General features: G+C 42.4%; 2 protein-coding genes across 5 annotated transcripts; both read left to right on the top strand.

The window, feature by feature from the left end:
- Positions 1-4724: 4724 nt before the first annotated feature.
- Positions 4725-33676, top strand: kat6a (K(lysine) acetyltransferase 6A). Of its 4 annotated transcripts, none has more exons than XM_046385710.1 (18): positions 4725-5099; positions 6522-8006; positions 9039-9110; positions 17503-17611; positions 18577-18692; positions 19340-19421; positions 19743-19857; positions 20142-20458; positions 21247-21359; positions 22497-22612; positions 23157-23298; positions 24143-24304; positions 24745-24838; positions 24987-25218; positions 26269-26470; positions 26606-27316; positions 27586-27844; positions 27934-33676. In XM_046385710.1, exons 2-18 carry the CDS (start codon positions 7320-7322, stop codon positions 31314-31316), a joined length of 6912 nt encoding a protein of 2303 aa, XP_046241666.1. In that variant the 5' UTR covers positions 4725-5099; positions 6522-7319; the 3' UTR covers positions 31317-33676. The 4 variants fall into 4 exon arrangements, with proteins under 4 accessions (XP_046241666.1, XP_046241663.1, XP_046241667.1 ...); XM_046385707.1 differs by having other exon boundaries at positions 4728-5099; positions 27583-27844; XM_046385709.1 differs by lacking the exon at positions 4725-5099 and adding an exon at positions 5307-5466 and having other exon boundaries at positions 27583-27844.
- Positions 33677-36266: 2590 nt separating this feature from the next.
- Positions 36267-42086, top strand: ap3m2 (adaptor related protein complex 3 subunit mu 2). Its single transcript, XM_046385706.1, has 9 exons — positions 36267-36418; positions 37470-37754; positions 37851-38022; positions 38398-38535; positions 38890-38975; positions 39146-39279; positions 39418-39625; positions 39778-39922; positions 40927-42086. Exons 2-9 carry the CDS (start codon positions 37482-37484, stop codon positions 41025-41027), a joined length of 1257 nt encoding a protein of 418 aa, XP_046241662.1. The 5' UTR covers positions 36267-36418; positions 37470-37481; the 3' UTR covers positions 41028-42086.
- The last annotated feature ends 13495 nt before the right edge of the window (positions 42087-55581 follow it).

Here is a 55581-nt window from a genome sequence, read left to right as displayed (position 1 = left end):
TTATCTTCAACATTTGACCCAAGACTTAAAATTCAAGAAAGGCCTTCGGCATAAAATTAAAGGAATAAAATCAATAACTGGGAAATATACACAAATCACTTTTCTGTCATGGGTTACCACTTTTTGTGTCTGATATGTCAGTGGAACTCTAACAGCCAGTGAACCTAGCTTAGCACAGGGACTGGAAACAGCTAGCCACCAAGTTAGCTTACTAATTAACACATTACAACTCGCTTTTTTAAAAATAGTACAACTTACAGTCCTCTGTCAAACATAAAGCAACAACCTCCTTGTAGTGCACCTGGGCTTTTGAATCCAATAAATGAAATATAACATGTTAATTAGTCAGCTTTAAAGATACTGATAGGTGACTTTATTTATTTATTTATTTATTTTTTATCATTGGACAGCCTTTTTCCTCATCTTACTCTAAGCTATCTTGCATCTGTCTCCAGCTGCAGATTTATTTTCAGTTCTTTTTCTCCTTATTTTGTAAATACAGTTAATGATGAAATTTTTCAACTTTAAATTTCCCATGCAGTTTTTGCATGTTAGTTGCACATTTGTTTCATTATTAAAGCTTCTTGTTCTAAGGTGTCCCTTGAAATCTTGATCTCAATGAGTCTGCCTTATTAAATAAAGCCAACCTGACCTTGGATCACGCCTTTAAAATGAATAAAACTAAGGAATACATTGTAGATGTGTCAGGGGTTTTCCCACTTCAGCACTATTGATTGCTGTGACTGGTTCCTCCTCTGCTGTACTTAATAGTGTTAAAGTCAGGGCTATTTGTGTATGTTAATGACCTTGTCAGAGGGAGCAGCTTGAAACATACTTACACTTAAAACAACTGTTTAACACAGCAGGACAATTGCTTTGTCAAGCAGAGTAGTTCTCTACAGTTTCTCCCCTGTCTCTCCACGGCTTATGTCTGGTGTACTCTGCAAGATTCTTAAGCACTTCTGGGTTCAATTGAACGATGCTAGATTTTTGATAGCTGCAGGGAGCACGAAAGGTGTTTGGCTTGTCTTCCAGCTCCGCACCGACAAGCTGCACTTCACCTTCCTGCTGCTCTCTGTCCCTTTGGATTCAAGGGAGGGGAGGGAGTGGGGGGCCACACTGAGGGAGGGTGGGAGGAGGGGTTTGGATGGTGGTGGGGGTCACCGGACGGGTGGGGGCATGCTCTTGGACAGACAGGCCCTGGAAATTTCCGTTGTATGTTTCAGCTCTTTTCAGGATGGGAGGGGTTTGGGGTTGGAGTTTGGGTTGGGGGGGGAGTGGCTGGATTGGGGTTTGGGGACTTGGCAGCCAGCCAGCCACAGCAGGAAGCTTGCTAGTTTCACACGGACAAAAAAAAAACCCAAATATTTCTGGACACTGCCTGGATATCTGAGCGCAGCACTCCAGTCATCAACCAAAAAAACAGGAACTCAGAAATGAGGTCTGCTCTGGTGGTGGCACATACTGAGTGCTACTAACTTACAGCTGCACTCAAGATTCATATTTCCTTATTTTATGTTGACAAAGTAAAAGGCATCAGCCAGAGAGGATGCATTTCCCATTTTTCCTTTCAGCTGAGTCACTTCCAGGCTTCCATTTGATAATGTTTTAGTTGTCGTCAGTTTATCCTTCATACACCTGGCAATTCCACTATACTGCAGCCAAATCTGTCAAGGATTCAGTACGGTGCAATATTTATTAGTCATATGTCAAGTGACCTTGTTTACTTGGAAAATTCCCCCTAAGCTGGACTGTAAACATCCTAATTTACTGAACCTAAACAGGCAAACAATCAGATCCTATTTTAAGTAAATTTCACAGTAGGGAATCTGACATTTAACTGCAAAGGGACCTTGAATAAAAACAACAGCAAAACCTATTAATAAGCTGTGTGGAAATTGGCCAACTCACAAATAAATATCTGCACTGTAACAAGAAACAACAGCCATAACAAAAAACAAGCCTGGTAACTGTAGCATAAAATGTTTTTTTGTAGTGAAAAGGGATGCCGTATGTTTATTTGACTTGGCAATGTTCCAACTTTTGAACTGGAGGCAGGAAGAAGTGGAGCGGAGCAAGAGCCAGCAGGCCCAACAGCAGGCCTGGAAAGCAGGAGGTGCTGCTGTGCATCAGGTGGACAGGATATGTGTGTGTGTGTGTGTGTATCAGAGAGGGGAGGGTTGCAGGGGGCAGGTGGAAACTGGTGCAGCTTGCAGGGGGCTTGGGGCGCCTAGCAGGTGGATGCACTGAGAACAGAAATTAAAAAAGAGGGATTAAAGGGATGAAAGGAAGCTAAGGATTACTCGTCTCCTTTTCTTCACCAAAAACAGAATACAAGCCAAGGGTGCCATACCAAAACATGCATTTGCTTGTGGGGACAAAATTTATTACCCAGCACAACACATTTTCCAACAATATAGATGATTGGAAATGTTTCATATTTGGGAAACCAATTTATTAAGTTAGGAATTGACATGTAGTAGACATTTAGTTTTCTTTTTTGCAATATAGCAGTGATATTTGAAAAGGTTGGCTTGTCTTTGCCAAAAATGTCAAAATTTCAAAATGAATGCAAATAACTATTATTTATTATAAGCAATTAATCTATAACTTGTTAGATGAAGGAGTCAATTTTTCAGTCTGTAAAAATGCTGATGTTTTCAAAATTGCATTCTAAAGACATCTGTATTATGTATTTATACATATGCATTAATTTCTTTTCATTGATTCTTGATGCCTTTTCAATACAGTAGTTATGTCATTCATACTAATTAATTTATTAATTTTAATTAAATTCATATCTTGTTGACATTGTGGTTCAGTAAAATGTGTTAAAGCAAAAGTTTGATATTTGAGGAAATTTTTATCTGGGTTTTGTTGAGAGTTAGATGAGAAGAGCACTCACTCATTTCTCTGTTATGTTGCACTAACATTACTAACTGATCAATTAATAAATTGATTAAATAGGTATTTAATCAGCTTGTCATTTCTGGTCTTGACTTTTACATTGTGCACAATCAGGTGTGTTGTAATACTTATACCACTTTGTAACCTCTGATGAAAGGTGAGTTAACTCTCACACATGTGAAATATACTCTCCCTTACACCTCTGCATTCATTCTTACAGTTATCCAGGAAGCTGATGGCAGTCTTTTGGAATAAGTAAAAGTCTTTCAGGTTGTGCTTCTGTCTTCATTATTCTGAATGAAAATCAATATGATCTTGTCACAGTTACAGTAAAATGACTCCCTGCTTCTTCACCTTCAGCACAGGTTAGTTTGTTTCTGTTGTGTATTGGTGAACACAGCCTCTGCAGTGGATTATGACACACAACATTATTTATTTATGGTCTGGAACGATAGATGTAGTGCAAGCTTCTCCTGAGTATTGTCCATCTGTTAGCTGGCCTACTGTACACACTAATGCAATATGCGAGTCCTCAGGAGGTGTACTAATAGCTGTTCATGTGTTAACGCTTCACACTATTTATCTGTGTAATAACACTACAGTTAATTATAATTAGTGCTGTGTCGTTGGAATGTGATTTATCTGTCCCTGAAGAAGTGCAAGATAAACAGTGAGTAAAGTGTGACCTTAGTGGTTTTATTTGATCACCACTGTGCTGACAGCAGTTCATCCTCTCAAAAGACACCTCTAACATGGGAAAACCTTGGGTCTAATTGCTCCCTATAAGACACTTTATAATCTGTCTCTGAGGACTGCTGTACACATCATTTTACACAAAGCTGTAGATAATTTAATTTCCACCCAGGGAGCTTTCAGCATTAGCCTGTAATAAAAAAGGAAGACTGCTGCCAGATCTCTGACACAAGTGCCTGTGTATCAATATGATTGTGAAAGTGAAGCAGCAAAATCAGTTTTCCTCAATTAACTGTTTTTCTTTTGAACAAGAAGATTGTACTTAAGTTACTCAAACTCCCCCAGGACAATTTCATACATAACAGGGGGGAAACTTAATTAATCCTTGTGATGAACTGATGTTCTGAACCATGATTACTAGTCTAACTTTTAACATTGTAATTTAAAAATTTTCTACAAGATATATTAGGCCCACAGGTATCCTTAAATGCTGCATATTCAGTGCAAATTACTTTTGAATTGAGCACACTGCAGATTCAAATGCACTGACGGTGATACCTTTACATTATGTTGCTTCCATCTGTCACCAGATGCCGTAATTTATGATGCACTGAGAGCTGTGGAAAAAACCCTCCTTTCTCCTTTCAACATAAATTACAAGGATAATGTATTTAGACTCAGCTGTCAATTAATGAAATGTATCAAAGTGGATTGGCATCAGGCAGTTTACATGATAATTTTCTTGGGTGGAAAGATAATACTCTGTTTCACAGTATGATGAGCAATGCATCAGTAACTACTCTGCATAGACAGATAATAACATGCTTTATCATGTACTGTAATAATCTACATAGCTACACAGCAACATCTGATCACCTCTGGGGACTGAATCTGTGTGGCTTGCTTCCCATCTTCAGCTTAAAAAACACACTGCTGATACAATAGACTGCAGTGTGGAGGGGTGTCTCACTTTGATCTTTAAATACCCTCTAACGTTAAGGCACGCTCATTGGCTTTGATTTTTCTTTTTTTTCTTTTTTTCTTTCTTTTTTTTTTTTTTTTACAAACGCTGGGAAAGATGCAGACGCTCCCTTGAATCTCTCTCTACATGGCTGTAACACAGCAGAGAATGCGAGAACACCTATCCTCTTTTTTTTTTTTTTTCCTATAGCACCATCACCATCTGTCCCTTTCTTCCATTTCATGTGCTCAAGCAATATCCACACCCCTCTCATAGCAACAGCACAGCGCCGCCGCCCCCCGCGCCTTGCAGTGAATTTTTCTTCCCCTGGATCTTCGCCTCGCACCATGCAGACGGTCCCTTGGCCCTGCCTGACGGTTCAGTGTTCCCCCCTCCCCCACCAGCCGTGCTCCTGTTTCACTCAAAGATGGCGTCGGCTCTAGAACCCCTGGTCTGTGGCTGCAATTTTAGGCTTGTTGTTGTCTCCGTTTCGCACGGTTTTGGCACCTTCTTCTCAGCGGCTCGACACGAAATTCCGGTGAGTAGCAGCGGAAGTCGGATGGGGATATGAGATTTTTTACACCGTCTGCTTTACCCGAGCTTCCCTCGGAAACCAGAACCGGACCAGCTCGGGCTTTCTGGGGAACCGCGAGAGGTAGAGGGAGAGAGGGTACGGAGGGATGATGATCGCAGAGGTGGGTGGGGGGTGTACAGAGGGGGGAGCCGAGGCCTAGCTACTCCGCTTCAGCGGCCTTGTCTTCACCGCACCGCAGGCTGTAGCGATACGTGGGAGGGCGGCTGGTGGAGGGAGGAAGTAAGCGAGGTGGAGACCGCTTGTAGGGACGTGTCTAAGCGGGCAGGGCACCTCTCCCACACCGAAGCCTGAGAAGGAGGCCGCAGAACATGTAATACTGCAGAATCCGCGGCTATGATATCTCAATTTTTGCACTTGCCCGCTAGCCGAGATGGCCGTCTGCAAGTTGCATTGTGCTTTTTACAAGGCCGCGGTCTCACGTTAATATCAAAATGACATTCAGAATGAGATTATTCCCCGTGCTTGCTGTGGTGTGGTGATTTGTATTGTCTGAAATATCGGTCCAAGGAAAAAATGTTGTGTTTTGAGCTGTAGCGCAGGCTAACCTGTTATTTCATGCTGTTTACGTTTCGGGTTAGCGAGTAACGTTAGTAACATATTCGTAACGTTAGCTCGCTGGCTAGCTTCTAACGTTAGCCTGCTAAACAACAACTGTTAGCGGGAAGGCTTGTTATATGCTTAGCTGCCTAAGATCATATCAGTGATAGTAAACAACACTGCAAGATGCTGTTTGACAATGCGGCAATTGACATGGCTAGCTGTGATTTTTAGCTAGCCTCTCAGCTAATGTTTGCTAACAGTCTGTGTTTTGACTGCATCATGTTTACGTTAGCAACCATACTAGCCTAGTGGTCAGCTTCCCAGTGCCGTTTTTAAGATAACGGCTATTCTTTTAATACTTCACCATGTTCATCGTTATATGACACATCTTTACCTTTTCCAGTGGTTATCAGAAGCTTGGGGCATGCTTTTTATGGGCAAGCCTTGTCTGGCTTTGGTTTTGGCAGTGAAAGGCAGATAACATGAGAAACTGCACGGTTGTTTACAAAAATTATGGTTGAGCTGTTTAGAGGCAACATGTATCAGTAAAATAAGGGGCTCTTCTTTTTGATTTTCGGTTTTATATGTAGAACATGTCTGCACTTCAAAGGGACATGCATGGCTTTGTTTATATAACTGTATGAGAGCACTGTATGGTGTGCCAGTGTTGTTAAAAAAAGTTGTCCCCTCTCTAAAGTTACCTATATGTCATCATCAAACTTGTCATCCTTCAAAGATGTATAATAATAATCTGAAGATGTATGAAACTTTTTTCAAGGTTTTGTTAACCTTTGTCCCTATATGGTATTTTCTTGTTTTGTGCAGGATTCCTTGGTGACTGAAATGCAGTAGGCATGAAGGTGATCAGCCCTGGCTGCTCCCGGGGGTGAGATATCTGTTCCGTCCCAGAGCTGAGAGGGCCAAACTACTTGGAAGAGTGAAAGCCAGCGAGAGAGAACAAGTAAAGGACGAAGAAACTTTGATGCAGTAAAAATATTGTGGAATTTTATACTCCACAGAAAACAAATTTACTGTGTTTCCCTCGCATTTATCACTGAAACACTAATTTCACGTCTTCAAGACCATGATCATCTTCTACGGCTCACATTGAGACTTGGCAAGCTTGCCATTGACAGGCAACTGAATGAACAGGTGTTATTATCCATGCATAGATATTTTGCAACAGACAACGTGGGAAATACCTTATTTTTGTGAAAGCCCCTTTTATTGTCAGTATCTAGTCTACCCTACTGTGTGTGTCGCGGGAGTTTTACGTTGCTAATACACCTTTCTGCAATACTTCCTACACTCCCCCTGCTTCTTGCCAGGGACCTTCACCTGGTTGGGAGTGGGTGGAGGGTAGACTGCATTTTACTGAGTGGAGGGTTGCCTCTGGGGGTTTGTGCTATGGTCAGCTGCTCATTACCGTGCTGCTCATACTCAGCTTCTGAGGGACTCTCTGTGCGACCCCAGGACAAAGGATAGTAAGCAGGCAGAGGGCGAAGAGGAAGAGGCGGCGGCGCTACGGCGCAGGCCAGGTGTTTGCTTGGCTTACACTCCCTTTTTTGTGTGTGGTTGTTGCAATAAGACCTCAGGGCCGCTGCACCCACTCAGACCGCAGCCATGGTGAAACTGGCCAACCCAATGTACACCCAATGGATCCTAGAGGCCATCAAGAAGGTGAAGAAGCAGAAGCAGCGACCATCAGAGGAGCGCATTTGCAATGCTGTCTCCATGTCCCACGGTCTGGACCGCAAAACGGTTCTCGAGCAGTTGGAGCTTAGCGTCAAGGATGGTACCATTCTTAAGGTCACCAACAAAGGTCTCAACTCTTACAAGGACCCTGACAACCCTGGGCGCTTGGCTCTGCCCAAACCCAAAGGTAGTGTCAGCTCTGGAGGAGGTGGAGGTGGAGGAGGAGGAGGAGGAGGAGGTGGCAGCAGCAGTAGTGGTGCTAGCTCTCATTCCCATTCAGCTAAGAAACCAGGACTCGACTGGAACAAGTTGATCAAGCGGGCACTGGAGGGGCTTCATGAGCCTGGTGGCTCCAGCTTAAAAAACATTGAACGGTTTCTCAAGTGCCAGGCTGATGTGGCGGCCTACCTGTCAGGCAGCGGTTCCATGGGGCCTGGCCTCTTCCACCAGCAGCTGAGGGTAGCCTTGAAGAGGGCTGTGGCCCATGGACGTGTAGCCAAGCAGGGTCCACTGTTTCAGCTTGTCAGCCGCAGCACCTCTCTGGATGACGGGACCGGCACAGTGTCTCTGGAATCACTGCCACCTGTTCGGTTGTTGCCCCATGAGAAAGACAAGGTATTGTCTTTGCATGTACATTTGCACTGCAGACATACACATGTTGAGAAAATACATTAAATAGGAAACATCAGGTCACGTTCATTGTAGACATTGGTTTGTCAAATGGATGCGACATGTAGAAATTGGATGTTGCTCATCACTGTTCATAGCACAGGTTATGTATAAATACATTGTATGTAAAAAGATAAATGAGTGTAAAGCGCTGTGGTTTGTGGGCATGACATTTGGCTAATAAGATCACTAATACCCTGTTGAAACAACAATGGTAGTTGAGGCAATTGTGAAGAAATCTGAAATCTGATTTGCTCCTGAGTTAAAAATTTTTGGAATGACAGGAAAAGTGATCTGGGAATGTAATAGAAAACACCCTTTCTGGGTCATTTTGCAATCCAGAAAACACTGCACACCCAGAATTGCCCAGATCTATGCTGGCAGTACCTGACTTGGCACTGTATTTTGTCTGCTTGTTTAGATTAGATTAGATTAGATTAGATTCAACTTTATTGTCATTACACATGTACAAGTACAATGCAACGAAACGCAGTTTGGCATTTAACCAGAAGTGCAATAAGCAGTAAGTGCCAGATATACAATAATATACAGTATGTACAGGGTATGTACAGGTTTCTATGCTACAGATATAATATATTTAGATTGTATTTAGATTTAGATTGGTCCTGGCCTACAAGGTTGTAATTACTACAGTTCAGTAAGACCTCTTACTGTGTGAAGTTAGTTGTGAGTTTTCATCCAGCATATGGTGTAGTGGTTTACACCAAATGGCACATTGCCGTTATTTTAGAAATAGCTGAGAAGCGTTGAGCAACGTTTGTAAGATCAGGCAAGATGACAGAAAAAGCATCTTTCCACAAACTGTAGCGTACACCTTTATGTTTAGGATAACTTTCAATTTGTGTTGGGGAGATCAGGTCAGAGAACTTGCTAAAAAGACTTTACTGGACCCAGTTGGTCAGTGTTAGTTTTCTGGGTGAATGTATGAGTGACTGAAACCTATGTGCTGTGTTCCAGGCAAGCAATACTAGAGTGATGCTGGGTGGGCGGCTGGTGGGCCAGTTTTCAGCAGAGGAGGCCGAGGAAGAGGTCAGTGGAGAGAGTCACATGGCTCCCAGCCTCCTGCAGGGAGTGTGGACCAGCTGCAGGGCTGCTCCCTGTCAGGAACTGTCAGGAGATGGGAGGAAGAAAGGAAGAGAGGGTAGGGAAGGAACACAGACAAGTGAGAGAGAGAGATGGTGTGTAGTGGTGCCAGAGGAAGAGGCCTGGATGACGCAAGCTACGGGTCTCTGTAACCAGAAAGGGAGAGAGGCAGAGACTTAGAGAGAGAAGAAAGCAAGAAGAGGGAGAGGCAGACTTGTAGGCGACAGAGGAGAGAGGGAACACACCCACTTTTGTAACCTGATCAGAGAGAGCAGCCGGCTGTTACCCTCTGCTACTGAGGGCTACGGACATGTGTGTACACTCATACGCACACAAATATGAAACCATACAAAGCATTCAAAGGGAGACCATACACACAAACACACAGCGTTTGCATCATAAATCAGCTACTTCAGATGACCACAGACTAATAACCAGCTTGTAAATAAACCCACTGGCTACACACTATTATTTGCCAGCCTAGTGGCCTATCATTGGGTCATATGTCTATCAGGTTATCAGTCAGTGGATCTGGAAGGTGTTAGACGGGACCTAAACATTGTTTTGGTTGACTCCTGGCTTTATCTGCCCTTATGTGAGTGTGTGTGTCTCTAGAAGGCTGTCCAGTAACAGACGCTCCTGGTGAGAATGCCCACACACATACACACAAAGTAGGATTAGCCTAGAGAGCAGGCTGGAGTCACATGAGGTTTGTTTAACACAGTGGCCTGCTTGGCTGCAGATGGTCCACCTCTTAAGATGCACAGAGATCAACCTCTTTATCTGACTCACCTACTGATCAGCCTGCTACTTACTTCTCAGAACCAAATGAAAACACAAACCAAGTAATGCGTACCTCAGTGTGAAAACAATGTTTCTACACAGCTGAATTAATTTTTTATTTAACTTCATGTTGCACCAGTAAGCTCAATCAAATCCTGTACATTCAAACTCAGCACTGGCAGAAAAGTACAAGTAGTTGTACTTTAAAATACTGACATCCTGTTGCATTGAAAGAGTGTGGACATGAGTAGGGAGATCTTATTGTCTGAGTCTCACCTTCAGCCTAGATTGGACATGGAGAAGCTGCTGCAGCAGTGAGGAAGTTGACATTTGTTTCTGGCATTCACGTAAACTTATTAACTCTCCTTTCTGTGATGGTGCTTTATATCTTTCCAGAGCATGCAGCTGTATTGCTGCTCAATCATGTTTGTCTTATGAGTGACTGTTAGTTTGTTGTTGATATGTTAGTCTTTACCTGTGCAAGTGCACATGCATCAAGGAGATAGTAACTGCACATGAAAGACAGTCAGGTGTTGCACAATCTCTCTCTTTCGTTTTCCTCTACTGATGCATCATTGCCATATTGCCCTGCATGATTGCTAGCAGTTATGAGTGTGAATGAAGGGAAGTGAGGGGGGATCAAAACAAATGGCTAAGCACTGGCTTTGACCCCATTTGCAGAGAGATTTGTGTACTCAACGCTCTGGTGTTTGTGTCAGAGCGTTCCATTCAAACGGGATCCCAGTCCCTATTTCTGTCTCCCCCTTCTCACCCTAATAGGGTACCATTGCCAGGTCATGAAGGGGGAGGTGAATGAGGGGAGGCGAAGTCAACCAGAGGTCATGGATATATAGATGGCAAACCTCATTGCCTCCCTGAGTGCCCGTTAGTAGTATGAGTCTGTGGCCATTAGGTGGGATGGGCTTGACGCTGAGCTTTTGTGTGTATATCCATGTGTGAGTATATAGTTGTGTATATGTGTGTGGTGTTCATCCCGTCATAATAGGCAGAAGCAATCTCCCTGCCCCATGGTTGCCCTCTGTTCAACAGCTGGAGTGGGGTGAACCAGAGTTCTCAATGTCGACATGCGGTGTCACGGTGAGGACGTGTGAAAAAAGGGACTCTTGAACAACGCACACACACACACACAGCCCCATTTTTCGGCTCATACATGGTGTTATGTTTGTGATGATTTCCTTGCAAAGCGTCCCACTGACCCCTTAACAGGCTGGCATGCTGCAGCTAATATTTGCTCTGCTGGTAGAGGTTGTAGAGCTGCTACATTAGGCAACTATTATGTATTATTATGTACCTTAATGGATAGATTTATCCGTTGTTATTCATTCCACTTTGCCGATATTGGATTGACCCCATCCGTCTCTCTAACATTATACACATTACCTCTGCTTATGTTTGCTCAAGGTGAAGAGAGACGTCATTTATCATCACTTGGAGAACTGTAAATACAAAAAGTGCCCTTAGAATTAATAATACATCTTTGGTACAATCTGGTCATTTTTCCACCTCTTGCCTTCCCATCCGTTGTTGCTGCTACATCGTGTTTTGTAGTCCCAGGACAAGAGATGATTTTGTGTGTTTGCTGGATGGATGAAAACATTTTCACGGTCAGCACTACATCATAGGAATCCTGGGAAAATGACTTAGTTGGATACCAAGAAGTGGTCTCCCTCAACTCTATTGTAAGCTTTTCCTGAATTTAAGAATTTGGACATATTTTGGACCATTTTTTGTTAAATGAGCAGTTGAAAGTCTTCCAAGACTTTATTTCTGTCTCCATTTCCTTGACAGGGAGTTTCCACTTTCCCAGTACCATGGCCTCAGTTGACCCATTATTAGTGCCTAAAATTGAAAAGGGCTGTTCCACTGTTTGATGGCACCAGCTTTAACTTCATGCTGCATTGCAACCACAGACGCAGTTCTTGTTTGCCATTAGGCGGCACACGCCAGCAAAGAAATGGAAAAAGCTATTAAGTGTTCATATTACCTTCTAACCTTAATGTCATATTCTCCATATGTGTCAATTTCTTGTCATTTCTTTGCCTCAGAGTTCTGCCACTCAAAAACATAGTGAATGGAGTTTCATATGTGGTTCTCAAAGTAGTGTGAAATGATGTTTGAAAAACATGCAATATGTTTTTACTCATGTTCCTCAGGACAGTCCAGAGACCTCACTCCCGTGAGAACACTGTCCTGAGGAACTATGACTTTTGACATGATTGTCTTTATAACTGTGTTTGTATAGCGTCAGTGCTTTGCCTGTGTGTAGCTTTAGCCATCACTTGTCTTTTCAGTGAAGGTGTTCCAATTTGACCCTGCTGGCTACAGACAAGCATCCAGGGACAGACACTTCTAGCAACAAGTCTATAGAAACAGCATTAGCAGCTGTGTCAGAGCCCAGGAGGGAGCAGTTACCTCAGGCTCACCAGTGACTGTGATGTGAATGGCATTTGGCATGGGCAGTGTAGCAGTGTGAGGCCCTTGCATATGGCAAACCTCAACACCGTTCAAATAGAGCTAATGTGTTGAGCAGCTGTGGAAGTGACGGCTGGAGCACTGCCAGGCCCACTCCATTTGATGCAGTGATTTAGCTTTGTGCTCCCTGACTAACCTTGATTTTTAGTGGAGGGTGATGCTTGGCTGAAGGAAGGGTGTGTTGGCACAATACAGGGTCTTCCTCAGGCTTTTGTAGATGTCACAAGGAAATGTAGAGCAATCCATTTCCAGGCTACTGGGGTACAAGTATTTCAGATTTAAAATGTCTTATTTACTCTTCTGTCTATTAGTGAATGTCACTTGAGCGTCCATACATGCATGTTTGTGAAATCTTGCATGAAAATGTGATTGTGATGTGTCTCATGACTACTAGTGCTTAGTATATCTAATGACTTTTGGAACAAGTGCATATATGTTTGTGTTTTGTCTCTGCGGTGCAGTGTGTCCTGTAACGGAGATCAATGAGTTTGTGTTCGAGGTGGGCTGAGATTGGGCTTCCATGTTAATGAGATCCTTGACTTGAGACGAGACAAGGACAACAGCAACAGCTTTTCCCTTTTTCTCTTTTCTCCCATTGCCTTTTATCCTTTTTCCCCTCCATCCTCCTTCTGCTTTCATTCGTTTTCCATTGTTCCTTCCTTCCTGTCTCACTCTCATGTCCTCTGTGTTTGGACAAAAACTAAAAGCAGCCAGTTTATAAAGGGGAAACCGGGCCACCACTCGCTTTCTGTAACCTGTTATCTCCCCCATGTAATGTTTCAGAGAATCCTACTTGCTGCTATTTTAAAAATGCAGGACCATGCTAACGCTAGAACACAATGCCACAGGATGTATGGGGTGTGTCGTTCTTAAGGGATCCATAAAGCATGGTTAGGTGTGTCAGCTTGGTCAGACTCTGGTGCCTTCACCTGTCCATTTGTGTGCAGGTGTGTATTTGTAGAGGAAGCTATAACTTGCAAGACATGTTTGTATTGTTTTAATGGCATTTCAAGTCCACCCAGTTGTTGCAGCTAGCTGCTAACAGTTGCCACAAGGTGTGTCTTTTTGGCAACTTTTTGATCCTGAGTCCTCCTTACATTGGGGAAAAAAGAACACATGCCAAAGCATGAACACACAGGCTTAAAATAGACACGCACGTCTTCACACGCACATTCGCATATATCTCAAATCAAATGTCGGCCATGACACTTTTCATGACAAATTTCTAGAGAGCTGCTGTGGTTTAAGAACAATCCTGGCAGCCAGCTCTGGCTGAGGTAGAAAAGGCTGAAACAGGGAGGAAAAATGGTTCTCGGGAAGAATTTAAGGATTGTCTTTCGCTCTTCCGGTATCTCTGTCATGGAGGGAGGATTAGCTTTTCGTTTATTAGTATCTGTTGGGATTAATTTACAGTGGCAGCCAGTAACTGAAGCCTCACTGTAACATGCATCTCTACACAAGGTGTTTGTGTGTGTGAAAGGCAACACTCACTCACTTGCTCTTGGCTCTTGTTTACTCGAGTGTTCACAGGCAGAGTGGGAGCAGTTGACCTTCTCCAGCAGGAAAAGGGTTAAGCGTCAGGAATGATTGAGGTGTTGGTCGCACGCAGGCTGCTCAAAGAACTGCTGCTGCAGATTTTTTCTCTTTCTTTACACTTTCCATTTCCTTCATTCTCTTGCCCTCTGGATACTTATTTTTGTTCTTGCTGGTTTTTTTTCACACTCCATCTTTCAACTGTCCATCTTTCTTCTTTCTTTTTGTCACAAACTTCCATTTCTCTTTTCTTGTTTGCGGTGTAGCTGTTTTCATAGTGTACTCGGATCATATGGAGATTAAAGATTTGTCTTGGAATATTGCAGTATAAACCAGTACATGAATACTACTTGAGATAGTTTTACCTGTGAGAAAGAGAGAGCTATTACTTATATACATTTATCCTCCACTAAGGCTCTATCTCCCTCTTTGTGCACTACATGTCTCTGCTTATCTGCCTTTTCTTCACTTCTCATTCTTTATAAGCCTCCTCTCTCTGTTTACCTCTTTTTTCCCCCCTTACTCCATGCTTTTTGTGTTTCTCTTTCTCACTCTGTCCCTGCACTGTTAGGTGGTTGGGTGGTGGGGAGGAGTGTTGGAAGCAGCTTGACTCAGAAGGAAATGAACCCAATAAATCAAGCTCTTGTCCCCGTCTCCTCCCTGCCAGGACCGACTGCCTACCAAGCTCTCTGCAGCTATGTGCATTTGCACCGCTGTCCTGCATAAAACCTTGTAACACCATCCTCAGCGAATGTTATGTTGTCGTTTTCCCTTTTTTTAAAAAAAAATTACCCTGTTGGTAGAAGTGCAAGCATTGCCTCCTAAGTTTTTCATGATTTCTAAAGACTTCTGATGATCTAAAACATATAGATTTGTCTCTTCTCATGTATTCATGGTCACCAGGGATGCTGTCTAAGTTGTGATAGAAATTATATATACTATGTTGAGGAAATAAAAACAGTATCCGCTTATCAAAATATCACATTAGCACATGTCACAGGCTGATTTTCTGTGAAGTACACAAGTGCTGCCAGCTGCATTTCATATGAGGGTGACATAGATCCCTCACTGACCAATGGTTAGGCACCACAAACTACAGCCTCATAAATGAGTTGGATAAATTGAATTAGAATCTGGCTGTCACAGCCTCAACAAAAAGTTTACATGTACTTCATGAACCAAGTGTGTGTCGCAGGGCTGTTTGTTGCTTGTTCTTTTGCCCAGTGAAAAGCATTGTTTCACTTACATGCTTGAACCAGGAAATGGGGGCTACATGTCTCAAAAGTATATTTTATACAAAATATGTTTTATTATAAAGTGATCAGCTTGTTTCACTATATTAAAAGATTTGACTTCTTTGTCCTTCATCTCTTTAATCATTTGTCTTCTCCAGGCTTGTTATGATTTATTATTTTGCAACTTTGAGAAATTTTTGGATAATTAGGCCTTGGTGATGCTGATGAATACAAGAAGAGGAGCTCAAAGTGGAAACATTTCTTTGCAGATTAATTGCAATTAAACATGAGCATAAAACATAAAAGAAATGCTTAATATTTCTCCACTTCAAGTCAGCTTTAAGTTGAGTTGTGAGAGCTGTGCCACTGTCCATCTTCCGTTATGTATCAGGTGGACTGGGCAGTGAACTGCAATCTTTCTCTGTTGGATTGAGGTCTGGATTCTGGCTCATCCATTTCAAGACTATGTTGCTTTAAAGATTTGGCGGCAGATGTCACTGTACTCAGTTACTTTCCACCTCCAGTGGCATTCTACTGAGAGGCGTCCACACAGCATGGTGCTACCCTGCAGTGTTTGGACTGACATGCAGTGCGGGAATCACACTAAATATAAGAGTTTAGTATGATGGCCAGAAAGCTTCACATTTGTATTGTGTGATCAAAGAACCTTCTTTCTCTTTGTTTTCCACGTGCATGCTGGAAAACATCTGCCCAGATGTCATGTGAGTTTTTTTCAACAGCAGCCTTCTCTTTGCTGCTCTACCATAAAGCTGAAAATGTGGAAGCAGACGGTCAACAGATGTCCTATGCACAGTGTCTCTGTTCCCATGGAGCACTGCTTCATAGTGTCCATCATACAGTTTTTGAGGACAGCTTGCTTCAGGCAGTCTGTGTCACAGTTACATTCTTTTCTTCTGAACATACTGTACTGGGGTGGGTGGGGGGTTCGGTGCCTTGCCTTGATTGGTACTTTTTGAAATAAATTGACTTCAGATGGTGGATTGATCCTTTGTCTTCATGACAATGTGTCTGTAGCAAAATTGACTTTGCATCGGTTGAACTCTGCAGACGCAGGCGTTTTTAATCTGAAATCACACATGGATGTGCTTCAATCAAGCTTGTATGTGGTTGTACCAGTGATGATATAATTGATTGGCTATGTGAACTGTTGATTATTTTGCACCTTTTTGTGTTTGCATCAAAGCAAAGAGATTTTGTTTTGCTTTTTAACTTGATCATTGTCACAAACCGCACCCACTATTGTTAAAGAATAAGAGACGAAAAGGTCATAAGAAGTTATATTGGCAGCTGGTAGAACATGGTTACAGAAATTTCAAAACACAGTGTCAAAATCCATTTGTATACAAGACATTTATGTGAGGTGAAAATATCATAGCCAAAGTGGAAACATTTTTATGGTTAAATTGTGACTGCAATACAAATTAGACTCGAATCTGTTGAATACTGTGCAGCAGTAAACAGAATGTGTTGCTGAAAATGTAGTATATTCTGAGGTAGCAGTAAGCCACTACTTCCCCTCAGGGCTTCCAGGCTTCAGCACTTTGAACGAGTCACCCCATGGCCCCTCCCTCTAGTATTTTTGCCCGTGTGAAGTGCACCTGCAGTGCTTCAGGGATGTGATTCTTCAGCTGTATTGGACACACAAGTCCTGTTTTGATGTCTACCTACATGCTAAGTGTTATACTGCCTTTTGTTTTTGTGGATACAAACCTGTCTTAGGTTTGTGCTTATGTGCGTATAAGGTAATGTGTTTGTTTTATGTCTTGAACATGCACCAGCTGACATGGTTTGTGTTTTCGGGGACACGCTAAAAGATTTATGTATCCCCAGTACTGAATTTCTGATTGCATGTTTCAGTGGTAAGTGTCAAAGTGGGACATGGTGCACTGAAATTAAGCTCCTCAGGCAGTACAACCAAAGGAACCGGGTTACAGCGTTGGATGAAACAACACAGGAGTCAGCAGAGACAATGACACATGATGGCAGCCTCTAACATGACATGTCACATAAATTATGCAAGCTCACTCATTGCAGTAGCTTTCATGCCCTTCATTATCCTAAACACTCTGCTTTATGGTGTGACTGTCATTGTAGTTTTCAGTCTGTTCTTGGCTTGTTAGTACACACAGCTGAAGTCATCCACTGTGGCAGGACATACAAGGACACTTTGTTGTTTTAATTTGTACAATTAAGCTGTTAAGTTGACTGACAGGCTCAACTTTCTCTCCCCTCTCCTGTGTCCCACTTTCCTTTCTGTTCTGTCCCCATGCCAGCCGGTGGCAGAGCCCATCCCCATCTGCAGCTTCTGTTTGGGGACCAAGGAGCAGAATCGCGATAAGAGGCCAGAGGAACTCATCTCCTGCGCTGACTGTGGCAACAGTGGTGAGTGCTGATTTGTGACCAGTGTCTATGAACATGCGGCAGAAAGTATTTTCATTCTATGACTTAGTTAAATTTTGCTAATTTTGTGCTAGAAACATCCTGGAACTTTCATCTTCCACTCTATAACTGATAAGTGGACTAATATGTTCTCACTGAAAGTGTGGTTACATGTCAACTGGCATTGCAACTGTCTTCATCTCTCTTGCTCTTCAGCTTCTTTCAGAAAGCTCCTTAATGCTTTCGTTTCTTTATTGTTTAACTGTGAGTTAATTTACATTTAGTGATTACACTCGCAGCTGACACTTGGACCTCAGTTTATTTGCTCTAAATTCACAGTTAAACTTCCTGTCAGCATTTTAACTAACACTTGAAGTTAAAGTGATAAAAGCTTTTACTCTTAAAATTACATTTCACATGCACTTAGAGCTTCTTTATGTTAATGCATTAAGGACCTGCTTCAGCTTTTTCAGTATTTGATTAGTTTTTCAGTATTTCAGAAGGTTCGGCTGCTAATTTTCTAACTTCCTTTATAGCAGTCCTGTGTTTGTGCTTTGTGTGTGTGTATTCAAGTTAGGCGCTGGTCTGCAGTTTCAGCAAAAATGGAGTTCCTTCAAAATTTCATTTTCTCTAGCAGGAGTTACAGTGTTCTCACTAAGACCTAATGGTGCTTTGTGAAAGCAGAGGAGAGATTATGTTGCTCCTCTTTCCTCAGTGGGCTTGTGTCTCAGACAAGGCCTTCTTGTTTGCTGTTCTTCCAACAGACCAAAGGAGTGCTCTGACAGACTGTCATTTATGTTTGAACACTCTTTTGCAGCCAGGTTTGATTCAGTAAGGGCTTTTAATTCCAAAAGGAGCTTTTTTTTTATTCTACACTGCAAGTGGGTCATGGCTGTCAGTCAGCAATGACAAAAAAAGTCTGTGACATTGATGCACTTGTTTGTGTATGCGTTTCTATCTACCTGCAGGCCACCCATCCTGTCTCAAGTTCTCTCCAGAGCTCACAGCGCGAGTCAAGGCTCTGTGGTGGCAGTGCATCGAATGCAAGACTTGCAGCAGCTGTCAAGATCAAGGAAAGAATGCTGTGAGTGGATGAGCGAATATGGTGGACTAGCAGCCTAACAGTGTCTGTGAACATTCTCTTCTCTGCTTAAGTGCTAGATAGAGATGCTGATAGACATATCTTTGGTCCAGGGATTGAGCTATTTTGGTCAGACTCGGCATGATTTCACTCTTTTCTTTTACTTGACAAGTGAGGAGCCATTGTTATTCAAATGTTTGTGGGAAGATTTAATGGTGAGACAAAATAAACACCATACTGCCTTCTATGAGAATACAGAATAACATGGAAACAGAGAAATTGCTTGTGCCAATCATGAATATTGACGTGAATATTTGTGTGGTTCAAGTTTGAATGACAAATTCATAATATTAAAATATGCATAAATATATGGATTCTATTAAAATTATCATTATTATTATGTCATTAGAATGAGCTGGGGAGCTTTGATTTCCAATAAATGTATCATCAAACAAAGTGCATAATACCCATATTGCTGAACAGGGAGGACACTGACTGACTCACATTTGACTTAGAAACAAATACAATTTTGGCCAGTTGTATTCTTTTATCTTTCATATTCACTATTGAATTGGGTCATTGAGACTCACATGGTCTGAAACGCATCAAAAGCTAATCATCAGTACTTTGTGTGTGTGTGTGCCGCACAGGACAACATGTTGTTCTGTGACTCCTGTGACCGGGGCTTCCACATGGAGTGCTGTGATCCTCCACTCACGCGGATGCCAAAAGGTAAATGAATAGGACTGTTCCTTTCGCTCATCACCTACCTCTTCATTAGCTATTTACAGCACTGTATGAATTCAACTTATATTCACTCTACCTCTGAAAGAGTACACAAAACTTACATATTACTACTCTGTATGAAATTGTAGTCACACTAAATGATTTCCCAAGTTATTGCCTCTAACTCTTAATGAAGCACCTAATGCTTCACCATTAAATGCTAATGTATTCGATATGTCCCCAAGCAGGCTGGTATCTGCACTAAAGCCTGTCGTGTCTAATCCACTTCAGTGCATGTGAGCCTATTTTTTTCCCATCCTCTCCCAGGCATGTGGATTTGTCAAATCTGCCAACCCAGGAAAAAGGGAAAGAAGCTTTTACATGAAAAGGCAGCACAAATCAAACGGCGCTACAACGCCCCACTGGGACGGCCCAAGAACAGGTAAAGAAATGCCTTCAGCCAATGGTGTCTTCTTCAGTGTCAGCCCAGTGGAGATGTGTCTGCACCACCAGGGTGCAGACACATGACTGCTACAACTTATGTGTTTTTCTTTTATTGCCATTTCTCTGGTCTGTCTAATTTATAATTTTGTGTGTATACAACAACATAGTGAAGGATTCAGTGGACCAGTAGGTTGCATTCCGTATGTGATCTTATAAGCAAGATTCTGGATCCACTTGAGGCTCCTAGCAGAGTCCTAACCAGGTTCATTATTTCCTCTGCAGGCCGGGGCGGCCCTTCAAGAAGCTGGGTGGACGTGGTCGGCGAAAGCGCTCAGCCTCAGCCAACTCATCCTCCAGCTCATCCTGCGAGGGTTACCCAGGTGATGACCGGCTGCTTTTTTCACTGCGGGACGACGATGACCTGTCGCAGAGCAACCTGCGCTTTAACAACAAGACCAAGGGCCTAATTGATGCCCTCACAAAGTTCTTCACACCTTCACCTGAGGGCCGTAAGGCACGGCAGGAAGTGGTGGACTACTCTGAGCAGTGCCGGATTCGAAAGAAAGCCCATCGCAAAGGAGAAGGAGATGATAGAGGGGGTAAGGATAAGCTCTGTTGTCCTGCTTAAACATTCATCACTTCACTGCCGTTGCAGGATGAATTTTAGTCTGTGAATAAGCACCTGGTTAATGCAAGCTTTTCAGTTCAGTAGATAAAAGGTTTTTCCATTTATCTATGTGGTTTATTACTACAAAGCGTTAAAAGATTAGCAGCTCAGTAAATGTTGAAGTTCATCTATTACATATCATAAATAGCAAAAACCTCTCAATCAAATCTCACTTTGATTGTCAGTTACATGGTTTGCTAACAAACAGACTCGGTTTACCGCCAACTGTCACTGTGATGGTTAACTGAGCCCCAGTGATTTCTGTCGTCTTTTAAAAATGACCCAGTCCAAATTTGTTTCAAATGGAGATTGCATTCACTAGTTAACATGGAAGCCTATCCAAAATGGGACACCTTCTCTGAGCTCCTTGTGTCATTTGTTTTCGAAAGCTTACTTTGAGCCCATTCTAGCTGCACTGTTAAAGCAGAGCAGAGTGTACCAACGACAGACCAAAAGACTCTTTCATTATACAGGAAACAGCCTTTCTCCACATTGGTCTTTTACCACCATCCCCTCCGATCAATGAATCAAATTCCCCCTATGTTAAAATTATCTTGGTTAATTTTTTACTTAACTCTCAACCATGCATAAATGTTTCAGTGTTTGCCCACTGTTGTAGTAATATTATTGTAAAAATCAGCTGACATCTTGGCACCCATCTTGATAGCAAAGCTTTTTACTTGATTTGCATTAATATATCGGCTATGTTTCAATCCGCAGACAATCAGGAAGGCAGCGACTGGCGTGATGAAGATGACAAACTACCTGGCCACGAGAACCTGACGGAGAAAGACATTGAACTGTTCAGACACATCCAGGAGCTGGCACTACAGGTACACAAAATATTAAATGTCTTTTGGCGACAAGTGGAAAGTAGGAGGTGAAGAGAGGCCAAATTTTACAGTGGAACGGGATGAGCAAGGGAAGCTAAAGAGATCTATGGGTCTGTCACTGAGGCTGGAGTAACCGGACATGATTTTATGTAAACCCACATTGTGTTGTGGTGGAGCTGGATTTCATTTGTGATGAGAGTGTGGTCAGAACAAGTTGACAACACCTGTCTTCATGTTTGTGGGTGGAAAAGTCAATGAGCTGCAAGCGACCACTGTATTTTTGCGCTGAAAGAAATTAATTTGCCATGAACCAGCTGCAAGGTTTAGCATGTATATTATGGTCATTCACTACCACAAACGCAAGGCAGAATGATGAGTGGCGGGATTCAGTCAAGATCAGAGGCTTGGTTTTAAATGACGAAGACATGCTAATAACACAGTAGGTGAAAGAGAACAGCGTCACTACAGGGTAGTTAAAGCATAGTGTTGTCAATGGAAAATTTGCTTGAATTTCACATTATTTTTGTGACTGATAGCAAACCCTACTATATTTTTGAAAGAACAGGGCTGCTCAGTGTAACTGTACCCTTGAGACACAACATGTTTGACTGTGTGAGGTCTCTGCCATGTCTCAGGCACATGAAGTTAGTGTTGGTGTCCAAGAGTATCCCATGTTTATTGGAGTAAACTGTGAGCAAGGCAGTTCTAATGACAGTGTAGTTACACTAGAGAGGAAATATAAAGTGGCCACATTAACTGTAGATTGACCAGAGAGTGATCTGTTTGGCCAGTGTTATAGGAGTCATATAAAACACTGCCAGATACTGACTGGAATATTCTCACTAATGTTTAAGGTGGATGCGGGCAGGGTAGTAAGAGTTAACGATGTGTGAAAGCGGTTGATATGTGTAATGCAGTACATGATCATCATAAATGACAGATAGGGATGAGCAAACTGGTCTTGTAAAATTCTCTAGCTGTCATGCTAGAGTGTAAAATCCTCGGCTAGCAGTCCCTGGTGTGTAATCTGTCTGCTTACTACATGATCTGGTAATGCCTCCTGTAGTAAACCTGGAATTGACCTTGAATGTCTCTCCTTCCTTTTTCTTTCTTCATCTTTGTCACTCATCCAAACAGAAGGTCGGTGTGACAGGTCCACCAGACCCTCAGATGCGCTGTCCATCGGTCATCGAATTTGGCAAGTTTGAAATCCAGACATGGTATTCATCTCCCTACCCACAGGAGTACAGCAGGTGAGAAAATGCACCATAATAAAGCACTACAGCATAATGTACTTAGCTCCCAGTCGTGCTTGTAGGCATGGACATCACCATCCCAATAATGATCAATTATACGGTTGTTTACAGTACCAGCTATTTTGGCAGGTAACCAGCCAGTCTCCGAAAGGGAATCTGATTCAGATTGCCTGACGGTATAATCACCTTTTCATATGTGTATATATGAATCTGTTGGATAAAATCTGGCCTACTGTTCTGCTTACCAAACCTGCTTTCACTCTTTTATTTGAAAGCATGTAGTAAAAGCGTGAAGATTCTCAGTCATCCAGGTCATATTTACTCAAAGAGTTGAAGCAAGGCGTCTGAACTTATGAAGATTGACTTGAAGACGTTTCATTGCTAATCCAAGCAGCTTCATGAGTTCTGGAGACAGAACAGACACACAAATTAGCCAGTGTCGCAATAGTTGCCAGTACATGTTCTGTCACCTAATTAGTTAATGTAGTATTCATTACCTTTTTTTAAAAAAAAAAAAACATTCTTGTCTTTCTCTTTCCAGATTACCCAAGCTCTACTTGTGTGAGTTTTGCCTGCGCTACATGAAGAGTCGCAGCATCCTCTACCAGCACATGAAGAAATGCAACTGGTTCCATCCCCCTGCTAATGAGATCTACAGGAAAGATGATGTTTCTGTATTTGAGGTGAGGAGCTGCTCAGAAATATGGACTGAATGATGATGGTGGTTGATGAACTGAAAGGCCTGAAGATAGATTAAATAATGTGAGTGAGCAATTGCACATAAGCATCTGTTGAACACGCCACTGAGCGAGTTACAACCTCATCTTTTAACACAGGCGCCTTTTATCAACTCTTCGGCTCACCTCAGAACTACCCCGGTAGTCACCTCAAGATACAAACAGTTGTCCAAAATATATTCCATGCTTTCCATTGACTCTTACCAAAACTCTATAACTGTGGGAGATTAATCATATGCACTGTGAAACGTGATGAATATACCATTATGTTGATCAGTCAAATTCCTAATGGTGATTCATTGACAGTATTTTTTGTGTCATCTAGAAGAAGTCACTGTAATTATTAGAAGAACTCATAATTACCAGTTTACAGTGGAGCTGTTCTTCTGGGTCTCGTAACACAGCAGCTGATTAATTCAGTGTTGTGTGCAGGCCATGGCCACTGCAGCTCCTGTTTCCCCATGCTGCAGTTTATCCTTGGTCGGAGAGCAGAAATAACTGGCAAGTTGCCAACCTGAACCTCCCTCCTTTGCTTTCTCTTTACAGTTCTTTGTTTCTCTCCTCCACCCTCTCTATCTACTGGGGGTCTCCAGAGACACAGCTGAGATCATTGCCTCACACTAACTTCTGCTTCATTCACCTTCACTTTGTCCCACCGCTCTGTAAAAGCAGTTTAAAGATGTACCTCACGGCAGTACTGTTTCAGGGACTGAACAGTGGTTGTTTAGCAAACTTAATTGTTTCACTCATTGTTTTTTACTGATGTGTTTTCCCACTAATCCTGCAACAGGTTGATGGGAACGTTAGCACAATCTACTGTCAGAACCTGTGTCTGCTGGCCAAGCTGTTCCTGGACCACAAGACCCTGTACTATGATGTGGAGCCCTTCCTTTTTTATGTCCTAACCCAAAATGATAACAAAGGTTGCCACCTTGTCGGCTACTTCTCCAAGGTATGTGCATGGTGCTCCCGGCATTAACTTTGTGTTGAATTTCTTCTTGATAAAGACAACGACATTAACTACTGTGACCCTGCACTAACTTGGTATCACCACTACATTAACCGAATATGACAGTCAGATATATTCAGATTAAATGGAATTGATATGCATTGGCATCCCTCCACACTAGTGCGTTCCTACAAACATACAAATGCTTGTGTTGTGTCCCAGATAAACAGTGGGTGCTGTGAGCTCTGGTGCCCCTCTGTGGAGTTTGTAGTCGCAGGTGCTCCCATTAACATTCCTCCTCGCTGCCAAAACTCAGCAGTTAGTGAGCGGAGGCAGCATCATCAACACCCTGCTGTACACCCACACAGGCCTGCTCTGTGATGTAGTTTCCATAATTTGTTTTCTGATGGTGGAATGTGTCTGTATCTTTCTCTCTTTTTCAGGAGAAGCACTGTCAACAAAAATACAATGTATCATGCATCATGATTCTTCCACAGTACCAGCGCAAGGGCTATGGACGCTTTCTCATTGACTTCAGTAAGGGCTTCAGCCTTAAAACTCTACATGCACAGTGACAGCACCAGTCAATGAAATGAATGAATTCAAAAATAAAAAATATTGTGGTGCACATCTTTTGTGGCTCATGGAGTCTGTGTCCTTTTTGTTCCTTTCTCTCTCGCTTAAGGCTACTTATTATCCAAACGGGAGGGCCAGCCAGGATCTCCGGAAAAGCCTCTGTCAGACCTAGGTCGGCTATCCTACATGGCCTACTGGCGCAGTGTGGTGCTTGAATGTCTCCATGAGGTCCGTGACCGACAGATCACCATTCGGCAACTTAGCAAACTGACTGGGATCTGCCCGCAGGACATCACCACCACCCTACACAGCCTCAACATGCTGGAGCAACGAGGAGACAGGTCAGGGAGAAGACAGAGACAGAACCAGTTTACTCTCCAACAACAGACCACAACATTACTTGTTAAATGGGTCATGGACCACTCCAGTGGCTCACACTGTAGTCCCACACAGTTCCCAAGCTCATACAGATTGTATAGTGTTACAGATAGATTGTGAGGTAACTGAGGTTCTCATTATTTTCATCATTATTTCCCCTGCATTACCATGGCATATAACTATCATGCAATGAGAGACAAAGTGAAAATCTGGGTCATACATGGTACTCAGTCACAAAGTATTCAAGGCTCTTGTGAAGCCTAAACGAAAGAGACGAAATATGGATAGTAGCCAGGTTACACCTTATGTGTAAACAAAGCCAGTCTTAAAATAGACTTTAGTAAGAATCATTACACACATAGTCCCTATAATAACATATGGATGATGATGTAGTAAAATTCCAGTGACCTTCAGTCCCACTGCTGCCTTAATTAATTCACTTCAGCTTGAAACACTTTTGTCAAAATAAATTTTGTCAGCAGTGTAAAGCATGATGGGCAAATGGATAAGGATAATTAGCACTTTTTCTGTTTATGTCAGTGGCTAATGTATTGTGACTGTCTGGCAGTACTTACCTATCAAACAGAATATTTGGATCACAACGATGTGAGCAAAGACAAAATCAGTGGCAGCACCAGAAAAAGTGGACAAATTTCACAGGGTGTTGACATTGTGAAGCTTTGGTTTATAAAAGACATACATTGACAGACCTTCTAATGCAAGTATGCATAGACACACCAAAAGTCTTACAAATGTAAATGTGCATGTATATAATTTTGTACACACATACACCATATAGACAAAAGTGCCTCAGTTCTTTTGTCTGTTTAGTGTGTATGCACATATCAACTCGCTTGTTTTGTGAGCTAACATTAACATTATGGTGTTGATGCCCCCTCACATGCGCTGCCATACATGGCCATATTCAGCTCATTCCTTTATGCTTGCATGTGGAGAAAACATGCATACAGATTTATAATGTTCCTGTTTCTTTGTGCTTTGGTCCTTTTCAGGCTGGTCCTGGTGCGAAGGGAGAAGTTGGTGGTTAGTCACATGGCTCGTCTCACGGCCCGGCCACGGCAGCTAGAGGTCGACCCTGAGTGTCTTCGCTGGACTCCTGTCATTGTAACTAACACTGTGGTCTCTGATGCTGATGGAGATGATGATGATGATGAGGAGGAGGATGAGGAGCCAGAAGAAGACAACCGCAAAGAAGTAAATATGTTGAATTTATATTTGCTCAAAGTGAGATAATAGATTCAGAATCAACCTTTATTGATCTTGATTGATCTCAAAGTTACTGTACATTCATACTGGTTATTGATTTTATGTTAATTTATTTGTGAATAGATCAAACCAAGTCATAAGGTCCCACCAATGTCTTGGCACCTGCGCCAAGGGAAGAAGAGGGACGAAGAGGAGGAGGAAGAGGACGACGAAGAAGAAGAGGAAAGAAAGGGCTTTCTGGGGTTTCCCATCAGCCAGAGCTCTCCAACTTCCCCTTCCATCCGCTGTCCACCCTCTGTCCCAGAACCAGCACGACCTCCTCCTCCTACAAATGGAGAACGCAGACCACGGGGACGCCCACCCAAAAACTGGCCTTGGGGCAAGGTGAAAGACAGCACACGGATGGGACGGCCACCTAAGATCCGTCCAGCAGAGGATGAGGACGATGAAGTTGAGGAGAGAACAGAGGGTGGAAAATCCACAGGCTCTGCCAGTGGCCCCCCCTCCCTTTTCTCACTGGACAGACAAGCAGGGTCCACAGGCTTTCACTCACTGGACATGGCCAGACACCCCTCCATAACCCCCACACGAAGAGGGCGGCCCCCAAGGAAAAAGAGAGGCCCTAAGCCCAGACTGACGGAAGGGCCTGCAGAGGGGCTGGCCCAGCTTCCTGCGGTTTCCAGATTGAATGAGTCTCTCTCTGTCAGGAAAAGCTGTTTTAGTGAAAGCAGTGAAGATGAGGAGGAGGATGACGACGATGATGAAGATGACGAAGAGAGGAGGGCATGCTCCCCACCTATCCTCACCAAACCTGCCATGGGCCTCAAATGCAAGGTAAAAAACCGTGTTCAGACTTACTGATACTGAAATAGTATTGAAATTTCTTATTAAGATTGATTCATTGCCCAACTCAAAAAAGGCAAAATAAAATGGCATTCGGTTGTATTTAGATCTATATCTAAACATGTAAATACAACTATTTACATGTCACGAACTTACAAAGTTGACTGCGACAGTCTATGTTCTGTAGTAATCATTTTAAGCTGAAACTGAATTAAACTGCAAACACACACCTAATTCCACATCATGTTTCTACCTAGAAGCCACTGAGGAAGCGTCGCATTCGCCAGCGAAGCCACCCTCACAGCAGTGTGGTGACAGAGACAATTTCTGAGACCACAGAAGTGTTAGATGAGAGCTTTGTAGACTCAGATTCAGAGCGGCCTATGCCCAGGCTGGAGGAGGAGACACCTCTGGGTCACCCACTGCACCGCTACCCCCCAGCTCGCTCTGCTCTGAGGTTATCTGACCCAGCACCCAAAAGGGGACGGCACTCCAACCTCACAGATTCAGAGGATGACGGTGAGTAGACCTAGAACTGATCATTGGTTTACACACAGTCATGTGTGGAGCTTTATTTAACACTTGCTTTTCTTCTCACCTCCTGTCAGAGTTAACACCTGTGCTGAAGCCTGTGGGCGTCATGCCGGTTATGCCATCAGAGACCCTAGCATCCAACCCTGACATCCCAGTCAAGAAAAAGAAAGGCTGGCCCAAGGGCAAAAGTCGCAAACCGCTGCACTGGAAGAAACGGGGACCTGGAAAACCCCCCAGTGGTGGGCCCAATCAGCGAGCATCTGTAGACAGCCAGGGCCAAGGTGGGGATCCTCCACCCCCCAAAATTAAGATGAAGCCTGGCCGCAAGCCCCGGAGCTGGTATCTTCAGCGGGCCCAGGAAGAGGCAGAGAGGCAGGAGCAGGAAAGACAAAGGCTGTTGGAACAGCAACTGGACAAAGATCCTCAGCTGCTTCAGACTGATGACCGCAAACGAGTCTGCAGAACCAACACTGACAGAGACAACAAACAGAAAGACTCTGACGAAGAAGACGACTATCTCCCTAAGCCTGTTGAGCAGAAGGTGCCAAAGAGGCGAGGGAGGCCACCCAAGAACCGTGCTCTCCACCAGCCGCCACAGCCTGCCCCCAAACCACCTCACGCCTCTGAGCCAGAGGAGGAAGAGGATGAAGAGGAGGAGACTGAAAGAACTTGGGAGGAAGACAAACCCAGCCGTCCACCTTCTCATCACCTACTGTCCCCTTCTTCCTCTTCTTCCACCTCAGGGCCCCGGGCCCTACAGTCCCGGACTCAGGATACAGATATGGGTGACAGAGAAGAAGACGATGACGATGAGGAGAGAGAGGAAGAAGAATGTGGCAGTATGGGTAGCAGTGGTGGTGCTATCAACAGGCGAGCAGCAGTCACACCAGGTTCAGGAAGCAGGCGCAGTGAAGACCACGATGCAGACGATGAAGGTGATGGGCACTTGGAGAACAAGAGCAGCAGCAGTAACAACGGCAGTAAGAAGAGAAAAAATCAGGACTCTGAAGATGAAGAAGATGATGAAGATGAAGAGGAGGAGCCTGCCTCCCATGCAAGCTCTCCTCCGGTCAAAGAGGAACCCCAAGGTGGAGAGGCTTTTTTAGACATGGAGAACAGCGTGGCCCAGGACTATGTCAGCAAGCAGGAAGAAGAGGAGGAGGAGGAGGCTGAGGAGGAGGTGCAGGAGGCCAAGTGTCATCCCTCATCAGCAGACCCACAGCAGGAGGAGAGGCGGCGCAGAGAGCAGGAGGAGTCTGCTGCAGCTGCTGCAGCAGTGGAAACAGTTACGGCCATGTCTGTTCCCTCTGAGCCCATGGAGCTCCAGCCTCTGCACCCAGACGACAAGGACGTCACGCTGTTGATGGAACCCCAACACACACACTCACACTCCCACACTCATCAGCACTCTGACTTCAAAGAGGAGCTTGGCCACCATCACCCACACCACCCCCATCACCACTCCAATGAGCTGGACCTGGAGACTATGCAGGCTGTCCAGTCCCTGACACAGGGTGAAGCCCAGGATGAAGAGAGTGAAACCCAGCCACACCATGGCGCCTACCAGGACTGTGAGGAGACCCTAGCTGCCTGCCGGACCCTACAGAGCTACAGCCACACAGGGGAGGCTGAGGAAGAGGCGCTGGCATTAGTGGAGGAGTGCGGGGCCTCCCAACACAGTAGTCCCCTCCCTAATCCCCCAGTGCCACCCCTGCCCAGTCAGTCTGTGCGCTCAGTGAACAGTCCGGGATTGTCTTCAAGCATCATGGACACAACTCCTTCAGGGCAGAGGGGAGGGACGCCTGGTCCTACAGGGGCAGGGGCCAGTGGTGGAGGTGCTGGAGGTGGCTATACCCAGATCACGCCAGAGCATCCCAGTTCTCTTTCTGCCCCCTCCCAGCAAAATATGGAAACATCGCCAATGATGGATGTGCCATCTGTGTCAGACCACTCGCAGCAGGTAGTGGACAGCGGCTTCAGTGACCTCGGCAGCATAGAGAGTACTACAGAGAACTACGACAACCCCAGCAGCTATGACTCCACCATGGGCGGAGGAGGCAACGGAACAGGGAATGGTGGGAACAGTGGGGGAATGTCAGCTGCTGTAGTTGCAGGAGCTTCCACAGCTTCCTCATCATCAGCCTCCTCTTCTTCAAGCTCAGCCACACCGTCCTCCTCCTCTCAGTCAAATAGCTGCTCTTTTGTTCCAGCCCCTAGCCTCACATCTTCCACAGGAGCTGGAAGTTCACAACTAGCGATGGGCAGTTGCAGTCTCATCCAGCAAACAGGGCCAGGGCCCAACAGCGGACCAGGTACCACTAATGTAGGCAGTGCTGTACCCCAGCCCCCACCACCCCCACCGCCGTCCAACACCCCCAGCTGTGGCATCAAGTCTCCTCAGAGCTGTGGTGTGATCGAGAGGCCGCCCAGCACCAACCAGCAGCAACAGCAGCAGCAGTCCCAAAAAAAGGTTCCTCAACAGCCTCCTCAACAGCAACAACAAGCCCCCAACCCACAACCTCCACCATCAGCCCCACCACCACCGCCGCAGCAACAACAGCAGGCCCTGTCCCAATGTAGCATGGGCAATGGCTTTGCCTCCACACCCATGATCATGGAGATCCCAGAGAGTGGAGGCGGAGGAGGGGGCCGCACCCTATATGAGCGCATGGGTCAGGACTTTGGCACAGGGGGCTACCCCCAGCCCTCAGCAACTTTCAGCCTGGCCAAACTTCAGCAGCTCACCAACACCATCATGGACCCTCATGCTATGCCCTACTCCCATTCAGCCTCAGTCACCTCCTACGCCACCAGTGTGTCTCTCTCCAACCCTGGCCTGGCCCCTTCACCCCACACTCCCCTCCCGCAGGGCCAGCCCACTATGACCCCACCTCCTAACCTTAGCTCTGGCTCCATGAACCTGGGCTCCCTGCAGTTGCAATGCAACATGCCTACGACCAACATCGGTCTGGGACCCCCGCCGCATACACAGCGGCTACAGGGCCAGATGGCTACAGTTAAAGGTCATATTTCCATTCGGTCCAAAGCCACTCAGCAACTGGCCCCGGCCCCACACCAGCAGCAGCTCTATGGCCGCAGCTCAGGGGCTGTGGCCATGCAGGGCACACCGCGCACCTTGGCGGTACAACGTGGTATGATGCCAAACCTCATGCCTACACCGGCACCATACAATTCCATGAACATGACACCCCTCAATGCCATGTCAGCCAGCTACCGAATGCCCCAGCCCATGATGAACAGTGGCTATCATGGCAATCCCCCTTACATGAATCAGCCAGCCCAGTACCCCATGCAGATGCAGATGGGCATGATGGGAGGGCAGGGTTACCCGCAGCAGCCTATGCAGCCCAATCACCATAGCAACATGATGTATACCGGTCCCTCCCATCACAGCTATGCCGGTGTCCCAAAACAGTCACCATACATGAGCAGATGAGCAGCCAAGAACTGAAAAAGGAGATATGGGGCCAGAGCTGATACTCGCTGTACTCTAAATGTTCATTACTCACACTCTCCAGTGCCAAGGCTGGCGCAAGTGAGGTTAGGTGACCAAGAGACAGAGAGGGTTTTTGGGTTTCCCCTTTTTCTATGTTGTCATTTTGTCCCTTTTTATTTGGGCTCATTTTTCCTCCCCTCCCAGCTGGCTGCATATGGGAGCAAGTTGGTAGGATTCTGGGCTTGGGCTGTGCCACACTGCTTCAAGCCAGGCCTACGCAGTCCTTTGCAATGTGGTTTCTCATAGGCCCAGAAGTCTCCTCCTCCTCTTCCTCTTCATGTGAAGCAGGAGAATAGAGGAGGAAAAGAATAAGCAAGATGCACAGAGAAGTACAGTACAGGAGTACATTGCTTTGTCTGACTGCAAATGAAAAACAGTGATTAACTGAACAGTACTCAACCATGCACACAATCTTTTAATTGATATGGGAAGCCTTACCTTGGAAAAAAAAGAGACAATGAAACATTGTAGGCGGACTCTTGATTTGTTAAACATAATGTCGAATCCTATTTTTGTTGTTGTTGTTTTTGTTGATTGTTTTTTCGAAATACTCGTGTGCAGTCCGACCTCTTATATGCTTTGGTCTTTATATATGTGGCATTCTGAATTGGTGATACACCTTTTTGCTCTCTCAGAAATAAGCAAACTATGTGGCCACCTGGTCAGACAGCTGTTGTTTCCAGAAAAGCAGAGGAATGGGGCCTGCGATGTTTGACCTGGTGATTTGTTTCTACAGTCTCTGGCTTCCCGGATGAACAGTGTACCAAAAATAGAAAAGACATGGAAGAGAGGAGTGTTTTTCTGTCTTTCTATATGTCCAGAAATGAAAGAAGTAGCATTATTTTCCAGTTTGCTGCCACAATGAAACGTTTAGATGTAAATATTCTGGTACTTCCCAATATCCAGACACACACACACACACACACACACACACACACATATACATATACACAAACACACACATATATACACAAACACAAACACAAACTGGCTAGCCAATCGGTGGCTAGCTCAGGAAAGTACAACATTCAGCTGTTCTTGTTCACACTCCACTGACAGACAGTGTATTATGTCAGCCTTTTTAGCAGTTTAAGGAATGCAGAACAAACAGTGGGATTTCCATTTAACTGCTTTAAGGAAAGTCAGTTATCTATTGCTGACTTCCCTCCTTTAAGTGTTAGTGACCCAAATAGGTCGAGGAGTCTGCTTTTGAACGGTGTATTTTTTCTGTATTTTTATTTTATTTTTTACATGTAATTTCTGCGAAACTCTGCACTCTCATTGGCTAGATGTATGGTGGTAGACAGGTAGCCTTTTTAAAAGGTTTGCCTAAATGCCTGATCTAGTGCATGGTTTGGCCCTCACATAGAGGCACACTCAAATGAAAGCAGGGTCGGAGGTGAGTAAGTGCTCGAGGTCCTGTTGGAAGTGGCGTTTAACTGGCAGGGGTGAAACAGTTGACCTTGTTGCTCCATGTACCAGTATTCAAAGTCAAAAGAGGAGTTTTCATTTCCTTGCAGACCTGACATTGCATACTTTATTTGTGTGTATTGTTCTGTTCTGTACTTATTTTTTGTTGTGTTTCTTTCTGAATTTTTTCAGACTGGGCAGCTTTCTTTTATGACACAAGCTGACTCTTTTTGACTTTAGAAAACCTATTGTAGAGAAAATGTTTTTTCTATAATATAAAAGGAAACTCTGACATTGATATTGGTACTGTCATTTTTTTCACTTCTGTTTCAGGAAAAAAAACAATACATATTTTTTAGCTCGCCTCTTGGGTAATAATTACTAAGAAATTCAAAATTTAAAAAAATTACCACTCACTTTTAGTGACTTTAAGATGCCTTTAACCTCTCCATTCCATCTCATCTCTAGAGTTTTTCTATCTTTGTGTAGTATATTAATGCTATTTTAAACAAAAGGACTACAAATATCTAAAGGTCACTTGGCATTTTTTTTTTTTTTTTTACTTCCTGTGTGTGTATAGGATGACTTCCTTACATTTGAGAGGCATGTAAAAAGGAGCTCAGTATATTTCTGTCTGTTTATATCGCTTCCCTTTTTGTATCCTTTGTAATTGTACATGTTGCGTTGTATGCTAAGAGAGAGCGCAAAATAAAGAGAGGAGTGACAGCTGTGCACAGTGAAGGTTGATTTGCGCTCAGCGGCCTCAACTCTACTCTGTCCCTGTATGTATTTCCATTTATTCTGTTTTTTTCTTTCTTTCTTAGCAAGTACTTTCAAAGAACTCTGTACATTTTAACATAAAATGAAAATAAATTATGTTGAGCCATTCATGTTTTCCTTGAGCTTTTTAGAGTTTTGTCTTAAGTCAGTTCAACAGTTAAATTATGGTAGCCCTCATTTCAGTCCACTGCTTCTGGATGTGCTGCAAAGAGATAAAGGATTCAAGGAGCTTTGTTGGTCATTACAGTTATGTGTGTGCAGTACATACAGAGGTGTGCAGGATTGGGTGTGTTTGTGTGGAGTGTATGTTTGTTTATGACTGTCAGAGACTATTATGGAGTCTGTTGGAGGTGGACCAAATGCTCCGGTACCTCCTACCAAGATGGCAAGAAGGTAATGTGTGTGTGTGAGGGATGTGTGGGGAAGGGAGGGAATGGTTTGCAATTAATTCTTGAGCATTCTTCATAACGTTAATGCACACAAGCAACAACCACTTTGTGAAAAACAGTACTTATTATTTTGAAGGGATTTCAACTCAAAAACCTTATTAATGTCTTTCCTTAAGTGTGTGGCTTCATAACCTTTGACGAACAACAACCCCACACGCATCATCATGTTCTGATTCAAATGTTGTTTATCTCTGGTGACATCACTTTTTGCCCCTACAGATCTTGCCCAGATTTTAAACCAGTCAAAGGAAGGATAAATACGCAAATACAGTTTGTCTCTCTAAAGTTAATATCACCTAAAAGTAAGTGTTCCAACTTGGCATAAAATAATGTTTGTTAATTGGACCCCAACCCTCATAAGTTGATTTGGAAAATATATTTCACTAGCTTGACATACTGCTTATTTCGTTCTTGGACAGTGAGAAAACATGTAAAGAAAATCAGTTTCACAAAGATTCACACCACAAGTAATTGACTGATGATTTTTATCCCATAGTGAACATTAATAATGGACTCAGAGGCATTTATTCAGTCACTTATGAAATTGCTTTGAGCACTTGTGGCCACTAGGCGACACTGTAAAACATAAGTGTGCCATATAAAAAAGGATCAATATCAGATTTAACGCCTCACCCCACTTCAGACTTTATCTTTGAATTTGCACTGAACCAGTTGCTGATGTCAGACCAGTTGGTGAATGCTACTCAACTGCACCAGTATACTGAATGCATTTGGTTTCTAAACATGACTTCTCAAGTGGCATTTTCACACAGTCAGTCACTGACTCACAGTGATATATTTCTGTTTAAAATAATAATTAGGCCTGCTTTTTATTTACTCAGTCCTGCTGAAAACAGGGAGACCCTCAAACTGTCTTCACCTGGTGTCTAAACTCAATTAGGCAATGATTAATATCATTTCATTAAATTAAAAGCATAATGTAATTTTAAGCAATGTAACAATATAACTCACGCCTGATGAACTGAGTGGTTTGCAGCAAAGTAGTGTCAAAACATTTGCTTCAGCATCTTCATCACGCTGGCTACTACTATTACTAAAACAATCAACAGTATGCAGATTTACAAGCTGACGTGCTGAGTGTCTGTTCAGTGTATTGTTTGCAGCATTTTCAGGATCAATACTAGTCAACAGATCTCAGTTTTTTCTGCATCCTTTATGATCATAACAGAATCTGGACTGCCAAAACCAACCCACATTAATTATTATTAATTATCACGATGCACGATGAATATCTGTAATATTTTTGTGTTTTCAAATGATGTCTGTGCTTTTCTGTTCCTCTAATATTTAGTATAATGAATTATAATTGTGCACAGAGGGTAAAGTTATTTCTCATGACCTCTTGGTCTGCACATGTGTTGAACTTTATCTTAAGGGTGTGAACTCCATTTGGATGGAAGGTGGAGCTGCAGGCCACAAACTCTCAGATATCAGAGCTCTAAGACATTTCCTTCACTGTGTAGCCAATTTTTATTTGCCTGTGTTTGTGGAGTTCCTGAAAATCAAGCAAAGCTCTTTTGCTGCACTTAAATCATACTGTCTGAGACATGATGGAAGGTTATGACGGTGGTAGCTGCCAAGCATCTAGCATGCAACACAGTGTGTACAGGTTGTGGTAAGGGAGATATTGGAGCATTATTTTTTATTGCCCTTATTTGCAATATGTTTTCATATATAAACAATATATTGTGCATTGGTTTGAAGAAAACAATATGTTAATCACCAATTGTACATAACATAAACTCTGTATGGCATCTTTGTTTCTTTATTTGTTGTCCAAATAACATGCAGTAATCTTTTCATGACATGAAGTGATCAATAAAAAGTCATTATTCTCATTATGTTCATTACTCCATGTTTGCTATTCCACTAATAATCCTGTTTGGAGGAATGTATAAACCTAGATTTGCTGTTCATTAGAAAACAAAAGGTTTAATGAACTGCCTGTAGTCTATCTGAGAGACCATTTTCTCTAAGCATGTTTGTATCATTGTCAGTGAAGCTGCAAAGCATGTCCGTGTATCTGTTTGTTTGAATGGAAGGGAACTCACAAGATGAAATCTGATACTAGAAACAAAATGTCAGACCAGCTACATCTTAAGGCCAATCAACGGTCTGTTTTACTGGTGTTTACTGTGGCTCTCCTTCCACGGTCCAATCACAGCCAAGTCACGAGCAAACCAGCTACCGTATTGTTGACCTATGACTCTAGTAAGTAGGCGGGATTTTACGGTCTACGTCCATTCTGATTGGTTCGCTGTGTTCCTCTATCCCTTCTCACGTCAGGATCTGCTCCACCTAACGGGAAGCAACGACGGCTGCTTAATCTTCCAGTGGGGAAGAAGGTGAAAGGCGAGACAAAAACGTAAAAATTTGTCTTCGGTAAGTCACCTGCACTTAGTGAGCGGCAATCTATATTTTTTTTATCCAGAATGACATCGTTATTTTGGTGTATTTTCATCCCATATGCCGAGTGATTGATCTTTTCCTCAGTCATGAGACTGTGAGGCAGGAGGAGGGACATGTAGCATCTTCTGAGGAGATGTGAAGGCCTTCGACTGCTTCGTTCCGATATAGTTAGTCGGTTAAATGTGTCGTTGTGGTAATAATTATGTGTAACCTAGCTGCATGTTCAGATTATTTTAGCCCTGCGTGATATCCGGTTTGAACTTGATAGCATCGTCGCATATTTAATTAATACACCGGTGTCACATTTCGCAACCACCTTAACTTTGCTGTAGCTAAAGAGGACTTCATGGTACTGTATAAAGCAAAAGAAAATGACACATCCTGGCATCTCTGTATGGAGATACCAGCGCGCCAAACTTGTTTTTTTTAAAATGACATTTAATTTTGTAACCATAAAACTGGCCCGCTACATTTCATGCTTAGTTCACAGGAACCATCCATTCACGCGTGAAAAGTTCCTACCGTGAAATGTAATGACTGTGGATTTGACGTGTATCGTGCAATACGGACTTCACCTGTGGATTCAAATGAAACATAAAAATGCTTTGCTCTTCAACATTTTGAATAAACAAATATATATATATATATATGTATAGATACGCATTGAGCACACAAACCCGTTGTCTGCTACGGAAGTTAGCAGTGTGTGTGAGCAGCGTTATCCCGAGCTAAAACCTGCTTCTATTCACCAAGAAATGTGTCACATGACAGGAGGAAGGGCTGACTTTTCGGTTGGTACGAATGGTATTACTCATTTTAAATTTACTTATTAGTCACTGTATAGACTTAGGTAGGGTATTGGCTTTTAAGAAAATTTAAGTTCTGTTCAAATACTGTCAGACATCATTCAGACACTGTTGTTCAAAGATTCTCAATGAAATCTTCAGACATCATCATTTATTCACATTGTATACAATGCAAATTCTCATTCAAACTGCTTTTTTGCTTTTGTTTTTATTGTTAGCCTCCAGCCAAAATGATCCACAGCCTGTTCTTAGTTAACGCCTCAGGGGACATTTTCCTGGAGAAGCACTGGAAGAGTGTGGTCAGCCGCTCTGTGTGTGACTACTTCTTTGAGGCACAGGAGCGCGCCACTGAGCCGGAGAATGTCCCTCCAGTGATCCCCACGCCGCATCACTACCTTATCAGTGTGCTCCGGCATCGCATCTACTTTGTTGCAGTCATTCAGAGTGAGGTGCCACCGCTGTTTGTCATTGAGTTTCTGCACAGGGTCGTCGACACCTTCCAGGTTCTGGTTTCCTTGCATTTTTTAGTTCACTTTCAGTAGAGTTTAAATGACTGGTATCTAACTTTTGAATGTCGTGGTTGCGTTCTTTGTTCTCAGGACTATTTTGGAGTGTGTACAGAGGCTGCTATTAAGGACAATGTTGTAGTGGTCTATGAACTACTGGAGGAGATGCTGGACAATGGATTTCCACTGGCCACAGAGTCAAATATCCTCAAAGAGCTCATTAAACCTCCTACCATCCTCCGCACAATGGTCAACACTATCACAGGTACAATCCATGTACATGTTAAGCACAGGCCACAGTGAAGTTCAAACAGTTATTAAAACAAGTTGTAAAAGTATTTACCACCACTTTGTTTGCAAATGAGCTCACCTTGTCCCTTGGTAGGAATAGTTTCACATGGTCTCCTGTTAATATGATGTGCTTTGTTGATGCTTTGGAGGTGAATCCCTATACTCAGGAGACAACACATTCCGATTTTGTTTTCACAACAAAACATGAAAACTGAGATGCCATTCAGATAAAACGTTAATGTGAGGTCAGAGTCGCGAATAGATTGAACAGTGCTGGTTAGAATCAGTATCATCCATTTTTTTGTATATATGCTCATTATATTACATTGGGTTGCTATCTGTACTGCAGGCAGCACCAATGTTGGTGAACAGCTCCCTACAGGCCAGCTGTCAGTGGTTCCATGGCGACGCACTGGAGTCAAATACACCAACAATGAAGCCTATTTTGATGTAGTGGAGGAGATCGATGCTATCATCGATAAATCAGGTATTTCTCTCAACAGCATGGTGGTCAAGCACTTAACTTTACCAATGCTTCATTATTTAGCCTCTCTGTTCGCTAGGACCAAATTTCTGTTTATAAGCTTATCACACCGTACGTCCTAATGAATTTGATTATTGCTTTATGTGAACATTTTATATCATCTTGCCTGATCATACATTGTAAAGTAATGTGTTTTTTGCATTAGCAAAAACACTGAAACAAATTGTTGAATGGCGTATATATCAGCTGTCAGCAGCACTTATTGGTGTCTCTCTTTGAAATGTGTTTTGTTCTTCATCTGTGTGGTTTTTGCTTTCTCGCAATTTCTTGCGTCAACCCACCAACCCTCCTGCTCAGGATCCACTATTACAGCAGAAATTCAGGGAGTTATTGACGCCTGTGTAAAGCTAACGGGCATGCCCGACCTCACTCTGTCATTTATGGTGAGTTGCCACTTTTCCAGAATTTTTACATATCTTTTTGTTTACTCTGTAGATCCACACCATTAGACTCATATAGAAAATTTGTGCACATATACACAATTGCAAGTTAAATTTCACATTTTATTTTCTTCACCCTCAAACTGTCCTGGCCCTCTGCCTTTGTCTCCCAGAATCCTCGGCTTCTGGATGATGTCAGCTTCCACCCGTGTGTTAGGTTCAAGCGCTGGGAAGCTGAGAGGATCCTCTCCTTCATCCCCCCTGATGGAAACTTCCGATTGCTCTCCTATCATGTCAGCTCTCAAAAGTAAAGAGATGAAACATATTATCTATATGTTATTATCGAGTAGTCGACATAATACTGCATGTGTTTTGTCAGGATTTTACCTCAAGCAGTATACCAATGACCTTTACTCTTTGTTTTCTCGGCCTGCTTTATCATCAGCCTGGTGGCAATTCCAGTGTACGTCAAGCACAACATCACTTTCCGGGAGGGAAGTTCCCAGGGGCGTTTTGACTTGACCCTGGGGCCCAAACAGACCATGGGCAAGGCTGTGGAATCAGTTCTAGTCAGCAGCCAGTTGCCCAGGGGTGTCCTCAATGCCAACCTCAACCCATCCCAGGGAACATACACCTTTGACCCAGTCACAAAGGTATTCAGAAATCATGTATGAATAGCCTCAGATGGTCTTAATTTACACCGGTCTTCTTCAGGATCAGACATGCCACCATTTGCCTTGGTTTGACCTTTTTCCAAGTGGTAGTGATGTCATATTGACATTTTGATGTTTTGTGTTTTGCCTAGATGTTGTCATGGGATGTTGGTAAGATCAACCCACAGAAGCTTCCAAGCCTGAAAGGCACCATGAGCCTGCAGGCTGGAGCCTCCAAACCTGATGAAAACCCCACCATCAACATCCAGTTCAAGATCCAACAGATGGCCATCTCAGGTAGGTACACACACACACACACACACACACACATATACATACACGCGTGACTGTTGTTATCTCCGCTTATATCATGCAGTCATTTCCCTGTTAAAAAAATAAATCCCTGGGGTTACTTTCTCTCTAGATTCTCATACACAACAGTCAGGCTCCCTGAGTGATTTAGATTTATTGTTTTTGATTACTTAATGACTATAATTTCCACTTTATTTTTTACATTAAAATTAAGTTGACCTCAAACTCCACAAGTAAGATAAGCTTTCATCACAGAGCCTGCTCAGCTGATAACCACCTGACCTATCCTATTTTGTGAGTACAGTGACACGATGGCCACTAGATGGCGCCAAATGCCATAAACACATCTCCTCACAGAACATATTTACATATATGATTATATGGTTTGCTTTAATGAAACTCTTCAGCTAAATAGTGATGTGACTTTGTTAGCAAACATATTTCCCAACTTGTGATTATCCTGTGCAAGATTTTTCCACCTCTTTCACAACATGGAAGGCAGCATAGCTTTACATTTCAGGTCATTTAATAACAATTGCTACTCTTCTGAAGGTATTTTTAGCCAGTTTCTGAATTTGTAAATGTATTTCTTAATCCAGGTAGCATAAAATGACTGATGTGTCCTCACATATACAAAATATTAACAGTTGTTCATGTTGTACAAATTGAGCACAGACAGATGTGATGTACCATCTTTGTTTGGATTAGGAAAAGGACATGGTTTTTGGTAATTGTGTTAAAAAGCTTATTTATGGTGTAGTGGACTGAATATATTTTTGTCCAGAGTGTTAAAGAAAGTCTTAAAGGATCCTGGAAATAGCTTCTAGACAGTGGTAAATCTTCCATGACCATCTGGGTTTTTCTCAGTTCACCATAAATATTTCATGAGGAAGATCAGATGCTTTGCGTTGTGACTCAAATGTAATGGTAATATGTGCACATCAGACTGTGTGTATTGAGAAGTTGTTGGTATTTTTGTCCTTCAACAGGGCTGAAGGTGAATCGACTGGACATGTACGGTGAAAAGTATAAACCTTTCAAAGGCATCAAATACATGACGAAGGCTGGCAAGTTCCAGGTGCGGACATGAAGACTACTGCCCTGTGACTACCGGACCAAACCACCATGAGACTGAGGGTGATCTGATGAGGGAAGGGGAGGTGGTACATTCCCTGTGTATATGCATTTCAGTATTTAACTACTGACATTGGAGGCTCTTTGTAGCAGTTAAGAAAGGACCATTGCACATAAAAACACTCTGAAATAAACATGTCAAATGTCCAGGAAACTTGTTAGAGCTTTGAAAGAATCTGGAGAGTTTGTGCAATTAAACTTTTTCATCTCTGTCCAAGCTGAACCCAGGTCAAACCCAACTGGTCACAGTATGTATTTCTTCCAACAGAACAGCATTTTTCATTGATAATTTTAAGTCTGAAGCCAAAACAAACCCAAGCCACTACAGGAGAAGTTGTGCCAGTTTGTGTCAGTTCAGACCGCAATGTCAAACTCAGACAAACAAGCAGGCCACAGCCTGATGCTGTACAGGTTCAGCTGTGGGTATCAGGTTTGAAATTGATGTGTCCTCCACCTTTCAGCACCATTTCATTGTCTGTGGCATCTTTGTCTGGATAGATATGTACTGGTGACTGTTTTCATTCTCCATAAACTAGTGGCAGTTCCTTTAATCTTATAGATCGTGGTTCCATTTTACTTTTCTCTGATGCTTAGGAAGGAGTCCTCGCTGTTTTTTTTTTTTTGTATCCTCCTTCTTCTTCCCAGTTTTTTAGTTTGTTCTGTTGTTGTGTTCCTCTCCTCATTGCCATGATTTGATGGTTTTGTCTGCATCACTGACATGAGAATATGACATTGAAGCCGTCCTCAATCATGCACTCTCACATCTGCTGGTACTAATATTTCCTTTTGATGCAAGTGAGATGGATGTAAAGTTTCTGAAGCTGTTTGAGCTATTTATTACAGTGAAAGGCTTTGGGAAAAGTTGAAGAACATGTTTATCTGTTTTATTCCAAATTTCATTATTATTTATTAAACAAAGGAGTGGATCCATTTGCTGAAGAAATGTCTTGTGTACTTGTGTACAGTGTTTCCTAATTATGTGTTCTGTCATTAAATTCTTCAGAGTCTAAGCTCCACAGCAGTTTGTTACTATGACCAACAGTATGGACTTTTTCCTCACTGGCATATAGAAACACGTGACCAACGAAAAGATTTTTGATCCGGTCAGTTTGGTGCTGATTGCTTTGATCCAAATTGTCCAGAAAATGATCTCTCAGTGCATCGCGACCCCTACAATCAGAGCTTCTGTAAACTGTGCATATAGAAATCTACTTAACAACTCAAAATCAAAGGAGTATATTCAATTATCTATTATTTAAGTTGGCCAGGTACCTGAGAAGAAACATTTGCTTTTTGTGTGTGTTTGTTAAGCAGTTTCCAATGGAGTGTTATAATGGTGTAAAATAAAGATTTCATGTGTTATAACAGTGGGAACACTAATTACTAAATGTGTTTGAGACTCTGAAGCTAAATATTTTTATATTTGTTACCAGCCTTAATGAATGATAAATTAATTTTAGTTGTCAAAACAGATTTTGATGACTTTTCACAGTACTTAACATGTATTTTTGCAATATTTTGGACATAGGCAAATGTATTCATGCTCTGAGCGTATTAATATTAATATGTAATTCATTAGTACTTCTACATGTACATGGAGTCAGGGTGAGATGCTTTGTTCAACATTTTCATATCGAAAAACAGTTGGCTACAAAGCTCAGTCAGATAATGTTGTGTTCTCATTGTAAAAATGTGTCCTGATTATGACAGGAGTGAAACCACACTCTTGTTTCTATTTTGTTCTGTCTCTTAATAACCTCATAAACAGTTAATTACACTGCATGCAGTTTTAACAACAAATTATTATGTTATTATTATAACATATTGTTATGTTTTTTCATACGAAGATTTAAACTGTGTCTTTCTCTAAACCAGCAACCTCTCGGTGACCCAGCATACATAAATCTCTAAATGACAGAGTGTGTAAACTGTAAACTACATGTATAGAGTGTATAGGTCCATGTATATCTCACACACATGCTTACAGATGTGATGTACACATAAGTCACCATAGACAAACATTGCTGTATTTATTTACATTTTCCTATTTGTTTAAAATTTGTCATTACCAAAAAATAGTGCTACTTTTCCTGGCCCATTTGAATTTGGAATTGAATATCCCTGATCTAATCAGTCCTCTTGACCAACACAGTCCTGCGTAGTTCCCTTCCTGCAGCTGAGGATAAGGCCCTCATTTGTGATATCACTTGAGAGACACCTGAACTCTGTCAGCTGGGGTCACCGCTCCCCTTCATTAGAACAGCCGCATGTGTCCGAGAGGGAGACAGGGCTCCTCATCCTCCTTCCCGTCAGGGTGTCGCAACATCTGGTCTGATGCCACTCGTGGCATCACAGATAGTAAACCTCTCTTTCCGACACTTGAATGGCAAAGAGTCGGGTGTTTTAGATCTTCCATTGCAAAATCGCAAGGAAGATCTAAAACACCCGATGGCCTCATGTATGACAAATACCAGTTAAACTGAGCGTTTCAAAGGCCCCCCAATCCTGTTGTGTGACGTCACGCCCCCTTGCTCCGGCTGGCAAGACTCCACTCCATAATTTACTGAGAACTTTAACCCCTCCAAAAGATACAACCTCTCCCTCTGTCTGCAGCACCTTCCTCCAGACAGCAGCTTCAAGTCAGAGTTATGTCATCGCGCTATAACTTTTTCCTCCCTAACTGTTTTTGTGCATGATTTTTTTTTTTAATTGGAAAAGTTATTATATGCACATTTTAAGCCCCGGGTTCTTTTATTCTGATGTCTAAGAGCTTTTGCCAGATTTCATTGTTTCTTTTTATTTAGCACACTCTTCTGTAAGGTGACTGGAATAGCGAGCAACTTAAGACCAATTCATCACGGGTGGTACGTTGTCTCTTTTCATTGTGAGTGTAATATTTTTCGTGTTGCAGATTTGGATTCAGAAGCGGCTAACTCAGTACTTTTTTGTGTTTGCATGCAGAATTGAGAGTAAAATAAAAATTTCTGAGCTGCATTGTTTAGCCGTAGTTTATAAACCAAACGGCTGGAAGATGCGTGAAGATTCGGTATTTTCTTTTGGATGAAATCACTCATGCTATCACTGATAATAATAATGACGATTATTGGTGACCTGTGACATATGGGATAATCACCGATAGCAGATATTTACATCTGCAATAGAGTTTGGGACTGTCACGTGGATGTAAATCAAAATGTGTGTTCACACCGAGTGAAAGTGCCGTTTTTGCCACCTAAAGCAATTAGGCCAATGTCCTCACACACAGCCCTGCTGTGCTGTGCGTGTCCTGCTGTGGATAATAAGTACTATCTTAACGTAAATCTGAGGATGCTTGTTAGTTTTTATCTGATTGCTTTGATCGGTGCGGTCCGGCCGGGCTCCCTGTAGGCGTGTTCAGAAGCTTCCTGTCTGTAACCACGTGGACATACAGTAATAGTAACAACAGCGGCATGTGGGGGCTCATTAACAGTGTCTGTGCATATCGAAGGGCCGCAGATGCCGCGAGACAAAAATGCCAATTAAACCACGTGCTGAGCTGGCAGAGCGCGTGCTGCCGCTTCCCAGTCCCATTGCCTGTATTTAAGTACCTCAGCTGATTTTAAGTTTAAGCGAGATATATTCCTTTATATGCAGCTAACCTCACACTAAATTTGGTCACTGGCTGTCTGTAATTGCTGACACGTTATTGCTTACAAGTAGCTTTTTAGTTTGCAGTTAGCCAAATGGTGAAGGGAAATACAGAAATATGTGTCATGAACAGGTCCAGCAGCAGCTACTTTCAACTTCTTACACGTCAGACTACGAGCTACACAATAATAAAGTGTTTGTCTTGAACTCTGATATTAAGATGTTGGCTGTAGTGTAGCTAGCTAGCTGCAAACAAGCTAAAAGTTGAAATGTTAATGCTGTGTTTTTTGTTTTTTGTTGTTTGTTTTGTTTTCCGTTTCTTTGTTTTGTATTTTTGGGTTCACATTTAAATGGTGTAATTGCTTCATTGCGCCCCAGTGTTATAGGGAAATTATTCGTTATTAAGTCTGTTTATTTTCACAAGTTGCAGTTGGTGTTGTGCTAGTGGCCAGAAAGCAAAACAGCCATAAACATTAGCAATAGTCAATAATATTTTTAAAAAATATGTAAAAATCCATTTGTCATTTTCCTGTCTTGAAAGGCCCTACAATAGCTCTAAACCTTTCCAATTCTAAATCCATAATAATTGTATATCATTATAACAAAGCCCACTAAATAATGTTAACATTAAGCCTACAAATTTTAAATTGAATTTAGGTGGCTTTTACCCACAGTTGCATTGCTGTTAACATCTTAAAAACATGTTCAGTACAGGCTGTGAAACCAGTCAGTGGCAAAGAAACATTGGGTCTTCTCAGCACAATTCACTTTATTGACGGTTGACTGGAGCGTGTGACCACAAAACAAAGAGGACTGTCCCTGGCATCAACTTATCAGCCCCCGTCTTTCATTCAGGGAGACATAAGCCCCCCCGTCCATGTGGGATCTGCCATTAAAACACAGTATCTTCTAAACTGTTCACGTAGGCTTGTGTGGATATGAGCCAACTGGCTACACAGCACTGACAGCTGTGTTTGCAAACCAGACAGTGTGCAGACAGCAATCAGGAGTGTCTCGACTCTAAGACGGGGAAAGCAATATTATCAAATGTTACCCAGCCTTTATATCAACTATTTAAATGCATTTAGGGACACACGACAAGATAATATTTGGTCAATATGATGTGAAGTGATAAATGTAATACAATGAACCACTGACTTTTCAATTTTGTGGCATAGTCTTTTCTTAGTTGACCATATTGCTTTATGTAATTGATACCTTTGATATGGTCAAGGCACGGTCTGATGGACAGGACGTGTAGATTACATGCCAGGAGAACCTGGGATGCTGAGGGTTCTGCTTATAGTTGCTTCCTATTGTATCTGTCTTTCTTAGTTATGCAATTTTAGGAAAATGGCTGTAGAAGATTCTATCCTTGAGGCTTACAGTGGAGTAGGACACCTGTAATTTACTAGCCTCACCAATTATTTCAAGGGCATAATTTACAGTTAATGTAGAAATCAACCATTGAAGACACAGATATCCAGTCTTCCACAGACACACATAAAGGCCTTGGTGTCCAATCACACCAGGAAGTCGCACATAAAAAAATTATTTGCTTGTCCTTAAGATAAGAGGTGCTGGAAGCTTGACAGCATAGTGAGTACCTTAACTATTTATTGTTGGTTTTGGCTAATTCTGTGTGTGGCAAAATGGAAAGTGAAGAGGAAAACTCGATTGATTGACAGGGTTTTATAAAATTGCATGGTGTGACACAGACTCCAAGATCCTGAAAGATTTGTTCAATCAAAGGTATGTGATTGAAGTATGAAGTTTCCAAACATTCACCAGGCAAATGTTCACTGCTAGTCTCAATTTTCAGGCTGGTAAGCTAATTTGCCAATTTGCAAATTCAGTTGCAGCACTTTGAAAAGCGTGTGAATGTACTTGCAAATTTCACTCTGGCTCAGATAGATCCAGGTCTTGTCCTTACCATTAAGGCTACACCCAAAGTTCCCACAACCTTTACTCGCAGGAGCAATATTGTAGACACTGACTAGAAGACACCACTGCAAAATCAAGGGTATGGGCACTTTTATTTAGCATTAATTAAAATATTTTGTGATGACCCTCTGTGGCTTTGCTGTCTCTCAACACTTTCAGATTGTGCTCAGGCCGGGCAGACACTACCATGACTCCCCAGGCTTCAGCTCCATGCCCAGTCTGTGGTGGGCTCCATGCTGTCCCTCAGGGTAGTTCGGAAAGATGGACTCCATACTGAAAGTTACCACCTGGATTCCCCAAGGCCACCTGGGTGACCGGGAACACAATAAAATAAAGAAGTTTTGCCTGTATGGCTCAGGCTAGAAGACAAGATGAACATTAAACTTACTGTTTTGGCATCAGCCCTCACAGTTAAGGGGATTGAGGATTTTCTAGTGAAGTTTAATATCTCAGTAGAAAAAGTCAACAGCAAAGACTAATCCTAGACAAGTTATCTGCATGTCATACCGTTGTTTGGGCCTGACGAACTTACAGCAAGTGAAGCCAGATATCCATGTGACATTTGGATGGTACCTAGTGTTTGTTATGATTTTTATTTTTAATTTTTAATCTGGTAATTTTAAATTCTACTTTTAAAAGTTTGTTCATCCATAGTTTTCAGAGACAAAATAGCCATAAGAGAGGACGGTCACCATGTCCATGCCAAGGGCAGGGCCCGGTCCGCCACCCGAGCACGTTTATGAGATCTCCATGGATGCCGAGGAGGCCCAGTCACTCCACTTGCATAAGAAATCCTTAGAGACAACATCTCCTCTGACCAAATATATTGAGACTGAACACCAGCAAGCGGGGCTCTTCTCTCTGTCACCCGCCGATGCCTCCTTGGATGCCACTCTTGATCTCCAGAAAAAAAGGAGGAAGAAATGTGGCGCCTGTACTCCTTGCCTTCGTAAAGAGAACTGCGGTACCTGCGCAAACTGTCTGAACCGCAAGACAGGCAAGCAGATCTGCAAGCTGCGCAAATGTGAACAGCTAAAGAAAAGACGGAATGAGTTTGAGGTGAGTAAGGCACGAATATTGTTTTTCTCTGATACTACTTTTATTGTTTATGGGAATACTGTATTAGTTTTAGTATAACAACAGCATGAATAATATATGTTTCAATGTGTATATTTTTGAGTCCCACAAATTCAAGAGGATACTATGAAATGTTGCCAACAATGGTCCAGAACACTGCAAATGTTGTTAATGGTGGGTCCAATTCAAAAATATAAGCAATCAAGAGTGTTGGAAACATATCAGTCCGAGCATTGCTCCATTTGTTCAAACAAACCCGGACAAGTGACTTATCACAAATGTCAAGTTAACAAAGTATGCTCTTATTCCTGTCTGATTATTAGTGACCAGTAAACAAGGTGGTGATGGGACAGCTAATGTTGGACATTTATTGAAGCCACTGATGTTTCCTGAGCTTCTTTAGCGGTTTTCAGCCAAAGCAAGATATTATTTTACCATCTCATACACACTCACATTGTTTTGTTACACACTCACACTCAGGGATTTTTTTTTTTTTTTGTGGAACCATGTTCTACTCTTAGCTAGTGTGATTGTGTCATTGTAGTGCCATGCTCAAGATACCTGAGCAGAAGACTAGAATACAACAGAGAGTATACTCATCCACACATTGCCATACTTTGATTACAAACATCAGAAACTTCTTGTTTGAAATGGCCATTCAGTGGCTTTAAGCTTTGGGGCGATTGACATTCCTTTTCTGTCAAGCCAAGACATGCTTCTCCTCAGGTTGGGTTCAGAAGACCTTTTTTACATATACAGTTGAATATTTTATTGTCCGTATGGCAACTGACCAAGACTTCTATCTCCGCTTCCTCTTGTGAACATAAACTACTGTGTAACAGAGTTAGTTAGTCACTCCTCTGTTAGTTTAACAGAGGAGTGACTAACTAACTCTGTTACACAGAGTTTAACAGAGGAGTGATGGCAGTTACTGTCCTGTCAACAATATATTTATCAAGTACTCTTCCCTTACTAATGCATTGTTGTGTACAAACAACAAATACTTTCTGGTTATGCTACAGCTGCTTAAACATATAGTATATTGGAAAATCAGTTTAGAAAGCATGTTTAAAAGCAATCTTTTACTAGTTCTTTCCACTGAAAAACTATTTTGATAGATGATTGGAAATTATGGAAAAGCATATTCTGATGACAAACTGAATGTGAATTATTGCAATTATTAAACACTCAAGGCATGAATTTAACATGCATGGAATTGCCTGATCCCAAACAGAAGCACTTGTGGAATACTGTATGTATGTACTGTATGAATGGTGTTTCTTTATAGGTGGAAACATTTTGTGAACAAACTACTTCAGTAATCATTTTTCAAGCAAAAAAGCCAAACGTTCTTTGGTTCCAGCTTCTCTGGAGTGATGCTTTTTTAAAAAATTTTCTCTATTTTAAAACTGTATTGTTGTTGTTTCAGGTTAGGTTTGGGTTTGTTGGTTAGAAAAAACAAGACATTTACAGATGTTGGGCTATTGGGAAATTCTGATTGCAAAAACCTATTTCTCAAGCAATAAATCAATGAACCCACAAAATAGTCAGGCAGTAGCCTCACCTTTATTTAGATTTATTGAGACCTTCTGTGAGTGCTGTGACTGATCTTTCCTCAGAGGGCTTTTCAGTCCGTGTATGCTCTTAGACAGAGCTGCAGCTGTATAATAAAGCAGTGAGTGAGTCTGTCTCCACACACACTAAAGTAGAGACCTGAAGTTTCTTTTTAACAGGTGGAAGAGTGGGCCCAGTTATACCTACCTTAGATGTAGTTAATGTAGTTAATAAATACAGAGACTATGAATAAATGCTTGCTGTGCATATGTGTTGAGGATACAGATGGGTAACTTTATACTCACCGTGGTTATAGGTGGTGTTATGTAAATGTTTCACAATCTGTTTAAACCACTGAGTGAATTTTAGTTCGTTTTAACAGAGTGTGAGTGGACAGTGTGTGCGTTTCAGAGATTGAGAGATTGTGAGGGCTACCAAACAGCAGCAGTGGAGAATTCCTTCAGTTGCCTGGGCTTTGTCCTTTGACCTCTGAGGGCTCGAATGAGGGTGGGGGTTAACCTCAGGCATTTTCTGTTTGTGTGTGTGCAGGCGTGTGAAGAAAGAGAAAAGAGTGAATGTTTTGAGAGCGTGCACTTGTGTGTTAATAGAAGTGCACGTGTGTGTTTGTGTGTGTGTGTGGCTCTTTGTGTTTGTACATGCATCAGCATCTTAGATGGGGGGATGGGCTGTAAAGTCAAGAAGGAGGACAGGAAGATGCAGCTAATGGTCAGCAGTATTGGAGGAGGAAAAGCAGGAAAAACCAGACTAGCTGTCTAAAGTGTGACCAAGGAGCATATACAAAGTATGCCTCCAGCAGCACTGATTTGTTATCTCAAGTCTTCTATAATAACCAATGTTTTCTATCAAAGATTCTAAAATTCCAGTTTATAATAAAAGCCATGATAATCAAATATTCTGCAAGTTTGTGCAGCATCAATTCAGATATCCTGTTGTCTCGAAACATGCTGCAATCACTATTAGGTTCCTGTTGACATCCAATGTAACTAAACAAATATACAACACCTCCCCACAAATCAGTATGTTCTGAGGCGTAGATCAGAGGCGTAGATGACTTTGGAGACAAGGACATGACATGTTGTTCTTAAAGAGCAGAACTAAAGTCAAGAGGAAAAGGCACAAGGTTGTTGAGACATTGCTGAGGCCTGTTCTGTCTGATAAGAGGTTTTTTTAAGTGACAGTTACAGCACATCAAGGACTCCTGCGACATGGTAACAGTTATAGAAACACTACTCAGTATGAAATCAGTGAGAACAAATTGTCTTAGTTGTCTACAGAGTTGTCTTTGTTGTCTATAGACTCTTTTTAGTGGTGTTCAAGTGTACCTAAATTTCATATCAAAACCACTAAATATTTCTGCTAATAATTATAATTAATTATTATACTTTTCTTTATTATTTTCCCCATCACCTGAGAGAAACATGATATATTATTGATGTCATACATAATTTATGTGCACTTATCTTAGCGCAGTGTGTGTGAGGGTCTGTACCGCATTGACCACATTTACAGTCGTGCTATTTCTCTCCTGTCCACTGTGGGCGGGACTTATTGTTAGTCTTACACACACACACACGTTCAGTAGAGCGGAGGAGGTTTTAATGTTAAATGCCCAGCACAAGAGAGCGTGAGATACGTGTTTTCTTATGAACAGTAACATAACCATTTCTTAGCTAATAGACTGGTTGAAATTCCACACAGTCAATAATGTGCTTAGTGTGCCTTACAGCTTTATTTGCAGTTAGATCACTTGAGACAGGTGACTGTAATTGTTCATGTCAAATAGAGGAATAATTTAGTAGAACATGTTCCATGTTGTCTGCATAAGCAGTAGGACAGCCTAACTTAATAACAATAATTAGACTAATTAGTGTAATTGCAAGCAACCTGACTGTATTGCCCACAGCAATCCAATACTCAGTTAGAGTGATGTTATAAATTGATATGAATTCTCCCCCCCCATCTCATTATATTATAAACACTCTGTTTGCTTATGTTTGTCCTTTGCACAAAGATTGAGAGACAGGGATAGGGAGGGAGAAAGTGGACAGGTAGTCAAGACCACAAAGGTATAATGCCAAGTCAGCAAGTGTTTCCCCTCATTTGCTGCAGTGGACACCACAATGACTTCACATTGCTAAGCAGTGCATTGATATACTGTTACCTAATGTGGATTCTCGTCAACCTCCTCTGACCTATACCATACATTCAGTGCCAGATACACATCATAACATCATTGTGTGTGACTGCCAGTGCAAAGAGGGAGAGAAGAGGACTGAGAGAAAGAGGACAGAGAGAGAACAGGAAGAATGAGGGGAGAGAGCAGACAGATAGTGTCAGCTTGTTTACTTACAAAACAGGAACTGTTTTACATGCATGGGAGCACAGTGAAAAATGTTGAAGTAACAGTTTATGACATACGCATTTGTACTCTCATGCAATTATGATGTAAAAACCAGTGGGGGACTATGAAAGTAGAAGACCCTACCATCCAGTATTTAGACACTAGACACATGTCTGAATATAAAGGAAAGCTATTCTCAATTTCTAATCTCTTTGAAACATTGAAATAGCTTTTAAAACACATATACACCCCAATGATGTGGATTAAATGTACAAACTGTACACTGCAACTATTTCGTAATTGTCATTTGTATATTACAATGTGGTATGTGTTTAAAGTTATAAAATGACTAATTATCATTCACATAACATTCACTTTTTTAGCAGATGGGGAAACAAGAATCGAGACTGTTTTTGGTTGTGAGAAACTGCAGCATTTATTACCAGATGCTCTGTAACCTACACTATACATTCAGTGCCAGATTTACAACTTGTTGCTGAGTTTTTCCTCTGTTCCACTCCCATTCGCCGTCACTTTTTCTGCCACCTGCTTTCACTCGCTCAACCACAAACTCACTGCACACACACATTATGCACTACCCTTAAAGGAGCTATGCTACTCTTAAAACAAACGTAGTCTAACATACTGATACTTGTTTCAGTGATGCTCATCTTTGTTTCACTTGACACTGGCTGCATCATCACAGAAAGTTCTACTGTGCACATTGTGGTGACAAGTTTTTGAATGATTAGCAGTGGGGGGATTACAGCAGGTTGTAAGCTTTACTCGCACACTCTGCCTGTAAATCATTTTTCTGGTTTGCACATATCTATTGCTATGGGCATGTGAATAGTGAAATTCTAGTACGTTAGAGCCCTGCTTTAAACATATTGATGCACACAAAGCCGACATCACAGTTGGGATTTTAGGATCATGTCTTATCGTGTTCCTTTAGCAGCTGAGAGGGAAACTGGCTTGTTTAAAGAGGTTTCCTCATTGTAGCCGTTGTTGTTATTCACATACTGTCTTGCTGTTGATGGTTAATAAAAGTTTACAAGCTCCATATTTCAAAACCCCCCAGAGGGAACTCTACCCTTATTCAACCATTTCTACCCATTTTGTTCTTCTTCCTGCACTGTCTGTGGTCCTCGTCATCACTGAGGGACACAGGAATATTTTTTTTTCTACTGTTGTTTCTGGCTAGACATATTTTGTTTGGATTTAGAGTGAATCCACTCAAACTCAGTTTACCCATCTTTTGCGCTGTCAAATAACCTGTATATATTACTTAAATTCATAGTAACTCACAGGAAGGCTTTTCTCATAATGTTGCTGTAGACAGTCGTCAAGAAGTTATCTCAAGTTATCTCAACATAGAACAGGTCTAGACCATATTCTTTAATTTATAGTTTCAAAACTTTAGACATTCCCTTCAGCCAATGTTAGCCTGCTAACCTGCTAAATTAAAACAGCTAACATTGCAAACCTTATACCTGCTAAAGATCAGCATGCCGGATGGGTCAGATATTCCATATTGTTACAGAACTCACTATTGAATGTTCACCGGTCAAATGTTTCCGCTGACAGTGATGACATTCGTGACTTGGAGTGTCAGAGGATGTTCGGCAGGTGTAGCTTTTCTCCATAAACAGCTCTTTACCAAGTGTCCACCCATCCATCAATCAGTATCCCTCCCCCACAATCTCTCCATCTCTGTCCTCTGACCTTTGTATAGATGTAGCAGCTGAGTCCTTTATTGCCTGGCAACCACATCCTCCATCTTCTCCTGCTCTGCAGCTCACTGTTGTACAGTGAGAATAAGGGCCATAGGTTTAACCTCTGCCTCTTCAGTATATACACTACTCTTCATTAAATGCACAGCTCAAGAGTTTAAATATGAGCGTGAGATACGTGTTTTCCTATGAACAGTAACATAACCTTTTCTTAGCTAATAGACTGGTTGAGATTCCACTCAGTCAATAATGTACTCAGTGTGCCTTACAGCTTTATTTGCAGTTAAATCACTTGAGACAGGTGAATGTAATTGTTCATGTCAAATAGAGGAGTAAATTAGTAGAAGATGTGCCACGCTGTCTGCATAAGCAGTAGGACAGACTAACTTAATTAATAACAATAATTTCTGGTACAAGTTTGTGGCCCTGGGGGTGCATGAAGGCATTTGTACCTCAGGATTAAGATGTCATCTAGGAGTAGATAGGATTTGCGTCTGTGTCCTGACGCAGTCTGAAAGAGGAGGGAAGGTTTAATCAGTGAGAGATGTGCCAGATTATTATTTTTCCTCTTGATTCTACATTTGTCTCTCTTGCAAAGACAGTTCAAATATTTCAAACATGCCTGGCATTTAAATCAGACGTAGTAAACGTAGTAGAGGATGTATTATTTCCTGTATGATCACTGTTCTCTTCTATGTCCGCTCTTTTTGCTTTCGCTGTAGATTTTTGTTATAATGCTGCCACTATTGAAACAAATAAGTGTTAGATTCATTACTCACACTATTAATTCTGCCACCGCTTCTGCTGTCACAACAGTTAGTCTGACTGTTACTGCTGCCTTTACTAATACGTTGGTACTGCGACTGCATTGCCAATATGAATAGTGCTTCAAAAACTACGATCCCGTTTACCTGTGACGAACTCAAACAGTTGCTCTCTCGCTGTCCAGCTTACTATCAACGTGCCTGTGCTCACACATAAACACACACACATTCAGACACACGTGGCCCCCATGTGACGTCAGCAGAGGGGATTTCCCATGCCATATGAGAGCGTCAGACAGACACTACATATGCTGTGTCACTGTGAGGCTGCCTCGCCTCACCACGCCACACTTCAGCTCCCTCTTTCCTTTTGATTCTCCCTCTGTTTCTGTGTCTGTCTGCCTCTTGCCCTCTGTCCGTTTCGCCTTCATCAGCTGCGTCTTCGCCAGCCTGCGTGAACTTTCGCTGACTTTGTCTCGTCTTCCTGCAGTTACTAATTCGGCAGCCCTTTTTACTCTGTTGCTGTTTTTCATATCTGAAAAGACTGTTTGCCACATTATTTGTTTTTGTCAAACTGCCGGTTTCACAAAAGCAGATCAAAGCTATTTTTTTAAGATGCTTCATTGGAAAGGGGATAGACATCTGGGCAGTGGTTCCCTGGTTGCTGGTTTGGACAAAATCATTGTGGGTATGTTTAGCTCTCAGGCAAGAATCTGGTTTAAAAAGTTGCAAGATGGAGATGATCTTTCTCGCTCAGAATGTAAACGTTATGATTGCAGGCTTCCAAAATATGCTTGGTATGTCATTCTCCTCATGGGCTGAGTATAAAGGAATTGCAAACCTCCGGCTGCTGAGGTGCTGTTTGCAAATGCTTTGTAAATCAGTTATTTGTATATGAGAGCATGATCACAGCTTCACTTTGTGATCATGTGACAACACGACAACTTTGCTTATGATACTTATTGAGCTTTAATGAGTTTATGTGTGATGAAATCGCACATTATTAGTGGCACTCTGCTCATCTTCTGTGTCTTATCTTACTTTGAGTCAGCATGTTGGGCTGTGCTGTGTAATTGTGCATTTTGCCTGTCGGGGGTGGGGTGGTGTTAGGCAGGTTGTGTGTGAATGAGTGTGTGTATGTGTGTGTGTGTGTGCGCGCACTGTGCAGTCCAGTCCAGTTATTGCAGGCAGCCCTGACACAGATGGTGCTCAGCAATACCACATACCAGAGGCATTGTTTAGGGAAGGCAAGCTCGAGGAGATAATTGACAGGCATAGAGACGACCCATCCCCCCCCCCCCCCCCCCCCGTCCACCTCCCTCCCGTCCACCTCGCGTCCACCTTCTGTCTGTCTCTTTATGTCAGCCTCTCTTTTATAGTGCTGCACACACACACATGCAAACACTCATAGACCCTTTCCCTTTTCATTTTAACCTCCTCTTTTTACTA

The sequence above is a fragment of the Scatophagus argus genome, chromosome 4 (genome assembly GCF_020382885.2).
Source record: "Scatophagus argus isolate fScaArg1 chromosome 4, fScaArg1.pri, whole genome shotgun sequence".
NCBI classification, from domain to species: domain Eukaryota; kingdom Metazoa; phylum Chordata; class Actinopteri; family Scatophagidae; genus Scatophagus; species Scatophagus argus.
The sequence above is the reverse complement of the archived record's forward strand: the minus strand, read 5'-3'. Positions and strand labels throughout refer to the sequence as shown.

Excerpts from the sequence above, each read along its gene's own strand:
- kat6a (XM_046385707.1), top strand. The coding sequence starts at position 7,320 with ATGGTGAAACTGGCCAACCCAATGTACACCCAATGGATCCTAGAGGCC. Across the intron at positions 9,111-17,502 it reads CAGAGGAGGCCGAGGAAGAG|CCGGTGGCAGAGCCCATCCC; the intron begins GTCAGTGGAGAG and ends TCCCCATGCCAG. Across the intron at positions 22,613-23,156 it reads TACCCACAGGAGTACAGCAG|ATTACCCAAGCTCTACTTGT; the intron begins GTGAGAAAATGC and ends TTCTCTTTCCAG.
- ap3m2 (XM_046385706.1), top strand. The coding sequence starts at position 37,482 with ATGATCCACAGCCTGTTCTTAGTTAACGCCTCAGGGGACATTTTCCTG. Across the intron at positions 38,536-38,889 it reads TGCTATCATCGATAAATCAG|GATCCACTATTACAGCAGAA; the intron begins GTATTTCTCTCA and ends CCTCCTGCTCAG. Across the intron at positions 39,280-39,417 it reads TATCATGTCAGCTCTCAAAA|CCTGGTGGCAATTCCAGTGT; the intron begins GTAAAGAGATGA and ends CTTTATCATCAG.